Source organism: Schistocerca gregaria, chromosome 2 (genome assembly GCF_023897955.1).
Source record: "Schistocerca gregaria isolate iqSchGreg1 chromosome 2, iqSchGreg1.2, whole genome shotgun sequence".
In the NCBI taxonomy this organism is placed as follows: Eukaryota; Metazoa; Arthropoda; class Insecta; order Orthoptera; family Acrididae; genus Schistocerca; species Schistocerca gregaria.
Genome location: NC_064921.1, coordinates 410873621 through 410935419, shown reverse-complemented (window position 1 = coordinate 410935419; position 61799 = coordinate 410873621). Strand labels below are relative to the sequence as shown.

General features: G+C 41.7%; 2 protein-coding genes and 1 pseudogene across 2 annotated transcripts; 2 read left to right on the top strand and 1 right to left on the bottom strand.

Moving 5' to 3' along the window:
* Positions 1–17458: 17458 nt before the first annotated feature.
* On the bottom strand, positions 17459–25127 carry LOC126323118 (uncharacterized). The gene is made up of 3 exons (XM_049994608.1): positions 25057–25127; positions 23443–23548; positions 17459–18270 (listed from the first exon to the last, which is right to left on the bottom strand). The coding sequence occupies exons 2-3, from the start codon at positions 23509–23511 to the stop codon at positions 17992–17994; spliced, it is 348 nt and encodes a 115-aa protein (XP_049850565.1). The 5' UTR covers positions 23512–23548; positions 25057–25127; the 3' UTR covers positions 17459–17991.
* Positions 25128–34317: 9190 nt separating this feature from the next.
* Positions 34318–36456, top strand: LOC126335799 (N-alpha-acetyltransferase 50-like; annotated as a pseudogene).
* Positions 36225–40312, top strand: LOC126323151 (uncharacterized). Its single transcript, XM_049994611.1, has 3 exons — positions 36225–36332; positions 39477–39562; positions 39908–40312. The coding sequence occupies exons 2-3, from the start codon at positions 39488–39490 to the stop codon at positions 40112–40114; spliced, it is 282 nt and encodes a 93-aa protein (XP_049850568.1). The 5' UTR covers positions 36225–36332; positions 39477–39487; the 3' UTR covers positions 40115–40312.
* The last annotated feature ends 21487 nt before the right edge of the window (positions 40313–61799 follow it).

Sequence of the window (61799 nt, the reverse complement as noted above, 5' to 3'; positions counted from 1 at the left end):
TACCTTCCCACCGTGAGACAGACGTAGTTCCGACGGGAGAAACGAGAACAGAAGCCGAGAGCAGAACCATGTTAAGCTAGAAAGCCCTACGATAAGGGACGGACACCCACGTCGCCAGCTAACCACCAGGACCATCCCCCAGCCCATGTTAAAAGCAAGAGCCCTCCAGAAGAACAGTATAGATCTTACGATAACACTAAAAGGGCCACACCAGCCGCAAGTATTAGCGTGAGACTTTTTCGCTTCTCTGTTACGTTGCAAACTTCAAAAACATTGCCCCACCACGAAAAGTATAATGTTTCTCATTGAATAGACAGAATTTTTGTAGATGGAGCTTAAGGTTAACATTGAGACCGTGATTGTTCAGATGAAAACACAGTCAGATAGTTTTTTTTAACCAACTTCGGTAAATTGTAGTAAGGAGAAGTTAGGAGGGAGTTGCTTCCGAGACGGCGAGCTGTATGGAACTGCGCCGGCCGCCACCCCCTGACGAACACTGACAAGGTAATGGATGTATGCAATGCCGCATTTTTGAGCGCATAAGGCTTCACTTAGAACTGCAGAAGTCTCATCTGTTACATCCCCTTTTTACGTAATACTAGTGTCGATCGTCAATTAAATCTCATGGTACTCACATTTACTACGTAAGTTAAAATCTGAAACGCGATGATTTCTCTGTTATATAATTATTGAGGAGCCACATCAGCCACTGCAATTTACGACAAGTTAGATAAGTAATTAAAGATAATTGAGGGTCACTGTACACCATTTTGATAGTTTTCTCTTTTGTGAAACTTAATTTAAACCTAGATTATAGATGTGATATGGCACAGGTCATCCTTCAATCCATTGTAGAACTTGGAAATCCAATCAGGGAATATTCGTTCACATTTTTGCTGAACGCAGTTGGTTTTTATCATCCTGTATTAAAAATTTCCTTTTATCAGTAGTGCAATTTATAAACAATGTTTTGGTTTTGTGAGTAGAATGTAATTTCCAATGGTAAACTTAACTGCTTTTTACCAGCTAACTAAAAATAGGAAAGCCTTTGACCCCTTCCACTAAATTTAGTTAGTTAAGATTCTTTTACAGGGAGTGCAGTGGAGCTGACGCTTAAATCGTTAAGTAATTGGGTATATCATCGCTAGTCTCACTGAACTGTTCTGAACTCTTCATGTCATGTGTGGTCTGGCGTCTCCTTACCAGCAACAGGTCCCAGGTTCAAAGTAGTCAGTGCCCCAAAAAAACACGCTCAGATTGTCGTTGGGCAAAAGTGGTAGGGAGACACGACATAGAACAACAGGCACCAAGCAAAATGTTAGAACGCATGACAGCAAAGTGCGGCAGTGGAGCAGGAACCCACTGTAACGTTTTCGACGTGAAGTGTTTGATCACCCACGTTACAACCTACGCGTGGTTTCCTCTGATTTTTCTCTCTTTGCTCGCATGAGCCCTTACCTGTGAGGACAGAATTTTGGTTTAGAAAACGAGCTGCAGACCAGCGTACAGAATTCGCGGAAAGCTGCTGCCTTCTATGATGAAAGTACTTGAAAAGTGATAAACCCTACAATAAATAACTAAGTCAGAGCGTTGACTTGAGAAGAAACTGGAAGATGCTGCTAAACTAAAAAAAAAAATTACATGTCTGTTTTTCACTGTGGTTTTCATTTCACGACCAATACGACCGTGCAAAAAAATAAACAAATAAAAATAAAATGAAAAAAATAAAAACATAAGAAAGATCTCGTCTCATGTCTTATCATTGACAGAATTTGCAACTGCCATCACCTATTCGTTCTGATAAAGTGCAAACCTTTCTCGTCTGGTACAGAGAATAAGAGGGCAGGAGACACAGAGCTACCAACATGCTGTTAATCTCATGGTTACCTACTGGACATTATGAAAAACAAAAGATAGGAGGAATACTGTTACCTACGAGCTCGCAAATGGATTTTTAGACTGATTTGCAAACAATTTTGCCTCCAGTGCTTTGAACTCAGCACGATTGACACATTCTTTTCTTCATTCCTTTTATCACAATTTGAGTGAACGAAGACAACAATGAGAATTGAGATTCTGCGGTTCAGACAAACTAACCACACATTTTTGACACATTATCATGCAAAAAGTGCTTACATCATATGGAATTCTGCGAATTAGATAACGGGAAGTAAATTATCAAGAGCAGCCAGTACGTAAAGTAACCTTCATCAGGCAGATTGTGTCGACAAACATTTAAAGGACGCTACACCGGCACATTTGCTAGACCCACAGTAACAACGCTTATTCGTTGACGGGACAGAGAAAACGGATCCTGTCTTACACGCTTTCCATCGAACCGCGGACCACGATGTTCAGACCGGATGTGAAACGGTTTCCACCGACCGGCTGTCAGCAACGCAACCTAGGTGGCGTTGCTGTCAGCCGCTAGAAGGGCGACAACTCTGTGACGCGGGGCATCTCTGGTGGTTTTTTGTAATTAATACTTAATTATAATTGTCCCCTACACTAGTTTTAACACTTTCCATTCATGTTGCAACTAAAATATTAGTGTGAATATAGAACAACTATAAACTAGCTGTGATTTAGTTAATTGCTGTTGTTCAGCAGCTGTTGTGCGTATTATTTTAACGAATATAAAAATGTCATCAGATGCACAAAAATTTTATTTAATTACCTTTCCCGATCTCGGCTGATTACTCTGTCATCTTCAGAAGTTTGCATATGTTTAAATCATAGACAAGCCGACGTCAAATAAGCATCAGACGATAAACGCGTCCTACAACGAAGTAGTAATAAATTATACAAAAATTACGTTAAAAACTAATACACAAAATTTGAGCAACAGAGAAGTAAAGCAGGTTTGTTAAATCAAATATAAATCTACAGTAGTTGAGCATCGGAAAATTCACATAATTTGTAAGTAGGCTGTTTAGGATGTTTTATTGGTAACGCCGCCGCCACGTAGCGCTCTGAAAATCAATGGTTGTGCTGTGTGCAGTCTGTGGCTGGTTTGCATTGTTGTCGGCCATTGTAGTGTTGGGCAGCGGCAGTTGGCTGTTAGCGCCGCGTAGCGTTGCGCAGTTGGAGGTGAGCCACCAGCGGTGGTGGACGTGGGGAGAGAGATGGCGGAGTTTTGAAATTTGTAAGAATTGGTGTCATGAACTGATATATATATATATATATATATATATATATATATATATATATATATATATATATTATGACTATAAAGGTAAATACATTTTTTGTCCTCTATTAAAATCTTTCATTTGCTAACTGTGCCTATCAGTAGTTAGTGACTTCGTAAGTTTGAATCTTTTAGTTAGCTGGCAGTAGTGGTGCTCGCTGTATTGCAGTAGTTCGAGTAACGAAGATTTTTGTGAGGTAAGTGATTTGTGAAACATATAGGTTAATGTTAGTCAGGGCCATTCTCTTGTAGAGATTATTGAAAGTCAGATTGCGTTGCGCTAAAAACTATTGTGTGTCAGTTTAAGCACAGTCGTGTATAATTGTTCTAAGGGGACGTTTCATATGTCGACCCTTAGACGAGGATACCTCACTGGAATCTTCTGATTTTTTCTTGTAGTTTGTGTAATTAATGTAGACTTCGTTTATTGGTAGCGCGTAATTGTAGAGATAATCTCCTTTGTAGTTGTAGTCTTTCATTGTTGTACAGTAAAACAGTTGTGGCATGCATGTAGATTTGCAAAAAGTATTTCGCAGCTGCGCTTGCAATTAACTAGATATTATTTTCAGTGCTATGTTAATGTGTTCTCTTATTTTTGCTGTTGAAATTGTGTTTTTCTGGGTTGTCGTGTGAAATATTATGACAATAATGGCGTGTGAAAAACGCAATACTAGGCTCCAAAGTAAACTGAGAAATGACAGTGAAGACGAAAGCAGTATGTTAGCGCCACCATGTAATGAATTAACTAATGTTGAAAGTAGTAATTTGGTAATAGTGCATAGGGAAATGGAGCGGGCTGCAAATAACGGTGTAGGCAGTGAAACAATTAGTGAACAGGGAAGCATTATCGATCGATCGGTCGGCAACAGCTCGCGTCAGGAATCCGAAATGACAGGACACAATCTAGGAAATACTGTACATTCAGGTTTTGCGTCCTCACCGTTTTCTCAAATAAGTCAAGACCCATTTTCTGCTTGTCAAAATGTGAATGTTGCCCGAGCAAATGCACTGCCAAAAAGCATAGAGGAACAGATTCCGGACACTAATACATTATTATTGCAATTAATGCAGCAAATGAAACAAAATCAGAGACAAACACAGCAACAGTTAGAAACAGTGGAACAAAATCTTCAAAAGTTAGACACAATGGAACAAAATCAGAGACAAACACAGCAAAAGCTTCAAACGTTAAACACAATGGAACAAAATCTTCAAAAGTTAGACACAGTGGAACAAAAGCTTCAAAAGTTAGACACCACACTTGAACAAACACGTGAAGATTTAACTAATGAGTTACATAACATCGAATCGAACTGTCAAAAAGTCTGTAATGACGTAAAAACACAAATTTGTGAGCATTTCCAACCTATTTTTTCGCGGCATGAAAATGCATTGCAGAATCACGAAGCAGCCATAAAAGAACTGCAAACTATTGTTCATGAAAATCATGAGACCTTGCAAGCTAAAATTGACTCTGTTGCATCTACCGATTCGGTTACGCAACTTGCAAAAACTCAAGCGAACGTAAAGGACACAGTAGATACTCTGAAAATTGGTTCAGAAAGACACACAGAGGAAATAATTTCACTATTGGATAAAGTAGCCGAACTTTCAGATCAGTTCACTAACTTGAATGACACAAAACCTGTAGCCTTCACTGACACTGAAGAGTATGAACAAATTAGAAAATTCAAACAGAATCAAAATCAAATCAACTCACAGTACAAAAGAGAAATGCGGGAAGTACAAGATCAGTTGGCTCAAGTAATACAAGAATTATATATTTCAGAGGACACTCTCGCCCCAGTACGGGAAGAGGGACATAAAAATACAGGACAACCACAAAATAATGACACAGGACATTTCGAAAGAAATTGGCAAGGTACACCGAATTTTGAGATGGAACCGCCGAAATGACGTAACAATGGCCGACATGCGACTCGCCGACATGATGATTTTGACTATAAGCTGTTCATTACTACACGTAAATTCAAAACATTTAAGAATCCTGGCAACGACATTCATCCACAAGCGTGGCTTCATCAATTCTCTCATTGTTTTCCTCCCAACTGGTCATTAGAACACAGATTAGAATTTATGTGTGGCTACTTGGAGGATGAACCAGCTGTAAGAATACGATCGGTCATTCACGATTGCCATAGTGAAGGAGAATTTTATCATGCCTTCCTCTCAGCATATTGGTCTCAAGCTACACAAGACCGAGTAAAACATGGCATCATAATGATGAAACATTTCGAACAATCTGAATTTTCCAGTCTTGTGAAATATTTTGAAAACATGTTGCACAAGAATCAGTATCTGTCAAACCCATACAGCCCCTCAGAACTCATCCGCATTTGCTTAATCAAATTACAGGAACATTTACTGCATATTATTTAGGCAGGACGTTGCAAAGACAGCATTGAAGCTTCTCAGGGGCTCTTACAAGAATTAGAAATTGACACTGACAATCACGGAACGCGAAAACAGGAACGCAACAATTACAGGTCATATCCGTCGCAATTCCGCGATGAAAGAAATAATAACTGGACACGACAAGGCTATTCTCACAATACAAATCGTGACCAAAACAGACACCACCCATATGACAACCGTAGGCAGAGTAGTAATAATTACAGAGAAAGATCGCATTTCCGTAGTAATGAATATTACACAGACAGTCTTAGAAACTGACAATATGGCAATTAGATCTATTATTATCACGGGAGACAGAACAATTTCAGACGCAAGTGTCCTCCGTGCAGTGATAATTCAGGGAGAAATTCTCCACCACTTAACCGACAAGAAAGAAAATACAGGAACTACCGACATGACGACAGACGAAAAATCATAACGACAGACCGGAATTTCATCAGAACTGGCGGGATTCAAACAGGGCAGGGCCTTCTCGTCAAGGTGAATTTGTATAAGTTAGGTCTCCTAATCCTAATAACGACGCGTGCCAACAAAGAAACAGACAATGACTCGCACCAGCAGGCAGCCATGGGCGCCGGCTGGCTCACAGAAAAATAACATAGACGCTAACCTTGAGAAAAATTCCAGTATTCTTTACCGACGTATATTGCATGATAATTGCGTTCAAGTTGAAACTCTGAGTACTATGAAGAGTAGAAGATTGTACCACATTTCACATGTAAAACCGTTTATTGAAAGATAATCTGTTCTTTAACTTAGTCTTCGCCTTAAAACTTTTCACTTCACACTACGAGTACAATTTGTCACACTGAGAAACTGTTAACATGCAACAATGTTTTGAAGTTAACTATCCAGTCTAGAACCTAGGGAACATTTTAAACAGAAATTACGAATCCATTGTTACAGTGAACAAACGACACAGTGTTGTTATTTGTACATTATTGCTTGTTAGTTGCACGATTACATAACGGCTATCAGGCTTACATACTTAGAACATATACTGGTACTGCTAATGAGATTTTAATGCAACATTTTGGTTTACTTGAAAATACATTCTGGATTTAAAGTACTTTCTGCGAGATACCAGATGACACAGTGGTTAGTTTATTTGACAGCTACACGATAATATCTCGACGCTACTAATGTGTGACACAATTTACATTGTTGCTTTTGTGCTGTACCTGCTTTATATCTGCACAGTTTTTCTGAATTCTTCTGGAAAGGAAAACATGTTTTAGTAGTAACTTTGTTGTATAGCTACAATGATACAGCCTTTTCTGTAGCACAACAATACGTTATAGTACAGTACTTACTTCATCACAGCAATAAGCGTAGTAACTACGATATCTATACGCAAAGCATTTCACTTTTGTTTATCATGAGGTAAGTACATTGACTTCTGCAGAACTTAGCTTTCGGAGGACGATAACTACGACACTTCCACAGCACAGAGATTATCTTACAACAAGACACACAGTTTAGCGCTACAGTACACGTAGTTGAGTGATTAATTTTGTACTTAAAACATTTATTTTTAAAGATATTTGAAGTACAATGATACAAAGGTTTTCCGTGATACATTTCATTCCATTCTGTAATCTGTAACACCTGAGGATATAATTACAATTATCCTCAGGGGGGTACACGCTTACTTTGTGTACCATGTGTTTGGCAAGCACAAGGAGCCCTAGCTAATATGGTATTTGCTTATACAACTTTACACATCTGTACCATATTTCTCTAACACATAAATTACACAGCTATCTGATAATTTAACTGAGAGACAAACTTTTTTTTCTACATCAGTGACACATGTTTACACAATTACACAGTTGGATAACTTGACACTTATGAAACTGTATTTTGTCTGTACTTTGTGAACTGTTCATATTTTTTTGGAACCATTGTGATACTATGAGAGCTTTGAATGATGTATTTGGTATGGGATCATGATTTTTAAAGTATGTTTGAGGCAGATGACACTTTTGACATAAGCAGAGAATTTTTTTTAGGTTTTGAAATTATTGGAGGAAGCTACGACGATTTTGAGATTTGGTTGAGGTTTTATGATGTTATGATGACTATGTGTATTACGCTGTTGCGGTATGTTTATGATCAATAAGCTGATGCTATATGAGGAATTTGATTATGTTACGTATTTATTATGATGAAATATTGAAGAAGTGTCTACGAATATGTATATGTGTAATAAAGCAAGGAATAATGAGTAGTGGTTAGGGACTCTGGTTTGTGAAAAAGGATGTTGGAAACCAAGAATCGTACTTTAAGAGTTATGAAATGTGTGTAAATGCGTAATGTATCACAATGCCGACGAAAATTTTTTGGACACTATTATATTTAAAGGATTTTGTTTCTAAAGATTTGTAACGCAAATTCTCAACCTGTGAAAATATTTTTATATGAGACTGTCACTGTAGCGGAAACTGCTGTCGTAAATATTTCGGTATGAAAGGTAAGTGACCGTGACGTAATGCGTCGTGGGCACCCAGCTGTGCGATAGTCGCCTGGGAAAAAAGCCATTAGTGTGTGCCTTTCAGAGGCACAGGTAAGAAAAAAGCCATTATCCTCGCTATTGACATTCCTTTGTGGAAAGCATCGCAAAAACGACACGCTCATTACTTGGAAAAGATACTTATTTACTTCTGCACATCTGATAATGACAAGCGTCTTTCTACGAGAGTTGAGAGAATTTGTACTAACTTATGAAATGTCACATGACTGTTGAATGATATTTTTATGCTTTGCCTTTCATAGTTGCTTATTTCATTTGATATCTGGTTTCCATCTGTGTTGCAACATTGGTTTTATAAAATAAAATTAAATGCATTTGCTAATGTGAACACTTTTTGTCAACAGATCTATTAAATAATTATTTTATGATCCACATTCTTCGAAAAAGGAGCTCTTGGAATGGAAAGAGCAATAAGAAGCGACTAATAACAGTAACTGTATATATAATTTTCTTTTCAAGTACTTGGTAATTTGTTGTAGCATTAGTTTTTGTGGTGCACCACATAATTAATTAGACATTAAGATGTGATTATAACTTTCCCTTATCTGCATTGTTGACTTTAGTATACTATTTTTTCTGCTTGTGGGTTTGTCATGTTTAAATATAAGTTATTACATTTACTGCTGCTTGGTTTGCAAATCTGCATTTTCTTGGGTCACTGCTGTTTGTGTTAATTTGTTTTGTGCTGCTGCATTGCGTCGCCACTTAGTTTAGCATCTGAGCTCAGTAGGTTTAAGTTAGCTTAAGAGGGGGTAGACTATAAAAGAAACTAACTATGATGAATTGAAAGAAAAGCATTGAGAAGCTATAAGAAAATGGTTTGGCCAAAAAAAAGTTGTGTACAATGGATAAAAACTATTTTTGAAATAGGATGTGAACAAAATACAGAAAGCATGCTTGGATAGAATATTTTTGGTGGAAACAAATGTTGAGATATGACGAAAGATCTACAGAATGAAGTTTTGGGTTGGACTGCAGTACCAAATGTTACACTGAAAACAAACCCTGCCCTTTCCTCTTGTGTTATCCCACTATGCGTTTGTGTACCCTAGTGCATTTGTTTTCTTCCTGTCTCTGTTTACTGTTCATAGAATTTTTTCTCTTCTAATACTAAGCTACATTCACTATGATGAGGAATACTGTTATCCTCAAATATAATTTGCATTAATAACATGTTATTTACTTAATAAAGATGTTTACACATCATTTTTTTTCTGTTTTGTTCTAATGCTCATGTGTGAAGTTGATGTTTCAAAAGTTATTCTGATCTTTTATGTATGTACTTACGTCGTAATTTTTGTAACACTGATGCATTTGCTATTTCGATTCTTTTGTAAAGCCTGTACTACTGCAAATGTTATCTGTATTGTTATGTTCTTTAAACATATATTTTGTACCTTTGTTATTGTATTCTTATTTTATAAAATTGTAATTGACACCAGTTCATCAAATTAAGTAACTTGGAAATTACATTTCACTGCACACGTTTCTGTTGGTCATAGTATATGAACAATATGTGAGAAGTACGGACTGATAGTGTTTGCACATGTGTTAATAATTCAGCAAGGGACTGGATAACAGCATTGCTCGTTCTAAGGACATTTCAAAAAAAAAAAATTGTGAGTGCACAAGTGGTGTTCAAGGACTTGCTATATCTCCGCAAGACTCTTCGATGGTGATTGTGCACCTGCACAGTCGCAACAGTTGGCTGCTGGCCGTCTCTACAAGGACTACAGTGGGTCTGCATCTTTGATGACTCACCCATACCATTATTTCTACAAGGACTATAGTGAGTCTACACTTTTGATGACCCACTAATACCATTATTTCTACAAGGACTTGAGTGGGTCTGCATCTCTGGTGGCCCAGCAATACCATTATCTCTACTAGGACTACAGTGGGTCTGCTCTGTGATGACCTACCTACCAATATTCTTCAAAACTTCGACTGACTCTGCTGTGGGTTTGCTCTGTTGTGGCCCATTACGTGTCAGCATGTCTTTCTGTGGGAAGGACAACACTACTTCTTCAAGACAGCATGGAAATCCACTACTTCTGTGTGCATTTTCTTTTACTGCTCAGACATTGAGCAAAAACACTGCTATTTTACTGTGATGAACGATCAGGACTGTCTTTATGGAGTGTGAGAAAATTTTAGCTTTTGACCAACATTGTATCGATAAGTGTGTGCATTTCATTTCTTTGTTATTGTAATTATGAAAAAAATTTTCAAATCTGTATTGGCCACTGCCCAAAACAATTTGTAATTTTTTTGTGGGGAGCATGGGGGCTATGTAGGTAGGCTGTTTAGAATTTTTTATTGGTAACGCCGCCGCCACGTAGCGCTCTGAAAATCAATGGTTGTGCTGTGTGCAGTCTGTCGCTGGTTTCCATTGTTGTCTGCCATTGTAGTGTTGGGCAGCGGCAGTTGGCTGTTAGCAGCGCGTAGCGTTGTGCAGTTGGAGGTGAGCCACCAGCGGTGGTAGACGTGGGGAGAGAGTTGGCGGAGTTTTGAAATTTGTAAGAATTGGTGTCATGAACTGATATATATATTATGACTATAAAGGTAAATACATTGTTTGTAATCTATTAAAATCTTTCATTTGCTAACTATTCCTATCAGTAGTTAGTGACTTCCGTAGTTTGAATCTTTTAGTTAGCTGGCAGTAGTGGCGCTCGCTGTAATGTAGTAGTTCGAGTAACGAAGATTTTTGTGACGTAAGTGATTTGTGAAACATATAGGTTAATGTCAGTCAGGGCCATTCTCTTGTAGGGATTATTGAAAGTCAGATTGCGTTGCGCTAAAAACTATTGTGTGTCAGTTTAAGCACAGTCGTGTACAGTTTTTCTAAGGGAACGTTTCAAATTTCATTGACGAAACAAATGGTGTCACATCGCAAAAAAATATATAATGTAGGGGATAACCAGCAACCAACAAACTCTGACACTGCAATATAATACATAACACAATGAGATGGCAAAATTATTGGATAGCGACTTTCACATATAAGACGCCGGTTGTATCGCATGTAAAAGGTCATTTGTATCCAGGTGATTCATGTCAAATTGTGTCCTATGTGATTGTGATCGGTAGACGGGAATTAACAGACACTGAACGCGGACTGTTGATACATTCAATTTCGAAAATCGTTTGTAGATTCAATATTTCGACCTCTACACTGCCAAGAGGGTGAAGAGAATATCAAATTTCAGGCATTACCTTCCACCACGGATGATACAGTGGCCGATGTTCCTCACTTAACGACCGAGAGAAGAGGCATTTGCGTAGAGTTAGCAGTGCTAATAAACAAGTGACACCGTGTGAAATAACAGCAGAAATCAATGTGGGACATACGAGGGAACGTATCCGTTAGAACAGTGCGGCAAGATTTGCGTTAATGGGCCATGGCAGCCATGGCAGCAGACAACCGACGCGAGTGCCTTTGCTAACAGCTCGACATCGCCCGCAGCGTCTCTCTGGGCTCGTGACCATATCGGTTGAACCCTAGACGACTGGAAAATGGAATACGGCAATACATACAATTTTCTAGATCAAATGAGCTAATACTGAAAAAAAACTGTCTACATCTGAACTCAGGACACGGACTTTGCCCGCACGAGTGAAAGTGTTTGCGGCTGAGCCTCCACTGCTCCAGAGTGACAAGGATGTACCATCAAGTGTATAAGAGCTACACAGACATACTTCGAATGCGATTTTCTCGACAGTGGCTCAGAACTGCGCCTTGCGCTTTTGCTTACCTTAAGATCCAGTCATGAACACTCTGTGTGCTGAATGAGGGTCGAATAATTAAGGGAACTTACACACCTCTCCTTATTAGTGAAACTGCAATGATTGAGAAGCTCCTTTCGCCGGTTCCGCTGACTGAGTCGTGTTGAGAATGTGAAATCCAGGATCCTCTTACATTCGCTGCGTTAAACCAATAATAGTGGGAATACAGTGAACGGAGACACCCATCTCTTCAGATTTACAATGGATATACTTCTCATAGTTCGGAGGTTTATACTAAACCTCGTATTTACTTGACGCTTTTGCTTCGAGCGCTTGTTCCATTCCACCTGGGACAACCTGTATAGCCTAGTTTGGTTTCGAAATATCCACAAGCAACACCTTGGTATATCTACCTCCGCGTTCTATTTTCTCTTGGTTCAAAAATGGTGCAAATGGCTCTGACCACTATGGGACTCAACTGCTGTTGTCATCAGTCCCCTAGAACTGAGAACTGAGAACTACTTAAACCTAACTAACCTAAGGACATCACACACATCCAGGCCAGATGCAGGATTCGAACCTGCGACCGTAGCAGTCGCACGTTTCCGGACTGCGGGCCTAGAACCGCAAGACCACCGCGACCGGCGATTTTCTCTTGATCTGCATGTCGTCTGGCTGCCACAATAAGAGAATTATTTGTTTATAAATCAAATAGTAGTTACCGCAGATACGTGTTCAGATATTATGACACTTTGAGTTATTATTTAACAGTTACATATTAGCGGTATACCTAAAGCAAGAAGCATTTTGGAAAGGTCCGAGGCAAGCTAAACAACATGCCATGAATTTTATTCTCGCTCGCGGTGAGAGCTCTCATCGTTGTAGTAGCTGTTATTGGCGACTGTGAACTTTGCTACCACCATGAAAATATCTGTAAGAAACATCACATAACGAAGCGCCGATCGAAATTAATCTTCAACTGTCTGGTTTGTTGGCGAACCGTCTTGAGCAAGCAGATCTACTTGTTAGTATGAAAGTATCTGGAGGCGACAGGAACAATGAAGCTAATTAAGGTGGTTCCTGCACAACAATGACATTGCGAAACGCGTCCTGTTACATAGCGACATGCAGAACCCTCCGTTAAAGGTTACGCAAATGCGGCGCCATTCCCTGTCCACAAACCAACGCGAGCACTTGCGTAGGGTTGAAGTGTGTTCCGTTTTTAGGAGGTAATACCCATATAAAAGAACGAGCACGGTGAAAACATGGAAGTCTGGTGGTGGCACATTCGAGATTCGTAATTAACACACCATCTCCTTAACATACAGACTGTTTATCAAGAAGTATGCGTCATCACCATTCTCACTCTGTTTGACGCTGGAATTCTTTTAATGAAATTTTCGTCCATCACCAGCATTGGAACTATCTATCATAGAATAACATTCGCAGCATCCAGTTAACATGATTTACGACCTGGAACGGTTATAAATTACAGCAGTACGCAAGGAAGTAAGATAAAATTTTCTTAAAATTAAACGTCATTGTTTACATTCGTTTATTTCTCATTTCTTTTAAATCTGAAGACGTGCAAGAAAATTTAGTAACTTCGTAGTAACACATATACTGAGATATAATGAGACTAGTGACAATAACAAGAAACTATTTCAAATCAAAGTAAATAAAGTAGCCTATTCATGCATCCCAGAGAGATCCTAGTATGTCTCTGCGGCACTAATTATATATTTGGGTGCGAGCAACTTTGCAGGATATTCCTTCACTGCTGATTTATCACACTTCTTCATATGAAAAATATTTTAAATACGCAAAGGAAAATGACAATGGAAGAAAAGTACTTCGGTAGAGTCTCATGATACCAGTTTACACGTTTCTGATAACATTTTATGAACTTCAGTTTTATCTTTTGCATAAAACACCGGCCTTTTAGGCGGAGGGGTGGGGTGAGAAGCACTAAATAAAACAATCTCTCAAGTCACCAATTGTTTTCTCTTCCACTTTCACTCCCAAAACATGACTATTGTATTTTGGAAAGTTGCTAAGGGATATACGAGCTAAAGCAAAAGGTAAGCAACGGCCTTGCCGCAGTGGCTACACCAGTTCCCGTGAGATCACTAAAGTTAAGCGCTGTCGGGCGTGGTCGACACTTGGATGGATGACCAGCCAGGCCGCCATTTTCTGCTGCCTTTTTTGAGGGTGCACTCAGCCTCGTGATGCCAACTGAGGAGCTACTCGACCGAATAGTAGGTGCTTCGGTCAAGAATACCATCATAACGACCGGAAGAGCGGTGCGCTGACCCCACGACCCTCCTATCCGCACCCTCCTCTGAGGATGACATGGTGGTCGGATGGTCCCGGTAGGTCATTCATGGCCTGAAGACGGAGTGCTTTTTTTTAAAGGAAAAGATGGTTCTTGGGGAAAAAAATGAAATTTTTGCCCACCCCGTTGGCGTCCCCCAGTTATCGTTTCTGGTTTAAGTGAAAATTCATACCTACGTCTATCATTGTCGAGATATATAATACTTAGCTTATCAAGTAAAACTATTTTAGAGAAATGTTTCAAGCTCACGGCGCCACCTAATGCTATTCTGCCTGCACTCCTCGTCAAGCATAAGATCCCCTTATCACCATGAGTCAACATTTTTGATGCTTTGTTCCAGTAATTATACGGTGAAATGTGCAATTCACCGGGAAGTTTTTGGAGAATGCCAAGACGTCCCAAGAAGTGTTTCCTACTGTGGTTGCTACACTACTGTTCTGGCTGTGATCAGCATCCTTGATATAGCAAATCGTCAGCGTCAATACAGCAGGAAAGTCAAGCCATTTAACTAGTGCTCTGTTGCCTCGACGTCTCATGGCATGGGGCCATAGGGGAAGGAGTATGCTGCTTTCCTATCGATTACCATGAATTTTTCACCTATGATGTCAAAGTTTTGAGCACCCTCTGTTGGTGGAACTGTCAACTAGGCCAGTCAGTCTGGGGCTGCTGAAGAAGACGTTATGCTGCAGACCCATCTGGCTGCTGGGCAACTGTTGGTAGTTCAGTGTGTTGCTACTATCAATGTGCTCCCCACCACAAAAATGTAGCACATAGGAATAATATCACTTACCTGGTGCATTGGCAGCAATGCACCGTGGAAGAGTCAAGCTGATGAGATATTTCAAAGAAGGAGTTCGGCAGTTAGAGCACCTGCAGCTATGTCTACGCGTTGCGAAAAGCACCTTCATCCCAAACCACTGCATCGCCTTTATTTGTATACCTTTTACGCTCCTTCATTGGTTCACCTCTCTAACCATCAAGAAGGATGCTATGGATGCAATCCTCGTCTGTATGTTTAGTCTAATATGCTTATTAAATTCCTCTCTGCTCGATGTCCACCAGCAATTGTACAAATTCTGCACACACCCTGTACCTGCCTCGCCAATATCTCATCGAAGACTGAGCTTTTCCCAGCAGTTCACAAATGGAGGATGGGAGGCAGCTGTAGGACAGTCTACATATAAATAAAGGCAATACGTTATGTCTTCCCTCTCCAGCAGCTCAGCACAGGCTGAGTCTTTCTCCCACCAATTCACAAGTAGGGGTGGGGAGGTGAAGTAGGGGAGGGGAAATCGAGGTGAGAGGAAGGGAAGAGGGAGGTAGAGTGGGGGTGGTGACGATGATGTGTGATGTTGCCACATCTGCTCCCCAAGGGACTTAAGCTTTGTGCCACTATTACTGCGGTGCACCATTCACTATTCTACACTTACAGAGCACCTACATCACACAAACATGCTCCGCAGTAACAACCGCCACAAAGGGCAAGAAGCGACACTATAAAAACCTTTAAAAATCAACTCAGCAAAACTAATACCAATCACAAACAAGACACCTGACCTCACAACGCCCTGGTCTGTGGAGAACAGTCTGACCATGACACAAGATACCACAGGGACATATCAATGTTCCACGCTCCAAGCTTCACCGTTTTGGAAACCAGCAACTTAGTAATAGACACAATTTTTTGAACGTTGTATTGAGGATAAGCTGCCATACTGTTGACATGTACCAAATCACAGCAACATATATGATTATCTCTGTTATGAAATGATGTAAATACTAATTGTGTCAATTATTAAGTCATAATGGCATAACGCGTTTGTATTCTGGCTGTCGTTCAATTCCACTGACATAATAAAAAGCTGTGCGGATGTTGCCATTGTAAGAAATATTTGAATGATGTATGAAGCTGTAACGGCAGCTAACTAATCTAGAGTATTTTATGATTAGGTTGTTACCTGAAACTAGTAATCAATCCAAATACAGATGATTTCATCTGTGATCTTGATTTTATGGGTTTTCAGTATCTAACATAAATTTTAAAAAATAATAATAGTAGCAGATATCAAAAGAATTTACAGGTTTACAAAGTACATGTTACTGATAAAGCAAGTTGTGGGAAGTAAATTTAAGGAAACTGCTCCAGCAAAGAAGTTTGGGAAATGAGGAAAATCTGGTTGGAAAGGAGGAGTGTGTACAAGGACGATGGTAATCATACTTGTTGGTTTAGTAGATATGTCATTAATTTTCTAATTTTCAGTTCTCTAATATAATGTGGGAAGTTACTCCATAGTCGGATTCCTGCTACAGACTTCGAGAAAAACATGTTCAAATGTGTGTGAAATCTTATGGGACTTAACTGCTAAGATCATAAGTCCCTAAGCTTACACACTATTCAACCTAAACTATCCTAAGGACAAACACACACACACCCATGCCCGAGGAAGGACTCGAACCTCCGCCACGATCAGAGACTTCGGGAAAGTGGCAGTAGGATGAGTGAAAAAAGAAGGATTTGGCTCTGATGTAAACAGGTGTTTTTGCAATGATGTTCAGACAAGAGCGTAAAGCTCGAGGAGATATTTGGGAAACAATGGACACTGATAAGAAAGAACAGAAGCCACAGAGTATGGAAGTCTCTGCGTTTGTCTGCACGCAACTAGGATAGCTGCTGGTATTCATAGCCACTTTCAGGCGTCGTGAGTTTTCCTGAAAAAGACCTCAGCGGATAAGATAGCTGTAATCAATAACTGGAAGTATACGTGTTCCGACACGCAAGTTAGACGCTCCTGAGCTAAACGTGTGAGCAACTTCCAGCCAGGTGCACTGCTCTACCATCTTCGGTCAACGCCACGGAGAAACTATGTGTATTGTATGGAAACTACAATTTAATGTATTTACACCCAACTCTGTATTACTGTCGCCCTCGGTCATGGACTGTGCGGCTGGTCCCGGCGCAGGTTCGACTCCTCCCTCGGGCATGGGTGTGTGTGTGTTTGTTCTTAGGATAATTTAGGTTAAGTAGTGTGTAAGCTCAGGGACTGATGACCTTAGCAGTTAAGTCCCATAATATTTCACTCACATTTGAACTGTCGCCCTCGGGCATTTCAACAGACCACACTGCCACACTCTGAGGCTAGCATCCTGCGTAGGGACCACAGCTCTATGGATCTCCATACTGTGGTGATCAGACAAAAAGAAAGGTAAGGGAGACATAAATTACATGGACACAGTATATCTTTTACTAATTTATTTATCAAAAACAAATATTTATTTACAGGTTTATGTACATGTAACCACTACTCAAAAAAAATTAAGGAGATATGAACTGGAGGCAATTCTTGAGTTGTAAATGATAAATAGAGCTTTAGTACAATATTTGGTACGTAGGACATCCGCACCTGACAGGCATGAGTGACTGATTTAAAGAGATTTGCTTCAGGTGTACTAATTATGTATTCAAACCATGACCGGTTGCGGGACGGGAAATCCCATCTTCAGGTGCATACAACTACTGTATTGGCAAACGCATAACATGCGGTCTGGCAAGTCGGTGCACTGAGTGGCCCGACCGAGTGTTACGTATTCTTAAATACAATACTTTCATACACCTGAATTCGGAGTTTTAACACGTCGAAAACGGGTGTGATTTGAATAAATAATTATTACAACTGCAGCGGATCTTTTTAAATTAATTAATCAGAACTTTTAACAGCTCGAGAGTCCGGCTGTGTGTGTGGCACGCTGTGCAGCTGCTTCCTTATCAGCTCACTTGCCCGGGAAGCTGTGCTGGACGTTGATGTAGCCGCCCTTGGAGGCGGGCCCGGCGGCCGGCCCGTTGTGCACGCGGCCGTAGCTGACGCCGGCGCCCACCCTGGTGTTGCCGTCCTTGCTGGTCCACACGCCGTCCGCCCGGCCGTGCACCATGGTGCCGATGCGGCGGTCGCGGCTGATGCCGCCGTCCACGCTGCCCGACACGTGGCTCTCCTGCCGCTTCGGCGGGTTCTCCACCCTCGACACGAAGCGTCGCTCCCGCACCACTGACTCCTGAAAATAACGAAGACGTTTAAGGGCCGATCTAACTGCTTCTGCTGACTGTGAGGATCAGAGACACAGAAATCGTCAATTGTATCCCAAGGAGTTGTAATGACACTGCTCTTATTTTCTATGGACGCTGACTGAAAACAAAATCGCATCACGAAGAGGAAGCTATGCGACGTTCATGAAATTTGACAGGCGTGTTTCTACATGGGAAAGATGGCACCTGTTTCAATTTCGCGCCAGTCCCGAAGTGGTGCTCGTAGCACCACTATGAGGAAGCAAATTAAGTTTCCCTTAAATACAAACTGAAACGGTTCTGAGGATTAGTTGCCTTTGAGATTGACTGTAGTGACTTGACGTCAGTCAAGAATGCCTTTAAGGCGACAAAGACGCCATCACCTCACGGAGTTTGAACGAGGTCGTGAAATAGGTCTACGAGAAGCTGGATGTTCGTTCCTTCTGCAATACTGCAAGAATATGTGACAGGAATGTAGCCACTGTACTTGTTTGCTGGTCGCGGTGTTCGTGAGAATATACCGTCGTAAGAAGGTCGGGCTCCAGACGGTCATTAGGCACCAACGAGAGTGAGTACCATCGTGTTCGGCGTATGGCTCTGGCCATAGTACTGCGTCTGCAGTACCAATCTGAGAAGTAGTTGGCACCACATTGACACAGCGAACTGTTACAAACCGGTTACTTCAAGGACAGCTCCGAGCCAGACGCCCTGAAGCGCGCATTTCACAGATGGTGGTTTACCGCTGTTTACGACTTCAGCAGTGTCAAGCGAGAATTCACTGGAGGCCAGGGTGGAGGTCTGTTGTGTTTTCTGATGAAAGTTGCTTCTGCCTCGGTTTTGGTTAGGAAGAGACCAGTTGAGGTCTTGGAACCAATCTGTCTGCCTGTTTCACACCCTGGACCTATACCTGGAGTTACGGTATGGGTGTGAGTTCGTATGACAGCAGAAGCAGTCTCGTGGTTATCCTACGGAGCCTAACTCCAAAACTGTACATCAGTTTTGTGATTCGACCTGTCTTGATGCCATTCGTGAGCAGCATCCCAGGTTGTGCTTTCCAACAGCAGAACGCTCACCCACATTCAGCTATAGTAACCCATTTTGCTCTACAAACAGTCGACTTGTTGCCTTGGCCTGCTCCATTACCAGACCTGTCTTCAATAGAGCACATACGGGACATCATCGGACGACAACTGCAGCGTCAGCCATACACAGCATTTGCGTTGAGCGAGCAGGTGCAACAGGTATAGAACTCCATCCCGTTAACTGACATGCAGTGCCTCTACAGTACAAGGCATGCACGTTTGTATGCTTCCACTCAACATTCTGGCCGTATACAGCGGTCATTCATGTTCCATAATTTCATATTTCCAATGGCTTTGCTCGTGCTTACGTTCACCTGTGATGTTACAATACTAAGCGCTAAAACGGTTACCTAGACAAATGTATTCCCGAAACTTCATTACTCTACATTAATTATTTTTTGAGTTTCCGATTTGTTTTGTCAGTGTACATAAATGATCTGGCGGGCTACTCGCCTCCAAGAGTAGTCGCTAACGCACGCCTGTGCGCTGGCGTTCGACTCTTGCATAAACCGGTCCGAATCCTGGTGATAGATGAAATTTTCACTGTCGGTATTTGACCGTCAAGGGGAAGATAGGTAGTGGCATAGCGTTTCTAACGACAAGTCTTTGGGCAAAAATACTGGATTAAATTCCACACCTCTCAAAGTGTCTCATGAAGTGCGGGGACGGTAAGGTCGGCGGCGTCGTTGGTGCTATTCGCGAGCGGTAGGCTGTGTGCCGGTACAGGGTGTTACCCACTCCTCTCCCTCATCACCTGCAACACGAACATGACACAACACCACGCACTCCGATTCCAGCCGTCTGCACTGAACAGATGCACTTACGCACACAGTTATCTTATTCCGCGAAGGAAAAGTGCCTGCGGGCGCGTTGGATACGGGAAACCTTTCCAGTCAGGTGCTTGAATCTCCCCTTCGTCCACTCGCGCATTGCGACTTTATTTATCTGGCAGCTGGATGAGCAGTTGCTTTCTGATGATGGTGTGGTATACGAGAAGATGTCCTCGGTGAATGGCTGTAAGAGGACTCACGATGGCTCAGGAAAACTTTCTAGTTGGTGTGAAGAATGGCAGGGTGCTCTAAACGTATAAAAAGTAAGTTACTGCAGCTGAGTAGGAGAAACAATCTTGTTATGTTCGGATACGGCATTAGTAGTCTGCTGTTACTCACATCTATTAAATATTTAGGCATAATGTTGTAAAGCACCAAGGAATGGAAACACAACGTGAGGATGGCAGTAGGGAAGGCGAATAGTCGACTTCGGTTTATTGAGAGAATATAGGAAATTCTGCTGCATCTGTAAAGAATACCGCAAATAGAAGACTACTGAGACCCATTCTTAAGTACTGTTCGAATGTTTGGGCTCCTCATCATGTCGGATTAAAGCAAAACGTCGAAGCACTTGAGAAGTGTGGTGGTAGATCTATTACTGGCAGGTACGACAAACACGCAAGTGTTGCGAAGATGCTTCGTGAACTGAAATGGCAATGCGTGCAGGGAAGACACCGTTCTTTTCGCGAAACAGTACTGCGAAAATTTAGAGAACGGGTATTTGAAGCTCACTGCAAACTGATATAGAAGACTACTGCGACCCATTCTTGAGTACTGTTCGAATGTTTGGGCTCCTCATCATGTCGGATTAAAGCAAAACGTCGAAGCAGTTCAGAAGTGTGGTGGTAGATCTATTACTGGCAGGTACGACAAACACGCAAGTGTTACGAAGATGCTTCGTGAACTGAAATGGCAATGCGTGCAGGGAAGACAGCGTTCTTTTCGCGAAACACTACTGCGAAAATTTAGAGAACGGGTATTTGAAGCTCACTGCAAACTGATTCTTCTGCCGCCAATATATATTTGGCATAAGAGCTACGAAGATAAGAGCAATTGGAGCTTTCATGGAGCCATATAGGCAGCCATTTTTCCTGTTTGAACAGGAAGTGACATGACTAGTAGTGGAGTGGTACAAGGACCCTACGTCATGCACCATACAGTGCCTTGTGCTGCATGTATGTAGATGTAGCTGTAGACACAACACTTACAAAAACGTAGCGTAAGAAACGTGGCACATGAGAAAGATAATTCCCTGATGAAGAAACTGCAAGGTTAGAATTCAACTCTTAGCGGCTGGCGTATGGTTCGTAACTCTAAGATGTAATGAACGAAGTGAACAAAGACATTGAGCTAAAAATATAAGTGCACGAAAAACATGTACCACTGCTAAGATCGCAAACGTCATAACCCTCATGGCTGAAACTAAGTAACACTCAGGAAAGCGTTGCATGGGATGAATACTGAATTCACATTCAAAATAAATAAAAAAGACAGAAACTTCCCGAAGAGCTGTAAAAAGGAGACTAACATCATGTTTAGCGTTAAAAGTGATAAAGAGGCAATATCGGAAGAAATAGAAAAAAGATTGCTATGTAGGAAAGACGACTACAGAAGATGAAGGAGCCCATGAAGGTATCAGAACTAGACAGACGCTTACTTTCGTCCAGAAATGAGTTCGATATCAAGAAAAGCACATTAAGGATTTAGCTAATAATAAAGTACAGTTTAAAAAAAGTATGCAAGGATTGTATATTGTGTATTAAACGGGGGACCTGGAAACGACGGAACTGAGGCGGAATAAGGAGGACCAGCCCGCATTCGCCGACGCAGATGGAAAAGCGCCTTAAAACCCATCCACAGGCTGGCCGGCACACCGAGCCTCAACACTAATCCGCTGGGTGGGTTCGTGCCGGGGACCGGCACGCCTTCCCGCTCGGGAAGCAGCGCGTTAGACTGCGCAGCTGGCCGGGCGGGCTATGAAAGCTTTACTCGTGTCTCACTCCTGTTTCATTGACAAAGCTGTCAGTAGACAAATCACGTATAATGCTATTAAATTACATGAAATCTGACTTCTGAAAATATTGATTGCAAGTAATCAATGTAAATATGTGTTGTGAACTGCAACTTGTTTGATGAATCACGGCTAAAACAGTATAGGAACTATCTTATGCACTTCAGTGTGCATACATATCTACTAAATAAAACTATGTTCTAGATTTCCTTCATGAGAATCTATGCAAGAAACATCAACGTATCTCTTTTTTTTGTAAATATGTGTTCGTGCTTTATGACATCTTAAATATCTTTGAGGATCTCCTCACTACACAGGCCAATTGATCGAAATCTACTTTTGAAAATTTTTTGCGACTATATAGCTTAAATAATATTTAAAAAACATAGGGGGAGGGTAAGGTTATTTACACTACATAGATAGAGCACAACACTGTGTGGAAGATGAATTCAGATCTCGGAAGGTGGCAAAATAGCAAATATTTGAAATGAAATGCTATAGAAAACTTTTAGAAAGTAAGACGAGAGACGAAGTAGCAAATGAAGAGGCACTACAATGAACAGCCGAAACGGAAGTCCTTGGACAACCATTATCAAGAAACGTCGTAGAACCAACCAGGAATAGTAAATTTGGCACCTATTAACATAAAAAGTTCCTTTTGATTGCTGGGTATTGTAAGGAAATGATTTCTCTCACGAAGTAGTAGCTGCGATTCAGAGTCATATCTCTTTAGCCTAAATTTAACCTTTTGGCAGCACTGGCCAAAATAAAACAACCTTCGTAAGTAAGAGGGATACATGGTCTTGGGACAAACAATATGTTTAAACTGGTTATGTGGAGCATAAAATATAATACTATTTTTTGTGGGTTACTATAGAGGAAAATGATGGGTCAAAACTTGAATCATTGCCTATTCTTTCTATAAAGCTCGATGACGGGAGCCAGGTACAATACATATATGTAAGATACATATAAGAATCAAGTGTTTTAGCTCCTCACCCCAGAAGAAGCTGCTAAAAAACCCAGCATTTAACCCTGGGTGTTGGTGTCACTCCAGAAACCGGCAGTAAACTGTGCGTCGCCATTTCTCAGTTCCTTGCACAAGATTATACCTATTTGTTACCTATACCAAAGAGAATTATTAATCTCGTCCACGCAGTCATGTGCGCGAAACAATGAATGACTGTTGCGTCCGTAGCGGCCACACTGGGGAACTGCCACATTCCGACTGATACGCACCTCTTCAACTGGAGCGGCGCAGCTGAGGGCGATGACGCTCAGGATAAAGAGAGCAGGAAACGTCCTCATTGTGTTTAGTACGGCTGCGACTGGTCCAGCTGGCAGTCTGGAACAGAGGAAAGAGAGCATTCACAGCCATACAGTTTCATGATGTTTGTACAGGGCACTACAAGTGAGCTGACATGATCATTAATGAGGTCAATGTTAAATAAGTAGACGTACGTGTTGTTCCCATCACATCGATCAATACCTTGAAAATCAGTTACACTGCCCACAATAAAGCTGAGTTTAGGTACCTTCCTGAGCAGCTACATTTCTTTCATGGCTTTGGGCGCAAAGGAACGGTATCCATACCCAATGGCAATAATTTTGTAAATAAATATTACAAAAATAGAAAACCTAGAATATCGAATGGCACAGAGATACACTATAAAGCGCAAGATGATATTAAATATTTCGTTATGACTGAAGTAATTGTTTAAAATAGATGTCAAATTTGTCGTGCTTTTGCAACGCAAAGTGAAGAAAACTAAGAAATGTATGATATATCTAGTAAAGTTATATAAACCACCCTGATTTTTGTTTCTAATATTTAGAAAGTCATACGTACATACAATTCACCTATAATAAAATTTATATTGTAGAAAGCTACATTGACATCAGTCAGTTTATTTGTAAAATAGTAGTACTTTCTTCGTGTAATTCAGTCCCCATATTTCAGATATCTGCAACAGATCAGTCGACGCAGTACATTCAACATTTGTTAAGATCCTTCAACTTACTCAAAAATAATTTTGCAAAAGTTTCGGGGAGGAATTTTCGACAATTTTTCACATCTTACACCTGAATGTTATTTCAAGACCTGTACGTTAGCTTATGCGATGTGTGTGTGTGTGTGTGTGTGTGTGTGTGTGTGTGTGTGTGTGTGTGTGTGTTTTTCTCGGTGACAGTTCACAGGTAAACGAACCATTGTGGTTGTTGTATCTGGTTACTCTCAGATCTGATAGCACGTTATGTGTTCGAAGTCCACTTCTTTTGAATCCGTTTGCTTTAATCATCGATTTCTTTCCACTCTGAGCTTGTACAACTCACTGCCTCTCCCAGGCCATCTAGTCTTGGACTCCTTAACATTTGTCAAATCAGACCTTACTAACCCCTACTGGGGTTGAAATTAGTCTGCAACTTTTTTGTGATAACAATAACCTTTCTTAAGCCAGAGGCACATTGTACTGAATGTTTTATGAACACAAGCTCTGAGGAAGAGGTTTCTTGTACCCCAATGTTCAGTATAATCTTTTTCGTCTCCTCTTCCTACTCACTGAAAACTTATGGCACATGTTTTACTATTTTAAAAGTTATTTTCATCTGGAGAAAATCGTTAGCAGATATTTGCCAGTTTTCCAGATATTTTCGGTACAATCTGTTTACACATTGAGAGAAAGAGTAAACAATTGTCTAGACCTCCGCTGGGTGGCAAGTGCATAGTCTTACAACGTCATGCGTACCTATTAGATAGCTTTTGCATGAGTTTTAGTTCGCCGTGGCGATTTAGACGAACATCTGCGCATTCGTTTCTAGTATTACACGATCTTTCTGGGCAGAACGAGCACTTACCTGGCACCGTGTGTGTCCGGTGTGCCTGTGGTACAGTGCAGCCTGCAGCCGCTGGCCCGCTATTTAACGGCTGTCTCCTGCCTGAAGGTGCATCCCCACCGCGGGCACGTCGCACTCGCTGGTGTTTACTGTGTGACGTCACGACAATCGAAACCTCTCGGAACGCTGCGTCAGCAGCCGGGCGGCAGGCGACACTCTGGTTCTCGAGACAGGCGTTCGTTAAGAAATTTGCTCCCACATACCAATGAAACTTTGCGTAGCGTGGCTTCTAGAAATTAGAGAACTGTTATTTGCATCGCCAGAACAATGAAATTATCTATCATCTGATTGTCGTGTGCAGAACTAAGAACACAAATAGAACAAACACAGTTTAAGTGAGAGGTGGACTTCTTTATCACGAAGTACAGTTCAGTCTAGAGAATAAACGAATTTAGATGTGAGAGACGTGTTAATTAAATTAACTGAATTTATTTTTAAATTTTTTCAATGACACATGTCAAAAGTATGTCACACAAATGGTATCATTGCTGCTTTCGACTTAGAACCAAGTCAACATCAGATGATGTGCATATGTTTTTTTGTAACTTATCAAAGTCGTGAGTACTATTTGATGAATTCAAATCCTCCGATGAAGCAGTAATGTTACCTATTTACACGATATGAGGCTGAAATGTACAATAAGAAAACATAGTCACTGTGTATCCCTACAGCAGTATGTGTAGTTTTTGCAAAATTATTTGCTGTACTATGCCTAAAGAAAAGTCATATACGCGTCACTAAGCACTTTGTTCAACTCGTTTGTGGCAACAGAGTCTATCAACTCAGTGGTAGGTGATGAGCAGTTTTATACAGACATGTCTTGCACTTCGAAAAGAAACAGCTGAGTGCAGCGTCGCGGAAAATATCAGGCTGAAATGCTTTGATCGGGAGAATGAATGTATGCAATTGTGCGCCGAATGAAGAAGACCCTACTTCCAAAGTTACCTCTACTGAATGAACACGTATGCTGTAAGCAAATAAATTTGCTGCTAAATAGTCTCGTTTCTGTTGCTTGAGATTTACAGCACGACTTTTGCGGTTGATTGGTTGTAAGTAAAGGGCGCCCAGTATCGAGGTCACCACATGACAAAATCTTTAACGTTGCGTTTCACAAGGTAAAATATGACATATAAATCTGAACCACTCAGCTCTATTTCCACTCAGTCTGGCCCACACTTTCACACAAAATCACAAGCTACATAATACTTAATCTCTATGTAAAATCCAGTGCTAAAATATACAGCAGCTAAAGTACTGTGGCAGGGAACTGCTATTAACTGATCACTGGTGTAGCGCAATAAAATGTCTTTAGTAAGCAACGGTCAGAGAAACTGATACGCAGTCTACATCCTATCTTTTTCCGATACCAGGCTGTAAACAGGTTCAACGTGAGCGCCAGGTCCCGCACTTCTACCGAGTTCCGTGCTAGCCACGAATAGTAGCTTAGTCCAATGAAATCAAAAATTCTTCGCTTATTGTTCCGCGTCATACTTTACAGTATCGCTGGATGCAGCGTTTCTGCCCCCTTACTGATGCCTTCTTCTGGGATCTGGCTGTAGACTGTGGCGCACTGTCAGACAAACGCAAATTAAAGGGAATTATTTCCTGTGTTCATCGCCGTGAATATTAAGGAATGGTTGGCAATGACGTTTTGCATGATTGGAGGTAGCTTTCACCAGTGACTGGTGTGCGGGGCGAGAGTCAGTAACTTTTCTCTGTATAATCTTGTGAACTGAAACTGGAGTAAAGTGACATTCTATTCCTTATAACTCGAGTAGTGGGTGACAAATGTTGAACTGTTGTTGTTGTTGTTGACTTCAGTCCTGAGACTGGTTTGATGCAGCTCTCCATGCTACTCTATCCTGTGCAAGCTTCTTCAACTCCCTGTACCTACTGCAACCTACATCCTTCTGAATCTGCTTAGTGTACTCATCTCTCGGTCTCCCTCTACGATTTTTACCCTCCACGTTGCCCTCCAATGCTAAATTTGTGATCCCTTGATGCCTCAAAACATGTCCTACCAACCGATCCCTTCTTCTAGTCAAGTTGTGCCACAAACTTCTCTTCTCCCCAATCCTATTCAATACCTCCTCATTAGTTACGTGATCTATTCACCTTATCTTCAGTATTCTTCTGTAGCACCACATTTCGAAAGCTTCTATTCTCTTCTTGTCCAAACTAGTTATCGTCAATGTTTCACTTCCATACATGGCTACACTCCAAACAAATACTTTCAGAAACGACTTACTGATACATAAATCTATATTCGAAGTTAACAAATTTCTCTTCTTCAGAAACGCTTTCCTTGCCATTGCCAGTCTACATTTTATATCCTCTCTACTTCGATCATCATCAGTTATTTTACTTCCTAAATAGCAAAACTCCTTTACTACTTTAAGTGTCTCATTTCCTAATCTAATTCCCTCAGCATCACCCGATTTAATTTGACTACTTTCCATTATCCTCGTTTTGCTTTTGTTGATGTTTGGACAAGAAGAGAATAGAAGCTTTCGAAATGTGGTGCTACAGAAGAATACTGAAGATAAGGTGGATAGATCACGTATCTAATGAGGTGGTATTGAATAGGATTGGGGAGAAGAGAAGTTTGTGGCACAACTTGACTAGAAGAAGGGATCGGTTGGTAGGACATGTTTTGAGGCATCAAGGGATCACAAATTTAGCATTGGAGGGCAACGTGGAGGGTAAAAATCGTAGAGGGAGACCGAGAGATGAGTACACTAAGCAGATTCAGAAGGATGTAGGTTGCAGTAGGTACTGGGAGATGAAGCAGCTTGCGCAGGATAGAGTAGCATGGAGAGCTGCATCAAACCAGTCTCAGGACTGAAGACAACAACAACAACAACAACAGATGTTCATCTTATATCCTCCTTTCAAGACACTATCCATTCCGTTCAACTGCTCTTCCAAGTCCTTTGCCGTCTCTGACAGAATTACAATGTCATCGGCGAACCTCAAAGTTTTTACCTCTTCTCCATGAATTTTAATACCTACACCAAATTTTTATTTTGTTTCCTTTACTGCTTGCTCAATATACAGATTGAATAACATCGGGGAGAGGCTACAACCCTGTCTCACTCCTTTCCCAACCACTGCTTCACTTTCATACCCCTCGACTCTTATGAATGCCATCTGGTTTCTGTGCAAATTGTAAATAGCCTTTAGCTCCCTATATTTTACCCCTGCCACCTTTAGAATTTGGAAGAGAGTATTCCAGTCAACATTGTCAAAAGCTTTCTCTAAGTCTACGAATGCTAGAAACGTAGGTTTGCCTTTTCTTAATCTTTTCTTCTAAGATAAGTCGTAAGGTCAGTATTGCCTCACGTGTTCCAACATTTCGACGGAATCCAAACTGATCCTCCCCGAGGTCCGCATCTACCAGTTTTTCCACTCGTCAGTAAAGAATTCGCGTTAGTATTTTGCAGCTGTGACTTATTAAACTGACAGTTCGGTAATTTTCACATCTGTCAGCACCTGCTTTCTTTGGGATTAGAATTATTATATTCTTCTTGAAGTCTGATGGTATTTCGCCTGTCTCATACATCTTGCTCACCAGCTGGTAGAGGTTTGTCATGACTGGCTCTCCCAAGGCCGTCAGTAGTTCTAATGGAATGTTGTATACTCCGGGGGCCTTGTTTCGACTCAGGTCTTCCAGTGCTCTGTCAAACTCTTCACGCAGTATCGTAACTCCCATTTCGTCTTCATCTACATCCTCTTCCATTTCCATAATATTGTCCTCAAGTACTTCGCCCTTGTATAAACCTTCTATATACTCCTTCCACCTTTCTGACTTCTCTTCTTTGCTTAGAACTGGGTTGCCATCTGAGCTCTTGGTATTCATACACGTGGTTCTCTTCTCTCCAAAGATCTCTTTAATTTTCCTGTAGGCAGTATCTATCTTACCCCTAGTGAGATAAGCTTCTACATCCTTACATTTGTCCTCTAGCCATCCCTGCTTAGCCATTTTGCACTTCCTGTCGATCTCATTTTTGAGACGTTTGTATTCCTTTTTGCCTGCTTCATTTACTGCATTTTTATATTTTCTCCTTTCATAAATTAAATTCAATATTTCTTCTGTTACCCAAGGATTTCTAGCAGCCCTCGTCTTTTTACCTACTTTAACCTCTGCTGCCTTCACTACTTCATCCCTCAGAGCTACCCATTCTTCTTCTACTGTATTTCTGTACAACTTAAAACCTGGTTCCTAAATCTCTGTCTTACCATTATATAATCTATCTGATACCTTTTAGTATCTCCAGGGTTCTTCCATGTATACAACCTTCTTTCATGATTCTTAAACCAAGTTGATTAAGTTGTGCTCTGTGCAAAATTCTACTATGCGGCTTCCTCTTTCATTTCTTAGCCCCAATCCATATTCACCTACTATGTTTCCTTCTCTCCCTTTTCCTACACTCGAATTCCAGTCACCCATTACTATTAACCTTTCGTCTCGCTTCACTATCTGAATAATTTCTTTTATTTCATCGTACATTTCTTCAATTTCTCCGTCATCTGCAGAGCTAGTTGGCATATAAACTTGTACTACTGTAGTAGGTGTAGGCTTCGTTCACTATGCGTCCCTTATCATTTAGCTACAAAATAGCAGGTCAGCAACTGGAAGCAGTTAATTCCATAAATTATCTGGGAGTACGCATTATGAGTGATTTAAAATGGAATGATCATATAAAGTTGATCGTCGGTAAAGCAGATGCCAGACTGAGATTCATTGGAAGAATCCTAAGGAAATGCAATCCGACAACAAAGGAAGTAGGTTACAGTACGCTTGTTCGCCCAGTGCTTGAATACTGCTCAGCAGTGTGGGATCCGCACCAGGTGGGGTTGATAGAGGAGATAGAGAAGATCCAACGGAGAGCAGCGCGCTTTGTTACAGGATCATTTAGTAATTGCGAAAGCGTTACGGAGATGATAGATAAACTCCAGTGGAAGACTCTGCAGGAGAGACGCTCAGTAGCTCGGTACGGGCTTTTGTTGAAGTTTCGAGAACATACCTTCACCGAAGAGTCAAGCAGTATATTGCTCCCTCCTACGTATATCTCGCGAAGAGACCATGAGGATAAAATCAGGGAGATTAGAGCCCACACAGAAGCATACCGACAGTCCTTCTTTCCACGTACAATACGAGACTGGAATAGAAGGGAGAACCGATAGAGGTACTCAGGGTACCCTCCGCCACACACCGTCAGGTGGCTTGCGGAGTACGGATGTATATGTAGATGTAGATGTAGATGCGGTTTGTAGTAGCTTACCCACATTCCTATTTTCCTATTCATTATTAAACCTACTCCTGCATTACCCCTATTTGATTTTGTGTTTATAACCCTGTAGTCACCTGACCAGAAGTCTTGTTCCTCCTGCCACCGAACTTCACTAATTCCCACTATATCTAACTTTAACCTATCCATTTCCGTTTTTAAATTTTCTAACTTACCTGCCCGATTAAGGGATCTGACATTCCACGCTCCGATCCGTAGAACGCCAGTTTTCTTTCTCCTGATAACGACATCCTCTTGAGTAGTTCCCACCCGGAGATCCGAATGGGGGACTATTTTACCTCCGGATTATTTTACCCAAGAGGACGCCATCATCATTTAAGCATACAGTAAAGCTGCATGTCCTCGGGAAAAATTACGGCTGTAGTTTCCCCTTGCTTTCAGCCGTTCGCATTACCAGCACAGCAAGGCCGTTTTGGTTAATGTTGCAAGGCCAGATCAGTCAATCATCCAGACTGTTGCCCCTGCAACTACTGAAAAGGCTGCTGCCCCTCTTCAGGAACCACACGTTTGTCTGGCCTCCGTTGTGGTTGCACGTACGGTACGGCCACCTGTATCGCTGAGGCACGCAAGCCTCCCCACCAACGGCAAGGTCCATGGTTCATGGAGGGGGGAATGTTGAACTATACGAAGAACAACGTAAATTAGTAGCAAACTACGGCGTGCGGACACTTTTTTCAACATGTAAACGTCACTTCAGATATTCGGATTTAGGTTATGACGTGTTCGATATGCCTGCCAGCATTGGTGATGACGTGGCGCAGACGAATTACGAAATTCTGCGTAATCCGCTGAAGTGTCGGAACATCGATACTGTCTATAACTCCCAAATCGCTGTTTTTAGGTCAGCAATGATTTCGGGGTTATTGTCGTACATCTTGTCTTTAATATAGCTCTACAAAAAGGAGTCGCACGTGTTCAGATCCGGAAAATATGGTGGATAATCGAGGCCCAATCCAGTAGACTCTGTGTACCCCAGAGCCAGAATGCGCTCCCCAAAGTGCTCCTCCAGGACATCAAACACTCTCCTGTTTCGATGGGTTCCAAAATGGTTCAAATGGCTCTGAGAATTATGGGACTTAACTTCTGAGGTCATCAGTTCCCTAGAACTAACCTGAGGACATCATACACATCCATGCCCGAGGTAGGATTCGAACCTGCGACCGTAGCGGTCGCGAGGTTCCAGACTGTAGCGTCTAGAACGGCTCGGCCACTCCGGCCGGCGCTTCGATGAGGTCAAGATCCGTCTTACATAAACACATCTTATGGAAATCAGAGTCACTTTGGATAATGGGGATGAAATCATCTTTAAACCTCCACGTATCATGCCATCAATGAACATCGAAGCGATTATTCCGTAACTGGACACTGCACACTACAGTCACCCACTGAGGGTGGAGACACGAGACACGAAATGCAGATTCTGAGTCCCCCAAATGCGCCAGTTTTGCCTAGTAACGAATTCATCCAAATGAAAGCGGGCTTCGTCGCATAAATGCGCTTACTAATTCCCACCATACCCTGCGGCCAACGTGCAAATTGAACGTTCTAGCCGTCCTCAGTGCCCGAGCGGTTCTAGGCGCTTCAGTCCGTAACCGCGCGACCGCTACGGCCGCAGGTTCGAATCCTGCCTCGGGCATGGATGTGTGTGATGTCCTTAGTTATGTTTAAGTAGTTCTAAGTTCTAGGGGACTGATGACCTCAGAAGTTAAGTACCATAGTGCTCAGAGCCATTTGAACCATTTGAACCTGCCTCGGGCATGGATGTGGGTGACGTCATTAGGTTAGTTAGGTTTGAGTAGTTCTAAGTTCTAGGGGACTGATGACCTCAGATGTTAAGTCCCATAGTGCTCAGAGCCATTTGAGCGTTCTAATGAAAACCGTTTAGAAGATATGACGACTTAATTTCCTATAGTTCAGTAGTTGTCACCCTGTATCTGTGTTGTAGTGCTGAACAATGCAAGTGGTGTAATGACGGAAACGCTATCTGATAAAATGAGTCGCCAAAACTCTCTGAACCTGAATTCTTAATTAACTTTACCAAATCGATTAGAAATCATAACTGCATATCAAACAAGCTGTTCTTTGAAATTCTGTTATGCAGTGCAGTGGGCCTCAATACTCGACTGCAGTTCCAACACACAAAGATAAAAGAATGAAAATGCTTCGTAAATTACTAATTGAATTTTGAAAGAGCGAATCAGCAAAAATGTTTGCCTAAAAATGACCTGTGAGTTTTCGTACATAATCTGACTGATGAAAGCTCTGGATATTGAATAATACGTATGTGAATGTGACACTGCACCACGACAAAATAAAACTGTCTGCATACAAACTGCGAAAATTTAGAAATTTGTGGTAAGATCTTATGGATGAAACTGGTGACGTCATCGGTCCCTAAGCTCCTAAGCTTACACACTATTTAATCTAACTTGAACCTGCAACAGGGAGGGGGGGGGGGGGGAGGGGACAGGACACCATAGACCACGTGGCTCGCGGCTACCCCTCGCAGCTATGAAATCTATAAAGAATTTTCTAAGCTGATCTGGTAGCGAACTTTGGAATGTAAAGTTACCCGTAAGTGATTTCATTGTGTTTTCACTGTAATGTAAAACTGGCCCTTACAAAATATTGTGTGGTGGCTTATCCACGGCAACGGGAACTTGTAATTGCTCCAAGTGATGAACATAAATATGCAGTGCAGCTGCAAGTAAGCTAAATAAAAGATAAGCCCTGCCCGAGTGCATACGCCTTGTTACCGTGTCACGTGCCTGCAACGCCGTCAGGGGGCATCCTACGTCGTGGTGGGCAGTATGTGTGTGTGTGTGTGTGTGTGTGTGTGTGTGTGTGTGTGTGTGTCGTTACACTTCAAGTATATCATTGCACTCGGTCAGACAACTTTGATACGCCGAGCGAGGTCAATCGCATTTATTTGCGATTTTAAATGAACTTTGACTCATGCACCATTTAGTATAAAGAACCATTAATTTCCTTCTCATTCACAGTCAATGACGAACGCTTGCGGCGCCCAATGCTCTTAGACTCGCAGCATTTTTCTACGAATTACCGATGTTAACAACGTTCTTTAATGTAACGTACTCTCTTTTATGAGAGACGTTGGACAATTAAGTCGGTCAGTTAGCGTGGGAGTCTTTGTAAATAAAAGCCATTTTGGTAAGCCACCATTTCGGAAATTTTGACATAAATGAAATTTTAGTTGTTAGTACTAAAGAATCATTAATTTACTAAAAATCTGTTCGAATTTATGTAGGGAATGTTTTGTCTGAAGAATTATATATAAAAGGTAAATGTTCATGATTATTTTCATCGAAACCTGAACTCCTTAATACGAAGTACTACGGTGGTACCACACACACCAAACATTTACGGTAGCGTAGATATAAACAGGCGTCTTGTAAACTAAATGTTTGAAATGCCGAGATTTCAGAGGGGCACCGCAACTACTGCCCACTGGTAACAGATAATGTACTGTGAGCAGGTCAGCTCCTCCGGATACGTGCAGCAAACGAGGGGAAGCAGACATTGTGGAATCGCCATACTGCAGTATTTATAATAATGTTGATGGTGAAATCGTACATTGCTGTGAAATGCACAATCGTACTGAAAGTAAAGGTAGAAGATAATATTTGTGAAAGTAATTGTAGTGACTAAGGAAAATGCATTCTGACTCGTTCCAACCCACATCCGTATATTTCGTCCTTTGATTTTGAAGAAGCTTTATTCCCATTTCACACATCTTCATAAAATACTCTTTGCCCAGCAGTTACGTTCCGCGGTACATAAATTAGGGCAGTGTTAGACTAAGCATATTTCATTTCTTTGATATTGTAATCGCTTGTCGCTGTCCTGTTCCATACATCGTCCAAGACAGAATTCATTAGAGCCATTCAGCATGGTTTTTATAATGTTTATGTTCGGTAACTTGTATACTTTTGAGATCTGTGACTGTGGTGTAATTCCCATTTAAAGTGTTCGATTTCTCTGTGATCAAACAGTTCATTTTAATCACAAGAAATATTTCCGTGACTGTTGTAACCTAACCTGGAAACTGAGAGTGACACCGTCCAAAACAGAGTTCAGCTATGTCACGTCGCACGATATTAAACAGGTAAAGCGCCTAAGCAAGCTGTCTTTCCAGTGTCATATATCAGTACGTTCTGTTAGGATGTCTTGGAAGCAACAGAACTAGCGAAATTAGCATGTTACAGTGACATAGTTGTGGATGCAGTGTGCTGCATAATTGATACAGCATGGGGTGATGATGAAGATGTTTGATTTGTGGGGCGCTCAACTGCGCGGTTTCCTCAGTCCAAACTCGCCACATTCATGAATGATGATGAAATGATGAGGACAACGCAAACACCCAGCCATCTCGAGGCAGGGGAAAATCTCTGACCCCGCCGGTAATCGAACTCAAATCCCGTGCTCGGGAAACGAGAAAGCGACCGCGAGAACACTAGCTGCCGACTGATACAGCAGATAAATTTCGTCGTCTGTATATTATGACACTAGGTTGCCTTTCCCACTGTCACCAGTTAGGAACTGGTACAAAAATGGTGGAACATGTAAAGAACTAAGTTGAAAAGGGCGGAACTTTTGACAAAATTTCTTGCATGTACAAGTAACCAATGAAGGTGCCCTCGAGTTCTGTAAGAGATTTAAATTTGAGATTGTTGAAACAAAAGAGCTTTATTATAAACGTACAGAACCTGCTGGTGCTCATGTTTTAGAAAATAATGTCAAGCCCAGTCACGAGAAGACAAATGATGTAACTCATTTTGTGACAGATCGCAACAGATATTTGTCAGTGAAATACAAAAATGGCTCTGAGCACTACGGGACTCAACTGCTGTGGTCATCAGTCCCTCAGTGAAATACAGAAAAAATTACTTTCAAATGGGTACAAAGTGTTGCGATAAGGAATTATAATTTTTTTCTGTTTTTTTTTTTTTTTTTTTTTTTTTTTTTTTTTTTTTTTTTTTTTTTTTTTGTAATGGTCTGTAGTTAGGAACTTGGACATTTGTGATAATGATGATGGGTTCCAGCTTGTTTCCCGTTTTCTAGCGTAGGTGTGACGATTCGATTGTGTTGTTTCTTCCTCTCCGAATGTGTCAAGGTTTTCTGTTTTATCATATTGAGATAGCTAAATTCATCCCCTTTATATTAATAAACTACCAAGTAAAAAAAAAGTAGAAAAATGGTCTAGTGACTGGCATTGCTGCCTCTACATCAAGGGGTTCCAGGTTCGATTTCCGGTCTGGTCGGAGATCTTCATTTTTCGTCCGAGCACTGGTTGTTTGTGTTGTTCTAATCACGTCATTTCATCTTCATCGATATGCAAGTCCCCGAAGTGACTTCATATAAAAGGACTTGCACCAGGCGGCCGAACAACACCAGTGCCAACGCCAATAGTACCGTATGATCACTTCATTTTTTTCCCTTACCCTGTCTGATAGTGTTATTTTCTAGAGTTCTTTTTCTGAATATTACAACTCATACGACTATAACAACATCCGGGTCATCTAATGTAATAACATTCTTGCAGAAGACGTTCATTGGAGTTTCCTGATTCTTGGAAATAATAATTAACAACGAAGGTCTGACTGTAACAACAACTAATAACTCTTACCACCCGCATTCATCGAGACGGAAGGCCAGGGCCATCTTCTAGGCCGTGGCGGTTACTGCTCTCTGCCAGGAAAGAGCTGACGTCACGACCGGCTCACCGGACCCGCAAACGCGCCTCGCGGTCTAACTGGCGAGCAAACAATGGCACCTCCGCACGGTGCGGGGATGCACCGACGCAAAGGCCGACCCAGCACGCTGGGGTATAAAGGCTGCTGGCAGTCGTGAGCCGCAGGCATCCCACTGTCTGGCTGCAGCACCACAACCAACGCGGAAAAACAAGTAAGTTTCATAAATTAGGTGTATATTTGGCAGATATACTGCCTACTGCCATAAGATAAACGGTGTCAACGCTGCGTCCGTCCATGGCGTTCTCAGCAGAGTTGGATGTGTGAATGTGCCGTAGAGGTTTTTGGGATTCTAATACAGTCAACTGCTTGATATGGATTATTAGTAGGTCGAGAACGGCACATAAAATATTTACATTTCCAAATATTTTATAAGGCTGATCTTATGCAACACACAGCACTAAGAGTGTATTTCACTAGAGACGATCGACTTCGGCTTGACATCACTCCATCAAAGGGTCCACTGTATCAGAGAACAAAAAAAGGTACAGGGTGTTCGGAAGTTCCCGCTACAATTTCCCAGGACTTATAGAGGGGAGTAAATAGATAATATTTTGAACAGGAACTCGTGTCCGAAAACGAACCGTTTCTATGCTACAACATTTTGTAAACATGTTGGTAAGGTGATCACTTTTACGACTGACTGCTTAGGCGTGACCCAGTACATCACTTGTTTTACAATTCCACTCATTAACAGCCGAAGAAAGTCCTCGTGCACTCATTGAGGGGTCCTCTTCAGCGTGATACAGTACGGCTTCTTCCAACTTGGTTGTGCGGCGTCTCCTAGGAGCACGACAGTCAAACCAGCTGACGATGGGGGTATCGTTTTTCGAAGACGTTGCTTAATTGTGGAGAAAAGTGTATGCGATGGAGTCGGACGTTGTGGAGATCGATCTTGATAAAGGCGACATGCAGCTTCTCCGTTACCGTGAGCTCCGTCACTCAGAAGGATCGTGCCGGTGTATTGTGCAAACGTGTACTCAACCATGTTGCTCTGACACTCACAGACTCGTGAATGAGGCTCGAACCAGATCAGAGAGGTAGGACAGACGTCAAATGACAACAGACGACCCAATGGAAACACGCCCCACCCCCTTCCCTGAAGACTATCCTGTTGCATACCTATCTAGCCAAAGTGTTTCCAAACCGCATTAGTATGGAAACTGTAAGTTTACGGACATTATTTCCTATTCAAAATGTTATGTGCTCACTCGACTTTACTAGCCCTAAAAGTTTGTAATAGGAATTTATGAACACCATATATAGCAAAAATTATGAATCCCTGACATTGTTGGCTGGAGAGATATCAATTAATTCAGTGCAAACAAAGCTTCTGATACAAAGTTTTTTTATTCCCTCGATCATGTTTATGTAGGCTGTATTACTAGTTTCGACAGGACTAAGCAGTCATCTTCATATTGGAAGCTTTCTTTACATGTAACAATCTGTGTAGCATTGAAGTAATGCAGCTGTTATGTGAAACAAATTATTTTTTGGCAATATGGGTACTTTGTGAACCGTGACTGTGTGGGATAATTATTTATTTGTATATTCTACTACCAGTAACATTTTTGTTTATGTTTAATCTAACATAATAGTGTTAGGTTAAACATAAAACAAGTAAAAATGTGATTGGTAGCAGAAATTACAAATAAATAAGTACGTGAAACAAAATTAAAAATGTCACATCTTACATCACTGTAACAAAGTACTTTCAAAATAGTCTCAGCTATGCATTTGTGTAATTGGTATAATAATTATGAGGTGTACATTGATCCATCATTGATACTGCCTGAAAGTACGTAACATTCTATACATTTAACCTCATAAACCTATTTGTTGTGGCTGACCATCTGGGCATCTAGATATAACGACATGTCGATCGCCGAAATATTGTTCCCGTTGGACATCATGAACCAGCAGTACATCCATGGACTGTTCTATATTAGTGAGTTGTTAACAGATCTCTTAACATCGGAAATGTATACTAATTATGGATTAAGGGGGATAAAAATGATTTCGAAGTACACACAATCTGCAAGATATGTGAAGATACTTAATGCCTACTTATATTGTAATACTCTTTGATGGACAACATGCTTCAGATCTTCACCGCTTAGAACTAAACACAGTGTAAGCTTCACTTCGGCCTGCATGTTATTACCAGAGCGCACAGACGTTGCGAGTTTACTGCAAATTCTTTGCAGGAATCTTATTTGTGCAGCGCTCCAGGTCATCTGATCTATGGACACGTTCCAAAGAAATGAGTTTCGGTTCCGAATCAAAGCAGTTCGCTATATGTTGCAATTAAATGTATAACTCGGTGGCAGATGTCTTCGTGAATCCTCTAGTCGTGTAGAATGTCATAAAGTTTACATTCTGAGGAAGGTGTTGAGCTGCCTCCATCTACGGGCAATAACCCAAAGACTAACTTGTTATCAGTAATGTGCCAGGCTTGTGTAATTTACGGCGATAAAGCAGTTATAAGCACAACACAGGGCGGATATATTACTGACAGTAAGTGTCAACTACTGCATTAAAGAGTAAAACCAAGTTCACGTCGCAGGTAGAGCGATGAAACCGACTGCACAATGGATTGTCGGTGTGAAGATCTCTGTTGGTTTCTAGACAGGGTATATGTTCCAACTACGGACCTGGTGTTTCAGAAAGCTGTTCAAAGCCGAGTAACGTTCCGAGTGGACTAGCTTTGCCAGACGTACCGACCATATCAGAGGTTACAAAATGCCTGTCAGCCCCTCGCCCTCTCGCACAGTTTTTTCTCTACAGATATTTCAATTAGTATCATTACAGCAGCTTTGTTCTGAAGCACACTGGTATTGACATCAAAATTTAATGAACTATCACAGTAAAATCTTTTCCTTCAATCAGCAAATTGCAGTATGCACGCTCTTGCCTGTGAGATGTTATTCCTGACTAGGCATACGTGACAAAGCTGGAACGTATATTACTTTATTTTTGATTTGAGCATAGCTGATATAAGTTCTAACCATTGCTTTCTCTCAATGTGATTATTCAGTTTCTCAAAATTTCATTCTGATGAAGACACCCTTAGTAGTTATCGAAACCTGGGTCGATTGTACCACACAGTTATATGCAACCAGTTGCCTGCATGATTCCTATGTCTGAAAATTGTATGCGATTTACGTGAAACAGCCATGTTTGAAACTTTAATCTTCGAGGTAGTACATTCTTGTTGATTGGAAGAGCCTAGTACATCGTACGCACTGTTGGTGTCACTCTGTATTCGGAAGTCCTTCAGTCAACGTTTCTGTTCCAGAGTCAACCACTATGAAGGCAGCCGTGCTCTTCCTCTTCCTGAGCGCTGTAGTTCTCAGCTGTGCCCACCCGTCTCCGAAGAACAAGGTAAGGCACATCTATTTCTCTGCAGGGTAACAGACTTACTTCCCCAGAGGAAATCTACGTTAAATTAAGGCAAACAGCTGTCACTAGTAGCTTACTTTTTAGTCGCACTTTTTCTTCTCTGATATGAGACCACCAATAAGAAACGCTTCCATATCTGACAATTCCAAGATTATTTTCGTCCCCCCTGATCATTTTCGATATCCGACAGTAAAGTGTGATAGTGATGTGTTCACTACGTGGCTTCCAAATGTTGCCTTAGACAGAGGATGACACAACAGTCGCCCGCAATAGCGTGGGCTCTTGGGCCCTTAGTTTGCTTTCAGCAGTGTTTCCAATGCTCCTCAGGAGGACCGTGGCGGAGTGGACGTGGACGTGCACAGGGAGAAGGGCGTGGGCACCGTGGTGGGCGCCCAGGGCCACGGAAACGTCTGGAAGAGCGACGACGGCAGGACGCGCGTCGACGCCGACGGCAACTGGCAGAGGGTCTACCGCGGACCCGGCGCCGGCAAACCAACGTACTCAGGGGGCGTCCGCCTCTCCCACACTTGGTGAACACCGAGCACCACTACTTGCCCGGCGTCCTAAGCCCATGGGGAGCACGTCGTTTGGAACTGCTGCTTCTCGGCGACTGAACTTCTTTTCGGACATGAATTCCCTGTTAGTACCTGTATTATGTGCTACGATGCCATTTAGATTCAGTTATCTGTACGTACAACATGCTAACATTCAATAAACAACATTATACAAGTACTGTTGTCTTTCTTTTCTGTATTTAACTTTTCTCAAATACTGGGTAACATCGAAATGAGAGTACAAAAACAACCCGTGTTTATACACAGCCAGTGTGGAGTGAAACTGCACGGCTCAACGCAAAGACTCTACACGACAAAGCTTGGGCAAACATCTGATGTAGGTACATCGTTCTTCATAGTTGAGAGAAAGACCACTAAGTACACTCTAGTACAAAGTACTGTGCAGTATGCTACACCATTGCTACAGAAATTTTCTGGTTTCACGCGTATCAGTCGCGTGCCAAAGTCACATTAACGTGATAGAACAAGTTCTTAGGACCAAGGTGGATGAAACCTCGAAACATCTGCATTACAGTGTACCACCCACTAAGTACACTGTAGTACAAAGTACTGTGCAGTATGCTACACCATTGCTACAGAAAGTTTCTGGTTTCACACGTATCAGTCGCGTGCCAAAGTCACATTAACGTGATAGAACAAGTTCTTAGGACCAAGGTGGATGAAACCTCGAAACATCTACATTACAGTCTACCACCCACAACCCGGAACCCATAACAGCAGGAGCGGATCGGCAAGAAAAATCCGATTTCCATATTTCGCGTAACAGTATGTACATATCTTAATGACTGAACCTGCAAAATTATATCATTTACGACAAATATTTCAGTACATATGACGTTGTAAACATGTAGATGCTTGCAATCCTTCACAGTAAAACTTCAACATCAAGCACGACGTTTTAATTTGTTGCTTCTCTACAATTACCTATATTCGCAACACACTTCCCAAACAGTACCTACTTACAGTGAAGAGCCAAGGAAACTCGTATAGGTATGAGTATTCAAATACAGAGACATACACACATCAAAATGCACCATCTCGGTTCAGCGAGTTCCGAAACCTGTACAGAAAACTGGAACAGAGATCAACATAAACATCATTGCTGCCCATTTTTATTCCTCATAAAAACCACACATTGCATGTTGTACCACCATACAGCGAGAACTTCAGAGGTGGTGCTCCAGATTGCTGTTCACACCGGTTCCTCTAATACCCAGTAGCACGTCCTCTTGCATTGATGCATGCCTGTATTTTGCTGTAATTTACCGTCTAGTAAGGTCATCCGAAGACCAGTATCAGTTGCAAAGCGATTTAGAAAAGATTGCTGTATGGTGTGGCAGGTGGCAGTTGACGCTAAATAACGAAAAGTGTGAGGTGATCCACATGAGTTCCAAAAGAAATCCGTTGGAATTCGATTACTCGATAAATTGTACAATTCTCATGGCTGTCAATTCAACTAAGTATCTCGGTGTTAAAATTGCGAACAACTTCAGTTGGAAAGACCACATAGATAATATTGTGGGGAAGGCGAGCCAAAGGTTGCGTTTCATTGGCAGGACACTTAGAAGATACAACAAGTCCACTAAAGAGACAGCTTACACTACACTCGTTCGTCCTCTGTTAGAATATTGCTGCGTGGTGTGGGATCCTTACCAGGTGGGATTGACGGAGGACATCGAAAGGGTGCAAAAAAGGGCAGCTCGTTTTGTATTATCACGTAATAGGGGAGAGAGTGTGGCAGATATGATACGCGAATTGGGATGGAAGTCATTACAGCAAAGACGCTTTTCGTCGCGGCGAGACCTTTTTACGAAATTTCAGTCACCAACTTTCTCTTCCGAATGCGAAAATATTTTGTTGAGCCCAACCTACACAGGTAGGAATGATCATCAAAATAAAATACGAGAAATCAGAGCTCGAACAGAAAGGTTTAGGTGTTCGTTTTTCCCGCGCGCTGTTAGGGAGTGGAATGGTAGAGAGATAGTATGATTGTGGTTCGATGAACCCTCTGCCAAGCACTTAAACGTGAATTGCAGAGTAGTCATGTAGATGTATTCGTCGTGGCATACTATTCACAAGTTCATCAAAGCACTGTTGGTCCAGATTGTCCCTCAGAGTGGTTGGTGGGTCACGTCGTCCATAAACAGCCCTTTTCAATATCCCATGCATGTGGGTTCATGGCCGAAGAACATGCCGGCCACTCTAGTTGAGCGATGTCGTTATCCTGAAGGAAGTCATTCACAAGATTTGCACGATGTGGGCGAGAATTGTCATCCATGATGACGAATGCCTCGCCAATATGTTGCCGATATGGTTGCACTATCGGTCGGAGAAAGGTGTTCACGTATTGTACAGCCGTTACGGCGCCTTCCATGTCCACCAGTGGTGTTCGTCGGCCTCACAGTAGGGAACCTCCACCTTTCTGCACTCACTGGACAGTGTGTCTCTAAGGCGTTGATCCTGACCGGGTTGTCTCCAAAAATGTCTCCGACGATTGTCTGGTTGAAGGCATATGCGACACTCATCGGTGAAGAGAACGTGATGTCAATCTTGAGCGGCCCATTCAACATATTGTTAGGCCCATCTGTACCGCGCTGCATGGTGTCGTGGTTGCAAAGGTGGACGTCGACATGGACGCCGGGAGTGGAGTTGCGCATCATTTAGCCCGTTCCGCACAGTTTGAGTCGTAACACGACGCCCTGTGGCTGCACGAAAAGCATTATTCAACATGGTGGCGTTGCTATCAGGGTTCCACCGAGCCATAATCCGTAGGTAGCGGTCATCCAGTGCAGTAGTAGCCCTTGGGCGGCCTAAGTGTGGCATGTCATCGGCAGTTCCTGTCTCTCTGTATCTCCTCATGTCCGAACAACATTGCTTTGGTTCACTCTATGTCACCTGGGCGCTTCCCTTGTGAGAGCCCTTCTTGGCAGAAAGTAACAATGCGGACATGATCGAACTGCAGTATTGCCCATCTAGGCATGGTTGAACTACAGACAACAGGAGCCGTGTACCTCCCTCCTGGTGGAAAGACTGGAACTGATCAGCTGTCGGTCTCCATCCGTGTAATACATGCTGTTCAATAATGGTTGTTTGCCCACATCTTGTGGTCGTGCGGTGGCGTTCTCGCTTCCCTCACCCGGGTTCCCGGGTTCGATTCCCGGCGGGGACAGGGATTTTCTCTGCCTCGTGATGGCTGGATGTTGTGTGTTGTCCTTAGCTTAGTTAGGTTTAAGTAGTTCTAAGTTCTAGGGGACTGATGACCATAGATGTTAAGTCCCATAGTGCTCAGAGCCATTTGAATAATGGTTATTTACATTTTTGGGCGGGTGTAGTGACATCTCTGAACAGTCAAAAGGACTGTGTCTGTGTTACAATATCCACAGTCAACTCTAGCTTCAGGAGTTCCTGGAACCGGGTGATGAAAAACTTTTTTGGTGTGTGTATTAACAAGCAGAATATGGTGCTGCGGTCGGCAACGCCTATATAAGGCAACAAGTGTCTGGTGCAGTTGTAGTTCGGTTACTGCTGCTACAATGGCGGGTTATCAAGATCTAAGCAACCAAGGGATGGGATACACCATCTCCGAGGTAGCGATGAAGTGGGGATTTTGCCGTACGACCATTTCACGAGTGTACCGTGAATATCAGGTATCCGGTAAAACGTCAAATATCCGACATCGCTGCAGGCGGCGAAAATATCTTGCAAGAACGGGACCAACGACGACTGAAGACAGTCGTTCGACGTGACAGAAGTGCAAACCTTCCGCAAATTGGTGCAGATTTCAGTGCGAACCGTACAACGAAACATAATCGATATGGGCTTTCGTAGTCGAAGGCCCACTCGTGTACCATTAATGACTGCCGACAGGAAGCCTTACGTCTCACCTGGGCCCGTCAACACCAACGTTGGACTGTCGATGATTGGAAAAGTGTTGCGTTGTCGGACAAGTCTCGTTTCAAATCGTATCGATCGCATGGACGTGGACGCGTGTGGAGAGAACCTAATGAATACATGGGCCCTGCACTTCAGCCGGGGATTGTTCAAGCTGTTGGAGGCCCTGTAATGGTGTGGGGTGTGTGCAGTTGGAATGGTATGAAACCCCTGATACGCCTAGACACGACTCTGACAACTGACACATACGTAAACATCATGTCTCATCACCTGTGTCCATTCATGTCCATTGTGCATTCCGACGGATTTGTGCAATTCCAGCAGAACAATGCGACACCCCACACGTCCAGAATTGCTACACAGTGGCTCCAAGAACAATCTTCTGAATTTAAACACTTCCGATGTCCACCAGACTCCCAAGACACGGACATTATTGAAAGTATCTGGGGTGCCTCGCAACTTGCTGTTCAGGCGAGATCTCCACCTCCTCGTACTCTTACAGATTTATCCTCGTACTCTTAAGGATTTATGGACAGCCCCGCAGCATTCATGGTGTCAGTTCCCTCCAGCACTCCTTCAGACATTAGCCGAGTCCATGCGACGTCGTGTTGCGGCACTTTTGCGTGCTCGCTGGGACCATACACGATATTAGGCAGGTGTACCAGTGTCTTTGGTTCTTCAGTGTATACAAATCTATCTACAAAGTTACCTCAATTAATAACATGTATGTAGGAGATAGGAGGTCATAAACGCTGAGAAATGTAAAAACCAACTTTTGCTCAAATGGAGTGAAAATTACCCAGTTCACACATCCAGTGTTTCATAATGAGAGCAATTAGCGACTTCCTGCAAAAACAGTTTCACATCTTTCCTAATGTTTTTCTTGGTTTCACGCTTAACGTTAAATATTTCAACCCACTACCTCATTTTTAAAGTAATCTTACATTTGAAGCTGTTTCATATAACAGGCGATCAAAACGTTTGCCTTCGAAGGTCGTACAGTCAACAGTTTCATGCCAATAACGCAGACTCGCAAAGAGCATTGAGGCAATCATAGCGACGCACCAGGTTGATGATACCCGTCTGGTAAACCACACTGTCCTTTTGCGTGAAAAAGTCTGTATCTGCCTGTTACACATCGTCGATCCTTCAAGGCCTTTTTTACGGGACCGAGGTGTGATCACCGCATGGGAGAGATCAGGAGTGTCTCCCACTTGAGATGGCGTAATGTCCGAGATCGACTGGGTTCTTGTGTCGAATCGTATCGATAGACTTGCTGTCCAACACATTCTTCATTGTTCGATGGATGTCTAGCGCTGTTTGTACTTCGGCAGGCAAGAAAAGAATAACAGTACGTTAGTTCTATGTAGACGCATTTGGTAATAACATCGCCACAGTTCACATTTCCACATGTGCTGCATTCACGTTGGAAAATCACGAATGTAACACTAATCCCTTGGCTACATTTCGGTGCTTATATACTCGCATCGGTGTCGCGCTGCGTTAAATATACGCTGCAGCAGCATACTCAAACGGAAACTTTTTGATCGCCTCTTACACATGGGAGATTTTGGGCATTAAAATAATAGCACCATGAAGATGATATGCAAAAAAACGTCTAATTAGCAAGCTTCAATATACAAATTTTTAGCATTTCAACATTATCACAAAGACATGTAGCAGTAACGGCATCTTCGTTCTGCGTATAGGGGGAAATAACACAATGCCCTTCTCGTACAGAAATGGCATTTGAATATTGGTTGTTTGTGAGAAGATCGTGTTACGCCTCGTGTAAAAAGGAGAAATTTCTACCGGCACGTGCAGGAAATCCAAAGCGGCATTGTCCTGGCTTCTGGATTCGGTGCTTCATTGTTCCGCGATATTTCTGTATACGATGAGCACGATCCCAAGATTGTCGCGCGAATATGGAATCGGTGGTTTTCGAAGGGCTTTGTCCAACATTACTCAAGATCCCAACTTTCCATGTAACTAGCGCCCGAGAGGACAGACAAATTATTCTATCGGTCGTCCACGATTGTGCAGGCACGTCAGATACCGTGAGTCAGAAAGTATGATTGCTTGCAGGAAGAGAAGTATCCACATGTGCAATACGACGACGCTGCCATTTCGCTCTGTCGTGTAGTGATTAATCGGATATTGACAATTGTTTTCGTCTTTATGACGTAGTAAGTAAGTGTGTTAGTGTCTTTTTCAGTTAACAATATAAAAGTTCCTCGTTTGCAGCAGTATTATTTATTAAAACTGAAAAGTTTGTTTATAAGGAAACTGCCCACTTTGATTTAGATTCGTTTACGATAAACAATTGATAAATTTTGTCTTGATTTATTTGTTTGCTTTTCTATTTCATGAAAAAAAGTTAAGTATAGAATCACGTGGTTTTTATAAACGGAAATTGAAATAGATTTGATTTCGGTTAAATTTGTACACATATAAGGTTATTCATTGTTAGAGGTAGCGACTTTTTGGCCTAATTTATTTACGTGCATACACGTACTAACACAACTTTAACAATTCACTAACAGGTAAAATCACATACATTGGTGTAATTCTTAATAATTATATGGCCGTGGGTGACAAACGTGCATGCGCCTCGTGGGCTAGTTAATAGTAGGGACTGGTGTGTGCGGACTGTCAACTGCGGTTTCATTGGGACTACTACAGAGCGACAGATGGGATTTCATCTGAAGCTATGCAACGGACGTGTGGGTTATGTATAAAGGCCAGAACGTTAGCATAACAGGAGGTTTTATGTCCTGCATTCAAAGAGTGAGGTCCCGAGTGCTGAATTAGAGCCCTTGAGCGTGGAGGGAGAGAGAAAGTGGTGATGGTTCAAAAATGGTTCAAATGGCTCTGAGCACTATGGGACTCAACTGCAGTGGTCATTAGTCCCCTAGAACTTAGAACTACTTAAACCTAACTAACCTAAGGACATCACACACATCCATGCCCGAGGCAGGATTCGAACCTGCGACCTTAGCAGTCGCACGGTTCCGGACTGCGCGCCTAGAACCGCGAGACCACCGCGGCCGGCGTGGTGATGGTGATTGGACGAGAGGGGAGGGGGTGGGGGACAGGCAAGGGTAAAAGAGGAAATAGTTTAGATAGCCCTGCTACCCGTGAGGTAAAGAACTGCTGAAGGGCCGGCCGGAAATGGCCAAGCGGCTCTAGCATCTTCAGCCTGTAACCGCGCGACCGCTACGGCCACAGGTTCGAATCCTGCCTCGGGCATGGATGTGTGTGATGTCCTTAGGTTAGTTAGGTTTAAGTAGTTCTAAGTTCTAGGGGACTGATGACCTCAGCTCAGAGCCATTTGAACTGCTGAAGGGAAGGAACCATGTGCAGCTCCAGAACAAAGCAGGACGTAGCAGATCATCCATACGAATTTAAGAGATATATACTGGATAAATACCAACATAAATTAATAAGAAATGGCACTCGTCACACATGGTACAAAAAACAGGTCAAAACACTGTTGTAGAAGCACGGAAAAAAGCATACCATACACAAGAGGACACAAAATCTCCAAGGCAGGCTAAGATCTACTGAAGCTCGATTCGAGATGATTTTAAAAGTTTTCACAACGAAGCTCTGTCTCGAAATCCGTCACAAAACCCAAAGAGATTTTCGTCGTATCTAAAGTACAATAGTGGCACGACGCAGTTGTTCAGTCAATACCTTCACTGCACAATAACAATTTTGAGAATAGTGGTGTTATTTATGACAAAGGCACTAAAGCGGAGATATTAATTCATTTTTTCAAAATTCTTTCACCAAAAAAAGAATTCTAATCAAGAACAACTGCCAAAAAGTAGACATCCTGGGTGTAGCGAATCAGCTTAAAAAAATAAAAGCAAGGTCTCTAGTCCAGACTGTACACCGGTCAGTTTCTCTAATAATATTCTGATACAATAACTCCATACTCAGTAATAATATACAGTCGCTCCATTGAACTCAAAGACTGGAAAGTTGCACGCGGCCGCGGTGGTCTCGCGGTTCTAGGCGCGCAGTCTGGAACCGCGCGACTGCTACGGTCGCAGGTTCGAATCCTGCCTCGGGCAGGTTAGTTAGGTTTAAGTAGTTCTAAGTTCTAGGGGACTGATGACGTAAGATGTTAAGTCCCATAGCGCTCAGAGCCATTTGAACCATTTGAACCAAAGTTGCACAAGTCACGCCAGTACCCAACAAAGGAGGTAGCAGTTATCCGTGAAATTTCTGTGTTCGAACATTATTAATTATCTCGAAGAAAACGATTTGCTTAGCTTGGAACGATCACATAGATAATGTCATAGGAAAGGCAAACCAAAAACTGCGATTTAGTGGGAGAACACTTAGAAAATGTAACAGGTCTACAAAAGAGACTGCTTATACTAAGCTTGTCCGCCCTCTGCTGGAGTACTGCTGCACGCCGTGAGATCGGCAACAGATAAGACTGACGTAGAACACCGAAAAAGTTCCAAGAATGGTAGCTCGTTTTGTATCCTCAAGTGAGAGAGTGCCTCGGACATGATAAACGAATTGGGGTGGCAGTCATTAAAACAAAGGTGTCCTTCGTTGTGGTGGAACCTTCTCATGAAACTTCATTCACCAACTTTCTCCTCAGAGTGTCAAAATATTTTGTTGGCGCCAAACTGCAGAAATAGAAATGATCATCATAATAAAATAAAGGAAATCAGAACTTGCACTGAAGAATTTCAGTGCACGTTTTTCCCGGCGGCTGTTCGAGAGTGGAACTGCAGCGCAGCAGCTTCAAGGTGGTTGGATGAATGCCCTGCCAGGCACTTAACTTTGGATTACGTAATAAGATGAAGATGTAGACGTGGAAGAGACTGATCGAAAACTAAGTAGAGAAACAAAAGTCTTGCTGCTAGATAGCAGTCATGGAAGGGGTGTAGGCCAAAATATTCACGAAAAATTGTGATCAGCGTACCCAATCACAAATATTATAAACTACTGCTGGCTTTGGCGACGTGATAGATAATACTGAGGCACTGATTAGCGATCTCAAGAAGGACATGCACTTACAGTTGAGAGAGAAGGCAACAGCTTGACCAAGTCGGTAATACTGTCAGCAGTGACCTGAAGAAGGTAATTACAGCAACGCTACTCACCCATGTGGGCTTCGTTAATGATCTGCAAGTCACCACGTGGGTACAGCCCCGGATTTACGATATTTCTGAACCGGGCAAAAACTTACAGTGGGGACCCGCCCCCCCCCCCCCTTTTCTCCGCCCAACCGCTCTCGATCATTTTAGATAGGACGTCAAAAATTTTAAAAGAAATCAATTTTCCAAAAATATATTCATTTTGTAGCGCACATCTTTCTGAAGAGATTGATATATGAAATATATATGTTACAGGAAATGTGAGACATTTTATTTGGCCTTAAGTGTGCCAAAGTACAGTGCCACACCTCTTCACACAGCATTCCTCTATCGCACGTCACTCTATTTCGCTCTAACGGAATTCAAACGTGTACATTTTATAATGGAAACTGTCAAATCTATATTCAGGACAGTGGACATTAAACGTTCCGTGGCGTCTCAGTGAATTTGCGAAGCGAAGCGGTTATCATCAGCCGCGTCTTGCAGCAGTGACAGCAGCAGCTACCATCACCTGAAGGTGTCCAGCAGTTGCATCGATGAAATACTGTGCGAGTTACACAATACGATTCGGCAGAAAACCCTAGACAGATCCGTCAGGAAAGCATGAAAAGTCAATGCACTTTCTGCTTACCTGACTTGCCTTAATCCGATCTCACACATTCAATTCAAGTAAGAACGCCTTTTACGAGCTACATTTATCTCGAACGTAAACCATCGGAATTCGAGCACGGATAAAGATTATTGGCGAAACAAAAGTCCTTTTGACTGTGCCCATTTATCCTCTCTCCTGAAAAGTTTGAACCGATTGTACATGTTAAAAGTGTAGAAGTGGCACACTTCAAAAGCTTCACAGAAAGAAGTGTTTTTTGCTTGTTTTTCCACCTAAAGCCCAAACTGTGCACATGCAATTGGCGCCATCTGCTGAGTATTAATTTCAGCCCAGTTAAAATCTCTTGCAAAAGTAATTAATTAATTCACACAATTAACCTTAGCGTCAGCTTCGGAGCGTTGTCCAGTCTTTCCATAATACCCTGTACCATAGTTACAATAAGAGAAATGTTCGAATGGTTATACAAAAGGCTCCTGGACCGTGCTAAAACAAAAACTTGTTACTCCATGTTCCTAGCTGAAACAGGAACCAAGCGCGTGGACCCTACCGGAAACGGTGATTAAATACGTGGCCTTTTTCAGATGGTTTTTTTACAGCGCTTCCACGCTTTAACGATAAAAAAAGGAGATCCATCATCAGCAGACCTCATCCAGAATGAGATGTTCACCCTGCAGTGGAGTGTGCGCTGATATGAAACTTCCCGGTAGATTAAAACTGTGTGCCGGACCGAGACTCGAACTCGGGGCCCTTACATTTCGCGGGCATGTGCTCTACCAACATGTTTTTTTTTGTTTTTTTAATCTCATTTTGTTCGTTTTTGTTCGTTATATCTGCTCAGGGCGGACGTTGTAAGGCACCCATTTCAGTTCGTCATTTATCCATTAACACAGTTTTTTTATTACAGAGGGCAGCTAACCCTCTGACCGAACACGCTGAATTACCGTGCCGGCACCAACTGAGCTACCCAAGCACGACTCACGACCCATCCTCACAGCTTTAATTCCGCTAGTACCTCGTTTCCTAACTTCCGAACTTCACAGAAACTCTCCTGCATACCTTGCAGAACTAGGATGTGAGGTGACATATGGTTACAGCAAAGATATAGAAATTAAGTTTAGTGAATTTAGGCGTGTATGTGGAACTGTTAATAGAAAACTCAAAAACAAAACTAGAAGAGACACTAAAATTAAATTTTACAAAACAGTTGCAGCCCCACGCTGCTTTATGGAAGGGAGGCCTGGGTGAGTAGCAAAAGGCAAGAAAGCTGTATTCAGACACAAGACATTAAATTCCTGAGACGAATTAAAGGTTGCACAATAGAAGACAGACTAAGGAATTAAGGTATTTGAGAAGAACTAAAAATTTTTAATCAAAATAACAAAACTTCTAGAGTACAGAAGAAGCTGTACAAACACCTACGAAGAACAGGGAAGATGTTGGTATAATAGAGACATTCTCAGCAAGAATTGCATCACCAAGGCCTTTCAAGGATGTGAACTGTGCTGAAACAAGGAGAAGTGCTAAGTGGCTTATACGTTTCTTTCATGGACTCCACTGGGACGAACCTGGTACACCTTACAAAGAAATGATGATGTCATTTCGAATATTCGATCATCTTGTGACCATCACATAGGTCAAAGGCGAGGAGAAGATCGTATGAATACAGCGAAGCTTCAAGTTCGCATCCATTCAAGACTTGGAATTCTACGGGAGTCCCGCTATTCTCAGAAATTTGAAGTGCCAAGGAAAAAGAGATAGGGTAAGACCATGGGAATTATGGGTACCATAGGAGGCAATTTCGCCTAATACCTGAAGAGAAGAGGTAGAAGAAGAAGAAGAGAAGTCCTGACCTCACGGTTAGAAATAATATAAGAGAGTAAATCAATAAATGAAATACAATATTATAAATTCTTAGGTGTTAATGTTGATAAGAACCTGAACAACAAGTCAGGTGTTACATAACTTTTTAAACGTCAGTTGGCAATATTTTGTCATTCAAATTTTATATTTCCTATTTCTGAATACAAAAATAATGTGTTTCGTGAAGAGACCCTTTTCAAATCCACACTGAGTCCAATGAACTAGCGTTACAGATGATATCAGATTTAGGGGCTGTAAATTAAAGTTGATACAGTTTTCCTATTTTCTTTCACTAACGTTTTATGTCATCATGTTTTAGTGTTTATTCCGCAGAAGCAGGTAATAAGGATAACGTTTGGTTCCCACACTAATACCCCTTGTAGATAACTCTTTAAACAGTTATGCATATTGCTGACACATTCTATTCCCTGTAACTTTAGTTGCTGCACATAGTATCACTACTGTAATTTATTGTTTTATGTTTTTCATAGCTTTATACTTTTATTGTTTTAAATTTTTATTATTTATTGATACTTAATTAGGTTCTAGGCATTATACATAATTCTACTTCTCTAATGAAACGATCTTTATATCTTTTAGCATTTATGCATCTATTATTCTATAGTCTTCATATGTATATGAGAAATTTTATACAATTTCACTTTTTATGCTTTCAGAGCAAGCTCTTATGGTTTTATACTGTCAGGTTTTCACACTTTTAACATCTTAAGGCACTAATTCAGTTTTAGGTGCTTTATTCCCACTTTATAATGTACTGTTTTATCCCTTTTGCAGTTTTACGCATCCATTAGTGCACGCTTTCAATATTTTAACGAAAAATTTTTACATTTTTTTGTCTAAAACCTTCTCTTATTGAAGCCCTTTACGTACCTACTGCTACTTCATTTTATAATGTTAATCTTTTATACCGTTTACAGTTTACACATCCATTGCGCTACACTATTTATATTTCAACGATAATTTTTACATACTCATACTTTTTATAATTTTAGCAGGAGCCCTCTCATTAAACACATCACATCCCTACCAAACGACCTCTCTGCTTCCTTTCCCTTCTGCCACTCACCCTCGCTCCATTTTTCTCCTTCCCTCCCTTTCCCCTTTCCCGCTCATCGCTCCCTTCACCAGACACATATTGAAAACACTGACGGCAGCTGCAAGACGAAGTACTCTGAGAGGAGAGTCTGAACACATAAGACGTGTTGCTGACTCAACTACTTAGATGAAGTTCTACATTTATGTACAATTCTGTTCTACTTGCTGTAAAATAGTAGACGGTACGTATTTATTTTTACTTTTGTTCAGATCTCAAGATGATCCAGAGTGATCGAAATATATCATCTAATTAAAGATGACTGTAGAATATAGACTGTAGAACAAATTAGAACTGTTTGAAGGGTATGATTATTTTGTGTGTGTGTGTTTTAAGAGAGGGAGAGAGAGACAGACATTGAAAAAAGCTAATTACAAACATTGTACTGAAGAGTAAAAATAAAAAATAAATTAAGAAATCGTGTAAATGGCTAGCATATGGTTATCCAAATTTTCCATGGAGAAGGTGTGGTGTTGGAAATTAAGGACACACCTCGTATGCCGAATTCGCAGAGTTGTCATTTTTATTACAAGTTCCATAAGATCAGATGATGGCATACGACTGTTTAAGCTGGTCATTTGGGAACAATGAAAGTTTCTACAGTGCGTTCGCGGCGTACGAAAAGTGTTCTTCACTTGCAACTATACAGATCGCCACACAGCACATGTGTATAGGATGTACTGTTAATGTAAAATTGGCTCGTTCCATATCATAGCGAGAGGTCGAAACTATGATACACGTAACATGCAAATAACAAACTAACTAAAAAATCTGGCTCTCCTCGGATTACAAGCACGACAAAAAACTATTTCGGCTTCCTGTGGCTCTGCAGCAGAGAGAAGGCGGGAGGGGCAGCGAGTCGTCTTCTCGGGATGTTACTTGCGTTTTAACTTAGACTACAGACCTCGTGACGGTTGAACTTTTTATCACAAATGACTAGTAATGGTGTAGGTCATCTATTGGTCATCGCTTGAAGTAAGTTCCGAAATGTGTATCCATAAAGATGCGGCTCTAAAGCCATGAAATTAGTTGGATCATAAATAAATATCACACAGCTGAAGCAGTCATCTTCAACTTGATACAATTCTACAGCTGTGAACGCCCACAGGACAAAATTTTCAGCTTTTCAGAGGAATCGTTGTTCTGCGAACAGCGTCATAATGAACGCGTTTCTGTGTGGAAACTTTAGGGGAGAAGGAACGTCGCCGGATTGCATTCGGCATCGCCATACCGGCCAGCAACTGTTGTGGTGGTGTACAATGCTGTTGGGTAAACTACACCATAATCTTTGGTTCGCGTAGTCAACAATTCTCGTAGAAGGCGCTGAAATCTGATACGTGTCGCTGTGTTCATCTTCGAAATCGTAGTCATTCGACAACCTTCACGTATTCTTCCTACCACACCGTAATCACAATCTAAGCAAAATGTTGTTATTGGATATCTTTCCCTGTACCACAGCTGTAATAAACAGCCACCACAGCTGTAATAAACAGCCCCGACATTTAACAATATACTAAAGTTATATGGAAGGTAGGTTCCCATAGTGTCAAAATGTCGCAGGGCATGCACTGAGAAAGCTGTTCAGAGTTGTGAGAGATGTAAGTGTAGTATGTGCCTCTTGCTGGCCCCGGGATATGGCCCGAAACAAAAATTTAGCGCAGGAGGAATTCGTTGGGATGTCACCTCTCACCAATGACGACATTGTGGAACGCATGCTGCAGAGTTATATGGAGATCAATCAATTTAAGACTAAGCTGCAGCTCCATGCAAACATACCAAAAGCGGAAACAGCAAAGGAGTATCCAGAATGAGAGACGAGAAACGTAAGGTGCTTAACACAAGTGTTATGATGAAATTCGAGGATGTGCTCCCAAACACGGCGCACCTTACGAAACGTTTTCTGGAAGCGTAGCCCTGGAAAGTGTTTCGCCAACCACCCTATCGTACCAATGTTGCTCAAAGCGTTTCCCTTCTTATCTCTAAAGGAAGTCCTATCTCGCCAATATTTTCTCAGTAACGAAATACCACAGACGGCTGTCAGACACTGATATGAATGCGTGGTGTCTGTTTTTTTGGACATGCGCTAATTGCGCAGAAAGTTCCGATGCAGTTTATATCGTTATTTCTTTTCCTTTCCTTTCTCCCCCCCCCCTGCCCCCCCCCCCCTTCCCCGCCACCTTGAATTGGTTGTATGTTACATACTTGTTTCAGTGGCAGGCGGAAGAGTTCTACGCCAGAAAAATGTAAAAGTTTATTTCACAATATGGAAAGTGTCTCTTTTTCAGACATCTTCTGCCCGTTAGTAGACGATATATTTAGGTCCAGGCTTCAACTCCATACAAGTAATACACAACTCTTTACAAAGCGACGAGGCTTGTTAGATTGTAGGTCATGACTACACATGATACTTCCGGAAGTGTTGAGCTTGTTACGGGAGTTTTTAATCTTTTCTTCTCGTAATGTTGCCATATTACCTTTAGGCAGAATCGTAGCTTTTTCATTTTGGTCTGTTTGTCAAGTAGCTTCCAGTTCAAGTTGAGAACCATTTTGTCTATCGTCCTCTTGAAGATCAACGTAGTTGACATTCAAGTAGAAAATTTGTATGTCAAGATTAACAAAGCGTTCATCTTGAGAGCCAAAAACATGTTTACTGACCGCCTACCCTTATGCACCATGTGAACTCTGCACCAGAAACGAAAATTTTGAAATCAACATATCTTACTAATTTCCAACGTAATTTGTACTTCCTCTTCCTAGTCGTCCGAAATGTTCACTTTTCAACGGTTTATTGATTTGGAGACAATGTCTTTAAATTATGCGCGTTTTTTCTGTGTAATTTGTACTTACTACAGACAGGCATCTGGAAGGACTGTATGTTCTCAAATTAAGCATTTAGTTCTGATTGTCACATATCAGATACTTTAAACCCATTTTTTGTCGTCACATACAACCAGTCTTTATTTAGGCTTCCTGCTCTTAAAGCATTATAGGTCTAACGAATAGAGTAAATATCTTTACTCTTAGCTTTTTTGTAAATATTGTAACTAAACCCCAAGATTAAAGTAGAAAATTCTTTGTACGAATGCACATTATTGAAGTAATATAAACAGCAGTTGTTCCATTGTAAGAATTGCGTACACATCGTATAAGATATTCTTACGGTTAACTGTACGACATTTAGAGCATTAAACCAGCTAGCGCACTTTCAAGCTGATCGTACTTAATAGTACACCTCTGTCCATAACACCAATGCTCAAACCTCAAAAGAAGTCATTTAGTAAAAGTGCTGTACACAGTCCTTAAAAATGATACAAATACTGTGAAGATACCTCAAATACTTGGAGCAAAAATAGCAAGCAATTTAGCGATTAATTACCACGAGTGAAGGAGTCGTCTAAAGCTTTCGAGACCTAGGTAAGAGTTAAACATGGTGAACAACAGTCATCTGTAATATTGTTACTTTAGCCAGAATGAATTTTCCCATTAAGACAGAAGACCAACACCCGACAAGACATATGACTAACTTTATAATGCTTCGTTTTTCTGAGCAATAAGGCTTTCTTCACACACACGCGTACACACCACCAGCAATGCCAAATTATAAACGGAAAAATGTACGAAACAACTGAAAATGTGAAACTCCAGATTTCATTTAACTGAACAGGGTTATTTGCCAGCTGTTTACAATCTGCGGAATGTGAATCCTTAGGTACGTCTTTGGGTAATTTCTCTTAAGGACGATGAGCCTGCTATTAATAAATGAAAGAAGTCTAGATGGTTGAAGCATTCTGCGGTCTAGAAGAACATCGGCAAAGCACATGGATGATAAAATCTTTTGCCACAAGGTAAAGCAACATTGTAAATTATTGATACCATCCGCAAATGATGTAGCTCATAAACAATAATAAAACAGCAACAGGGAATCAGTGAACATCAGTGTATAAGTCCATGCGCTTGCGGATTGTAACGTTATAATGGGATACTCCCGACTTCACCTAAGACGTCACAATGGTGAGGGAGTGCTTTTTTCAACAGTTAGATTAAAACCAGTAAAACACCGATTATTTAAGAATCGAATTTCTGGATAAACACAGCTTCAGACATACGATCATTATACGAATGAATTATTATGGTAATAAAAAAAATAAGCGAAGAAAAGTAAATCATGCTTAAAGTTTGTGTGAACTCGGTACGTGTTCTCACTACGAAACACTGGATGAATATGGTCTCGGAATTTGTGCTTCATTATAAGCAAAGGCAGTTTTTCACTTATCTCAATATCTGAGATGTCACGTCTCTTGAACAATGTGTTATACAATAACACAATTTTGTAGTGTGTCATACAATAAGACAATTTCGCAGTTGCGTTTAGTGGTATACAATGAAAAGCCAAAGAAACTAGTACACCTGCCTAATACCGCGTAGGGCCCCCGCGAGCACGCAGAAATGTCGCTACGCGGTGTGGCATGTTGTTGTTGTTGTGGTCTTCAGTCCTGAGACTGGTTTGATGCAGCTCTCCATGCTACTCTATACCGTGCAAGCTTCTTCATCTCCCAGTACCTACTGCAACCTACATCCCTCTGAATCTGCTTAGTGTATTCATCTCTTTGTCTCCCTCTACGACTTTTACCCTCCACGCTGGCCTCCATTACTAAATTGGGAATCCCTTGATGCCTCAGAACATGTCCCACCAACCGATCCCTTCTTCTAGTCAAGTTGTGCCACAAACTTCTCTTCTCACCAATCCTATTCAATACTTCCTCATTAGGTATGTGATCTACCCATCTAATCATCAGCATTTTTCTGTAGCACCACATTTCGAAAGCTTCTATTCTCTTCTTGTCCAAAGTATTTTTCGTCCATGTTTCACTTCCATACATGCCTACACTACATACAAATACTTTCAGAAGTGACTTCCTGACCCTTAAGTCTATACTCGATGTTAACAAATTTCTCATCTTCACAAACGCTTTCCTTGCCATTGCCAGTCTACATTTTATATCCTCTCTACTTCGACCATCATTAGTTATTTTGCTCCCCAAATAGCAAAATTCATTTACTACTTTAAGTGTCTCATTTACTAATATAATTCCCTCAGCATCAACTGACTTAATTCGACTACATTCCATTGTCCTCGTTTTGCTTTTGTTGATGTTCATCTTATATCCGCCTTTCAAGACACTATCCATTCCGTTCAACTGCTCTTCCAAGCCCTTTGCTGTGTCTGACAGAATTACAATGTCATCGGCGAACCTCAAAGTTTTTATTTCTTCTCCATGGATTTTAACACCTACTCCGAATTTTTCTTTTGTTTCCTTCACTGCTTGCTCAATATACAGATTTAATAACATCGGGGAGAGACTACAACCGTGTCTCACTCCCTTCCCAACCACTGCTTCCCTTTCATGTCCCTCGACTCTTATAACTGCCATCTGGTTTCTGTACAAATTGTAAATAGCCTTTCGCTCCCTGTATTTTACCCCTGCCACCTTCAGAATTTGAAAGAGAGTATTCCAGTCAACATTGTGAAAAGCTTTGTCTAAGTCTACAAATGCTTGAAACGTAGGTTCGCCCTTCCTTAATATGGCTTCTAAGATAAGTCGTAGGGTCAGTATTGCCTCACGTGTTCCAACATTTCGACGGAATCCAAACTGATCTTCCCCGAGGTCGGTTTCTAGTAGTTTTTCCATTCGTCTGTAAAGAATTCGCGTTAGTATTTTGCAGCTGTGACTTATTAAACTGATAGTTCTATAATTTTCACATCTATCAACACCTGCTTTCTTTGGGATTGGAATTATTATATTCTTCTTGAAGTCTGCGGGTATTTCGCCTGTTTCATACATCTTGCTCACCAGATGGTAAAGTTTTGTCAGGACTGGCTCTCCCAAGGCCGTCAGTAGTTCTAACGGAATGTTATCTACTCCCGGGGCCTTCTTTCGACTCAGGTCTTTCGTACTCTGTCAAATTTTTCACGCAGTATCGTATTTCCCATTTCATCTTCATCTACATCCATTTCCATAACATTGTCCTCAAGTACATCGCCCTTGTATAGACCGTCTACATACTCCTTCCACCTTTCTGCTTTCCCTTCTTTGCTTAGAACTGGGTTTCCATCTGAGCCCTTGATGTTCATGCGAGTGGTTCTTCTATCTCCAAAGGTCTCTTTAATTTTCCTGTAGGCAGTATCTATCTTACCCCTAGTGAGATAAGTCTCTACATCCTTACATTTGTCCTCTAGCCATCCCTGCTTAGCAATTTTGCACTTCCTGTCGATCTCATTTTTGAGAAGTTTGTATTCCTTTTTGCCTGCTTCATTTACTGCATTTTTATATTTTCTCCTTTCATCGATTAAATTCAATATATCTTCTGTTACCCAAGGATTTCTACTAGCCCTCGTCTTTTTACCTACTTGATCCTCTGCTGCCTTCACAACCTCATCCCTCAGAGCTACTCATTCTTCTTCTAATGTATTTCCTTCCCCCATTCCTGTCAATTGTTCCCTTATGCTCACCCTGAAACTCTGTACAACCTCTGGTTTAGTCAGTTTATCCAGGTCCCATCTCCTTAAATTCCCACCTTTTTGCAGTTTCTTCAGTTCTAATCTACAGATCATAACCAATAGATTGTGGTCAGAGTCCACATCTGCTCCTGGAAAGTCTTACAATTTAAAACCTGGTTCCTAAATCTCTGTCTTACCATTATATAATCTATCTGATACCTTTTAGTATCTCCAGGAGTCTTCCATGTATACAACCTTCTTTTATGATTCTTGAATCAAGTGTTAGTAAAACACCGATTATTTAAGAATCGAATTTCTGGATAAACACAGCTTCAGACATACGATCATTTTACGAATGAATTATTGTGGTAAATACTTGGCTTTAAGTGTGTAAGCGAAGAAAAGTAAATCATGCTTAAAGTTTGTGTGAACTCGCTACGTATTCTCACTACGAAACACTGGATGACTATGGTCTCGTAATTTGTGCTTCATTATAAGCAAAGGCAGTTTTTCACTTATATCATTATCTGAGAAGTCACATCTCCTGAACAATGTGTCATACAATAACACAATTTTGCAGTTACATTTAGTGATATACACTGAAAAGCCAAAGAAACTAGTACACCTGCCTAATACCGTGTAGTACCCCCGCGAGCACGCAGAAATTCCGCAACACGATGTGGCATGGACTCAACTAATACTGACGTAGTGCTGGAGGGAACTGAAACCATGGATCCTGCAGAGCTGTCCATAAATCCCTAAGAGTACGAGAGGATGGAGATCTCTTTTGAACTACATGTCGCGAGGCATCCCAGATACGCTCAATAATGATCGTGTCTGGGAAGCCTGGTGCCCAGCGGAAGTGTTTAAACTCAGAAGAGTGTTCCTGGTGCCGCTCTGTAGCAATTGTGGACGTGTGCGGTGTCGCATTGTCCAGTTAAAATTTGCCCGAGTCTGTCGGAATTCACAATGGACGTGAATGGATGCAGATGATCAAGACGTATCAGGGATCCCAAATCACTCCTACTGCACACGCCCCATACAGTCACAAAGCCTTCACCAACTTGAACAGTCCTGTGCTGACATGCAGGGTTCGTGGATTCATAAGCTTGTCTCCATACCCACAAAAGTCCATCCGCTCGATACAATTTGCAACAAGATTACTCCGACCAGGCTACATGTTTCCAGTCATCAACAGTCCAATGTCAGCGTTGACTGGCCCAGGCGAAACGTAAAGCTTTGTGTCGTGCAGTCATCAAGGATACACGAGTGGGCCTTCGACTATGAAGGCCCATATCGATGATGTTTCGTTGAATGGTTCGCACGCTGACACGTGCTAATGGCCCAGCACTGAAATCTGCAGAACTTTGGGCAAATCTTGCACTTCAACCACGTTGCCAGAATCTCTTGCAGGATCTTTTTCCGCCGCAGCGATGTCGGAGATTTGATGTGCTACCAGATTCACAGTACACTTGTGAAATGGTCGTACGGGAAAATCCCCACTTCATCGCTACCTCGGAGATGCTGTGTCCCATCGCTCGTGGGCCGACTTTAACACCACGTTCAAACTCACTTAAATTTTAGTAACCTGCCATTGTAACAGCAGTAACCGATCTAACAACTGCGCCAGACACTTGTTGTCCTACATAGGCGTTGCCGACTGCTGCGCGGTATTCTGCCTGTTTACATACCTCTATATTTGAAGACGCATCCCTATACCAGTTTCTTTGGCGGTTAAATGTGTGTAGATAGGGTATGCAAAGTGTGTTGCGTACATATTCGTAATGTTGAGATTTTACTGTGCGTCATTTCAAGCAAAAGCTAGTGTCCCACGCATCTAAACGTTTATTAGGTCACATCTTCTTATTCGGGTCGTACAACGACATAATTGGCAGGTACATTTAGTCGTATGTGTGCATATTGTCTGCGAACTGTGTTGCGAATAGAGTGGGTAGTAAAAAAAATAACAAAATAACTGTTAATTCATGGCTGATGTTGAAGTTTGACTCCATGAACAGAGAAAACATAGTGAGAGATGAACTTTGTTCCTTTCATCTTTTTGTGAAGCGCGTCGGCGAGAAAACGTTGCGTGATGGTTCAAAATGATGTGCAGCGTTTATTGAAGTACCTAACGGCTCTCATTCTCAAATACTGGATGAATGAAGAATGCGTCTTTGCGCGGCGTCAGTCACACTGCATCAAGACGAACACACAGTCTGTTGTTGTAGTACTCGCCTTAGTGTGTTAAACTTCAAACATAAGGTTACAGCTCTTAAGGAGTAGATTATGTCAGCATTTTAAATTTTTAAGTTCGGTCAGATGTTCAGATCCGAATTTTGGTTGTAGCTAGGCTGCAACCGGGTTCCGGGATCGCGTTTAGTAATATGGATAAGTGCACGTATAATGTGCGGATGGCTACGCTTGCGCAGTGGAGTACTCTGTTCGTATAATTACGTGAGATAACGGATGTGAATGGACGAGAATGGTGGGATATTCAAGAATCGTAATCATCACAGTAACTCCATGGCACACTGAAATGTTTGGGAT

Coding starts and splice junctions, on each gene's coding strand:
- LOC126323151 (XM_049994611.1), top strand. CDS start 39,488: ATGAAGGCAGCCGTGCTCTTCCTCTTCCTGAGCGCTGTAGTTCTCAGC. Junction 39,563..39,907: donor ACCCGTCTCCGAAGAACAAG/GTAAGGCACATC, acceptor AATGCTCCTCAG/GAGGACCGTGGCGGAGTGGA.
- LOC126323118 (XM_049994608.1), bottom strand. CDS start 23,511: ATGAGGACGTTTCCTGCTCTCTTTATCCTGAGCGTCATCGCCCTCAGC. Junction 18,271..23,442: donor GCGCCGCTCCAGTTGAAGAG/GTGCGTATCAGT, acceptor CGTTATTTTCAG/GAGTCAGTGGTGCGGGAGCG.